The 71529-nt window shown below is 40.8% G+C and overlaps 5 protein-coding genes across 7 annotated transcripts; 3 read left to right on the top strand and 2 right to left on the bottom strand.

Moving 5' to 3' along the window:
- Positions 1 to 20457: 20457 nt before the first annotated feature.
- On the top strand, positions 20458 to 32064 carry LOC135247769 (DELTA-sagatoxin-Srs1a). Of its 2 annotated transcripts, none has more exons than XM_064321579.1 (3): positions 20458 to 20558; positions 31121 to 31256; positions 31424 to 32064. In XM_064321579.1, exons 2-3 carry the CDS (start codon positions 31153 to 31155, stop codon positions 31848 to 31850), a joined length of 531 nt encoding a protein of 176 aa, XP_064177649.1. In that variant the 5' UTR covers positions 20458 to 20558; positions 31121 to 31152; the 3' UTR covers positions 31851 to 32064. The 2 variants fall into 2 exon arrangements, with proteins under 2 accessions (XP_064177649.1, XP_064177648.1); XM_064321578.1 differs by lacking the exon at positions 20458 to 20558 and adding an exon at positions 30365 to 30518.
- A 1210-nt stretch (positions 32065 to 33274) lies between these two features.
- On the top strand, positions 33275 to 35352 carry apnl (actinoporin-like protein). The gene is made up of 3 exons (XM_064321580.1): positions 33275 to 33406; positions 34474 to 34610; positions 34735 to 35352. The coding sequence occupies exons 2-3, from the start codon at positions 34507 to 34509 to the stop codon at positions 35183 to 35185; spliced, it is 555 nt and encodes a 184-aa protein (XP_064177650.1). The 5' UTR covers positions 33275 to 33406; positions 34474 to 34506; the 3' UTR covers positions 35186 to 35352.
- A 2432-nt stretch (positions 35353 to 37784) lies between these two features.
- LOC135247771 (keratin, type I cytoskeletal 13-like) lies at positions 37785 to 45455 on the bottom strand. Its single transcript, XM_064321581.1, has 8 exons — positions 44882 to 45455; positions 44043 to 44125; positions 43027 to 43183; positions 41547 to 41708; positions 41030 to 41155; positions 40583 to 40803; positions 39050 to 39093; positions 37785 to 38166 (listed from the first exon to the last, which is right to left on the bottom strand). The coding sequence occupies exons 1-8, from the start codon at positions 45389 to 45391 to the stop codon at positions 37904 to 37906; spliced, it is 1566 nt and encodes a 521-aa protein (XP_064177651.1). The 5' UTR covers positions 45392 to 45455; the 3' UTR covers positions 37785 to 37903.
- A 4929-nt stretch (positions 45456 to 50384) lies between these two features.
- LOC135247772 (endonuclease domain-containing 1 protein-like) lies at positions 50385 to 55634 on the bottom strand. Its single transcript, XM_064321582.1, has 2 exons — positions 55248 to 55634; positions 50385 to 54139 (listed from the first exon to the last, which is right to left on the bottom strand). The coding sequence occupies exons 1-2, from the start codon at positions 55533 to 55535 to the stop codon at positions 53528 to 53530; spliced, it is 900 nt and encodes a 299-aa protein (XP_064177652.1). The 5' UTR covers positions 55536 to 55634; the 3' UTR covers positions 50385 to 53527.
- A 7969-nt stretch (positions 55635 to 63603) lies between these two features.
- Positions 63604 to 67252, top strand: LOC135247773 (UDP-glucuronosyltransferase 2B20-like). Of its 2 annotated transcripts, XM_064321585.1 has the most exons (2): positions 63604 to 63784; positions 64727 to 67252. In XM_064321585.1, the coding sequence occupies exon 2, from the start codon at positions 64771 to 64773 to the stop codon at positions 66250 to 66252; it is 1482 nt and encodes a 493-aa protein (XP_064177655.1). In that variant the 5' UTR covers positions 63604 to 63784; positions 64727 to 64770; the 3' UTR covers positions 66253 to 67252. The 2 variants fall into 2 exon arrangements, with proteins under 2 accessions (XP_064177655.1, XP_064177654.1); XM_064321584.1 differs by lacking the exon at positions 63604 to 63784 and having other exon boundaries at positions 64540 to 67252.
- Positions 67253 to 71529: the final 4277 nt, after the last annotated feature.

The raw sequence follows: 71529 nt of genomic DNA on the forward strand, positions 1-71529 counted from the left end.
TTAGCTGGATTAAGAATCTGTCCTCCTGTTTGTTTTTTACTCGTAGAAGATGAGTTTCATCATTATTACCTTTTTGGGGTAAAGTATCAGGCCCACTTTTTTCCAAGAGGGTGAGGATCTCATCCAGCAGCTCATAGTGTTCTTCCACGGTATCTTTTTGGAGCAGGATGTCATCAACATATTGAACAACGTTGTGTAGTTGTGGTCAGTGCCGTAAAATGTTAGCCAAAAACTGATTAAACAAAGTAGGTGAATTTTGAAAGCCTTATGGTAAGCCTACCCACATGTGTTATGTGTCTCTGAAAGAGAAAGCAAATTTGCATTGGCTGTACATGTACTGGAATGCTCCAAAAAACCATTTGATACATCAAGAGTCAAAAAGACTTTAGTGGAGCCCCACAACTGAAATATCGTATCAGAGTTGCTTGTTACTAATGGTGTGCCACTGGGGTTGTACTTATTTGCTTATTGAGGTTTCTTAACTGGCATCACAGGGGCATTACATGTCGAGATGCATTCTCTTATCACACCTTGCTGCAAAAGAGACTCTGTTGTTATCTGTACAGCTGTCTCTGCTCTGTTCTGGATAGGGGTACTCTTTCAGTGGGGAGGATCTATTCCTCTGACAGCAACCAGCATGTTAGAATCTCTCCCACAGTCATGCGTATGTGTTGCCCGCGCTGCTTAATGTTTATTTAGGTCAGCTAGAGTTGCATCTAGTGTTTTCAGTAACTGAACTACATCATAAGGCATAGGGTTTTTAACTGTGTGAACAGAATTAATATCAGCAATGGTCATTGGTACCTTGCACCCCTGTGAGTATGTTGGACCCTGCCAAAGAACACTGTTAGCTAAGTCAATGATTAAGCATCCTTTTGCTATTGCATCTGAACCCAGGATGTTCCCTTCATGTGTTTTGACTATACATAATGGTAAATCAAAAGATATATCGCCAATCTGTAATGTCTGTGGAATTGAAATTTGAGCTGGTAATGCATTGCCTCCCACTCCCATTAATGGGACCGTTTTACCACTCTGAAGAAAATTGGTTTGGTGAGTTAATGAGCAAGCTGCTCCTTTGTCAATCAAAAAATGTGTCCTGATAGCCTCCAACCAAAAATGTAACACAGGGGTGACCTATCTATTTGCAAATTACTCAACGCTAAAACAGAGGCTGTACACCATCATTGTGGGGCTGGACTATGAAAAGGATCCTCAGAACCCTTTGTAAGCATAGACTCTTTGAATAGTAAGGGCATTGTTGAATGACTTTGTAAAACAAAAAAGTACAGGAGTCATGTCTTCAAGAAACCCATTGATACCAGTAATGAAGTATGAATCATTCAGTGGTTAGGGGACTGTGTTTTAAGCCATGAGACTAATGTAAGTAGAGGCTTGGAAGTTCGTCTTATGTCAGGTTTGAATGTGCACATACAATTAAAAAAAGAGGTCCACAAGGGTTGACTCATGCTCGTGCAGGCAAGAATTATGCAACATTCTTTCGTTTTTGTAAATATTTATGCAACAAATGAGGGCACCGACAGGGAAAGCATGTTTCACTGCTGTTAAAACTCAGTCAAGAGGGTATCATAGCTACAGGGGGACGTGGAATTGTACAGTGGATTTTACAATGGACACGGATGGCAATTAGCCTCAAGGACACTCTCTATGTGTGTTAGCTGATCTCTTGCGTCATTTTTGTTTAATTAGTAAGATTCTTAGTAAGATTGCCCCAAGACAGTATACATGGATTAAAATAATGGAGGAAATGGTCAGTGCAGCAAGGCATGGTCACTTACACATGTTAAGTCATCACAGGAATAGGAAACACCTTATTATAGAAAATTTCCCTGTGATTATTTTTTTATTCCTAGCTCTACAAGGCAGAGGGTAACAGTGCGGAGCACATGGAAATGTCACAGGATGGACTCCCTATGCCAAACCCAGCACAGCAGATGGAGCTGGATAGCTCATTGTTTTTTTGTGAGCTCACAGCCGCAGTGCAACAACTCATCACTAATTATGCTCCAGTTGTGGACGCTTGCCATTTGATTTTTATAAGGCCTTTTGGAACAACGTTGGGGAAAAGTACTATGAGGTGCTCCAGGAATGTTGGAGGCATTTGACAGGGTGGATCATGACTATTTATTTTGGACACTGAATGTGTTGTGCCTTCCTTGTGGAAAGCTGTGAGTTCCCTGTGGAACTGATAAGAGATAGAGATAGTAGCTTATGTATGTAAAAGCGCACTCCACATAGTGAGAGCAAGGGAAGGGAGAAGCTAGCTGAATTTGTTTTGATTGAACAAATTACTTGCACTTTGCACTTTGTATTAACTACTTTTTACATTTTGTGTTTTTCCTTGTATTAGCCACTAAACTTGAGGAGTAAATGGAAAATGTTTTATTGCATTATCGGTAACTTCTGCAACAACGAACAAGATTTCATTGTTTTACCTAGACACTTGGTGCTAGCATTTTTAGCATTGCAAACCTTATGGGAGTCTATAATTCTGTAATCCTTCTTGCCAAGGAGTCATAGCTCCTAGTTGTAGTAGTAAGAGCAAATTGGAAAACTTTTTTTGGTCATGTCATCACTGGCTAAAAGGAGTGGTCCTGTACCTCCCTGTGCACAAAGGTGGGCAGGGCGGCTTGGAGAGCAGGGAGGCTGCATTCCATCCTCAAGCAGCCCAGCGTTTTCTGTATCACTCAGAGGTTCGCTGCCAAGAGATGGCCTGTGCATTTCTTGGGATGGTGGAGGATTGGAGCTTGATCGCCACTGGTCCAACACAAACTTTGGCAGCGGTGATACTTCAATGTTTCAATGAGCATGGAAACTCCTCAAGGTCTCAAGGGCCTTTTCCACAACTCAGGTAAGGTAGGTAAGGTGGCCCATCTGGCCCATCTACCAGGGGCTAGAGGCTGGAAATCAGTTCAGCACTTGGCGCAACAAACTTGTATATGCTCTAGCTAGGAGGCTGTTGGAGCCACTTTTGGTGAGTGGCTCGCATGCTTTGCCGCTGCAAGTCCCAGAGAGCCGGAAGACTCCTTACCTGATAGCTTTGAGCCCCCCTTTTCTCTCCTGTGCAGGTTTCGGTGACAGTGTATGAGTGGCAGGAGGGTCAGGGGTAGGGGTGAGCCGGATAGTCAGACTATCTGGTATGGATAATTTGTTTTTGTGGATACAACTACTGTCTGACAACTATGGACCAATATCCATAGTCTGAGAAACACATTGCATTCTTTAACTTTAAAAAAACATGATTTTAAAGCTGCTCTGTGACAGACTAGACACAATCAAGGTCCCTCCTCTGAGTCTGTTCTATAAATACCATTGCTCGCATTTCGAACTTGCAACTTGCTAGTTCTCGTCAGATGTCTGTGTGTGGTTATGCACTTGCAGGATTTGCCTACTATCAGTCACTTGCATTCTGATTCTAAGATATTCATTGTTGATTTCATTGATTTGTTTTCTTTTGCATCTTTACTTAGTCTAGCTTGTGTATTTATTTACTTGTCTTTATTTCAGCAAAGTTAGGGAGTGGCATGCAGGGATAGCTTTCGCTTAGCTTGGTGGTGTAGAACCTTCACTAGCCACAAAAATGCAACTGAACTTGAAACAAACCGACACAGCCATCTTCATTTAATTGCAAACTCTTCTATTACAAAAAATTTGACATTATCTATACTACCTGCATACCTCAGGAGAGAATGCCAGTGCCATTGTAGTTATCCATACATATGTTAGTTATCCATGCATGTGTGAGACTTTATTTTTTCCTAAACTAGGACTACGACTACTGAGGCTTGACCTCCAGATACAACTTCGACTATGATGTGGTCAGCTCAGTCAGGTGAAGCTCTTGACTTGACCAGAGCTGGGAGGGTTCCAGAATGTGAATAAAAAAGCACTGTACATGGCCTAAACAAAGGTTATTAATATGGTGATTTTAACTCACACAAAAGAAAACCAGGTGGAGGGTGTTGTACAGACTTTGATACCAAAGCAGTCAGGAGACATCCAATTGAGAATCATCAATGAACCACTTGCAACAAATTGGCACCTGGCATACGTTGATCGAGCAGTGGGGTGGGGTTGTTGAGATGTCCTTTTTGTTTGTTACCTGAAAAAAAACACAACCTGTATTTCTTCATTGTGCAAGGTTGGTTTATGTTTTCTTTTTTTTTGGAGGTGTGTTTCAGGGTGGGGGTGGTTTTTACATCTGGGATTTGTATTTTGGGGCCAAGTTATTCGGTTAAACATAAGCACAAGGTGTTTTGGCTCACAAGGAGGCACAAAATGTAAAACAGCTCTACAAACTTAGTGAGCATCCTAAAGCGGGTTGTCTCTGTGCACCTGAAGTTTGAGTATGCATACTACAAACTCATTAACAATGTTGATATTTTGTAGAAAATGGTGTAGTGGGCGTGGCTGATGAGGAGGCCTGTGAGATTACATTGCCATGATGGGCGTAAGGGGAGTCAGAGGAGTTGGTTTTGATGATTGTGACCAGGTTTTATTTATTTTTATTTATTATTATTTATTTATTTTTATAATTTATTTTTTTTGGAGTTGTTTTTAGTTTGTGAGTGTGTGCAGTGGCAGATTTTTTATTTCTTTTTCATTTTAGTGTAATAGATTGACCATGATGTTTTAATAAAGGAGGATCAAAAGTTACAAAATGCAGAGTGATTTGCTGCTTCTAATGTCCTTTGCGAAATTCACCCTACGGGTACCAAAAGAGCTAATAAAAATATCTTTTATTAGTTTTTAGGTATTATTTGTTTGTTATTATGTTTGTGCCATGTTTTCCATATTATGTTGCAAAGGAGGATACTCCCAAAAATAAGATTTTCAGGTCAGATGTCCTCAGGTAAACTAGATTCATTTGTACAATCTATAAAATGAATTCCATTTTAATATTTATCCAGAATGTCATTTGATGTGTCTCATGCTGTTCTTAAGGGCGCCAACTGCCAAGATCTGAAGGTGTATGCTTCCCCACAGATATGCCTGAAGGCAGGGACCCTACTTTGTCTGGAACAGAGATGACTCTGGGAATTGAGGAAATGAAAGAATTCTCTAGAAATGATGGCTTCTGACTCTGCGCGCTGGGCTGGGAAGAATGGCAATGAATCCAAGTGCTTTCAGGAATCCTGCTTGCAAGGCAGGGGAGAGAATGCAGTGCGGCACTGAAGCAGCTGTCATGTGATGATGGAGAAGCACGGGGGACCCTCACAAGAACCAGCTGGAGCTGAAGATACCCGATCAATAAACAGCTTTCAAAGGAGACCCGGAGCTCGTCTTGTACCTGTTTCTTGTTTTATTTATTTATTTATTTGATATTTAATTTTTTATTTGGGGAGGGTGGGGGTCAGGGGTAGGGAGTGGGGCGATGATTTACAGTGATTTGAGTTTGGGAAAGTACAGCACTGGGCAGAAGAAACTTATTTAGAATAAGGGTACGGTGGAGTTTTTTTTTTTTTTTTTTCATCTTGGATCAGATAATATAATGGATCAGTGTCCAGTACTATTCCCCTGCCTCCCCATTGCCAGCACTGAAGCTAGACATCCAGCATCTGGCTAGAGATAAGTACAGGCAGGTGTGAGAAACGTACTTGAGAAAAATGTATGCGGATGACATTCTCTCATAAAAAAAAAAATCAGTCTCTGATCATACAAAAAAAGAGACAAGCAAAAGTCATTCATTCTGTGCCCTTTAAAACTGTCGATTCTTGATTTTGGATTTGTCTCTTGTGCTGGCTTTTTCTCTTTAATGTCAGGTTCCCTCTTAGCTTGGGAAAAGAAAAAAGCACAGTGAACTGGCATAGGAATGAGAGGGAGAAATCCATAATTGTGAAGGAACCTTTTCTTTGTCAGTCCCATCACTCTAAATGTGTTCAGTAAAAAAGAGAAATGCTGTAGTTTCGATCCCTTATCTGTGCATGACCCCAACCCCCTGCCCATTGGACTCCACTGTTTAATTGCATTAGAGACCAGAATGGTTGACCAAGAGGCAAAAGGTACAGAGTGTGCAGGATGTGCAAAAAGACAGGAAAGCAATAAAACTGATAAATGATTCCAGCCACTCAGGTGTGAGGTTTCCCCCTGAACCGGCCACCTCCTCTCTGAGTCCGCTCTGTTTGCGGCACACCGCATCTGATTGGATTTCGGATCAATCGGCTTTATTTCTCACCGAAGTAAACAGGTGGCAGCACAAGAAAAAAAAAAAAAAAAGCAGCAGCAAGTGAGGGGGTGAGAGGCCACTGGTTGAGCGTTGGCAGACACGGAAAGCAAACAGACCGAAAAGCCAATTCTGTGTGATGAGACGGAAGAGTATCGATCTCACACATGCTCTGAAAAAAATGAGCCCATGTGGTCACTGGGAGTTTATCACTTAGACCTGCAGCGTGAATTTCCTGCTAATAACCGGGCAGAATGTATTACCAGCTTCTCGACAACAATATTTTATGGATGCACCGAGCGCACAAAATGTAAGCACAGTAGCGCTCTTGTCAAGCAACCTCCATCCTACTGCTTCAACGCAAAGGTCGCTCGAATGAAAATATCAACCAAAGCATGGGAAAGCATGTGATTTAATTTCCCAGGATGCCATGCTCTTGCTATTAGAAAATGCTCATTGTTTTCCCCTGACTTCTCTATCTGCTAACAGCTCTATGGTACTAACCATCCTCTTAGATAATGGTTGGCAGACATGATGCTCATATATTCATAGGAGTGAATTGCTCCAAACGGTGGGCTAATTCCACACATCATACAACCAAAAAATTAAAAGACAGGTGAAAGCAGTTTTTTTTTTTCAGTTCTAACAAACCAGTTTTTAGGACTAGTTGTTACAATCCCTGGGATGTTGTGGAATTAGCCCACTCTTCTCAAGTAACGTTCATCTTACTGCTTGAACACAAAGGTTATGTTAATTAATAAATCAACCAAAGCATGGGAAAGCATATCATTTCATTTCCCATAGGTGAAAGCTGTTTTCTATAATCTCAACAATTAACTAAAGCAATAAATCTATAATCACACACCAAAAAAATTGCGCAAGGTGCTGGGTCACAGGAACGCATTAAAATCAGAGAAGAAAAGGCTCGCACACTCACTTGATGCTCCAAAAAAACAAATAATAATACTCAGTATACCATGCAAACAGTTAACATCAGTCTTTATCAGACTCTGCATAAAGGCGTTGCAGAGCATTTTCTCTGGCTTTACATCACAGGCAGTGGGACAGGTCAGGCTTTTCTCCTGCTAAGGAAGTGGGTCAGAGGAGCAGGTGATTATGTGAAAGGCATTTTGTTACCACAGATATCAACAGCCTGAACCCAGTACAATAATTTTCAGACAGATAAATGGCAAGCCAGTTTCAGTCATACTGGTGCCAGATAGTATATATGTAGGCCTATGCAGTTATGCAGGGTTTGAATTATACTCTGGCTTTCAAGGGGGACTGTGAGATTGTGGACCAGGCAGGGAGGCTTGCAATCATGGACTGGGGTGACTCAGGTCTATTTTGAGGGGGCTGACCTCTTCTTGACTCCCCATAATTCAAACCCTGCAGTATGTTCTCTTTTAACAATTAATATGCTAATGTAGTGAGTAAGTCAAGTTTACTAAGGCAACCTCAACAGTTAAGAAATGTAGTGCATGTGTTCTAACAGCTGCATGTTAATGCAAGGCCAATTTATCCTAAAGATAGCGAAATGCAAATATATACCTTCTGTGCATAGGCCCAAGCAACATAGAAGTAAAGCTAATGATACTTTTGATTGAAAATAATTACATATAATGAAACAAAACTTTAGAACTGTAACAGGATTCACTCGCTAGCGAACATGCTAGCGCTACCACTGGGATGCTAGTTAATTATCGATAAAATATGAGGAAATCAAACAAAAAAGTCTGAAGCACATTGAACTACATTTCTGCATTTCCTTTTTGGGCAGCCTTGCTGCAGTTCAACTACTTTCAGCGTGAAATAATTGGTAGTTTGTGAAACTATGCTTTCAGAGTAGTTTCCCCAACACTTATCGACAGTAGCCTACATGCAGGAATATGTGTGTACTGTACATATGACATACTGGTAGTAATATGATGAAGGAACATAACAATACCATTGCCAATAATGCATATATGCTGATGACCGAGGTCATGGCATATTGCTACAGTAGTAAAACAACTAGCAGTAAGCTAACATTCGCAAGCTTGAAGCTGTTTGATTAAAATATGTAATTGAACACATTTAAGCTTGCCAGCTGGTGAGCAATACACAGTCATTAACAATAGTACATATTTTACATTTTTTAGTCAGTGTATGCAGTGTTGCATTTTGCTGACATTTTTCTGTGATTGGTGCTGTCGCCCTTCGATGTCCCTTTGATCTACCCTGCTAATGTGCTCTTGTATCCATACAAATCAAATCTTGCTTAGGCCCCCTCAAAGGCTAGGGCAGGCTCCACATTCAACAATGATGCATTCAGGTTCTGGTCCATTGTCCATAATTTTTTTTGGCTTGCAGCCTGGAGATCTTCAGAGTGGCACACAATTGGGCATATGTGGTAGGGTGGGCGTGGTTTTGCGTTGGCTGCATAGAGAGAGGGGGCGGGGCGGCTCTCGGAACTCTGCGCCACGGCTGTTGGGGTTTATTAATCAGCACGGAGGGTTAATTGTGTGATTGATTGACAATGTGCTGATTACCTCGACAGTGAGCCTGGACGTTTAAAACCTGCTCGACAGAGAGAGAAGCGGGAGAACGGGAGAAGGAAGGAGAGCTGACGGGCTGTCAGCAGCGAATTGAGAAACAAACCCTCGGTTATTGTGTATTGTAACCAGAAAGCCGCGTGGCGGCTGAAAATAAAAACAAGACGCAGTCGCGTCCTGAAAGAATTAACGTGTCTGTCTCCTCTCTCAAACGAGCGGTAGCACTCGACTTGCTACAGTGGTGGCCCGTGCGGGGGGCGGCAGAAAGAGAGAGAGAGAGAGAGAAGGTCAAAATGGACCCAAACCGGAGCGAGGCGGCGCAGCCTCTCGTAGCGCTGGCGCGGATGCTGGAGGGGATGGCCCAAATGCAGGAGAGGCAGGCGGCCGTACACGCAGAGCAGATGGAGGCTCTGCATGCACAAGCCTCCCTCCAGACCCAGGCGCTGCGACAACTGGCTGCCGCCAGGGAAACCAGCTCCCGGGACCCGCCGTCCCGATCCCCTCTCCGGATCCACATACCCAAGATGACAGCCGACGATGACATCCAGGCATTTGTGGAGAGTTTTGAGGTGGCAGCGGAGGCGTGCCAGTGGCCCCACGAGGAGTGGGTTGTACACCTCCTGCCCCTTTTAACTGGGGAAGCCCAACAGGCGGCGCATGGTCTGCCGCCCGGAGCCCGGGCGGATTACAAGACGGTGAAGAGGGCGATACTGGACCGACTGGGCTGCAGCCCGGAGGATTATCGGCGCCGGTTCCGGACGGCGAAACTGGGGGCGGAGGACCGTCCCTTCGCATACGCCCAAAGGCTAACCCACATGGCCCGGCGTTGGCTACAACCGGAGATCCGGTCCGCGGGGGGCGTAGTGGAGCAGGTCGTACTGGAACAGTTCCTGGAAGGGTTGCCGGAGGGAACGGCGAATTGGGTGCGCTGCCATCGCCCGACCAACTTAGAGGGGGCGGTTACCCTGGCGGAGGACCACCTCGTGCTATACCCCAGCGTCCAGCAGCAAGCACGGCCGGAACCGGCGCCCAGGAGGAGACCCCCTCCTCGTACTGGCCCCTCCCCTGTCCCCAGGGCTCTGCCCCCTCCCTTTCCTCAAACTAATCCCCCCTTTTTTCCGATTCCCTCTCCAGGTCCAGGCTCAGTGGCGGGGGGCTCCGGCTCGCAGAGGGCGCCTCAGACGCTCAGACCGGGGTGTTGGCGGTGCGGACAGCTGGGTCACCTGCGCCGCGATTGTCCACTTATGGAAGTGGGGCAGGTGGTCCGGGTGGTCGGGCCGCCCACTTCCGCTCCCGATCAGGAGGTAGCGTACTGCATCCCGGTAAGGGTGCAAGGGAGTGAACACCGGGCGCTGTTGGATTCGGGGGCTATGCAGTCCCTGATCCAGCAAAACCTAGTTCGAACCGAGGCATTGGTAAAGGCACCCTGGGTTTCCATTCGGTGTGTGCATGGAGATGTGCACAAGTATCCGGTAGTACCCGTGGAAATTTGTTACCAGGGAAAAACGCATATTGTGAAGGCTGCAGTTAGCTCCCGGCTTGCGCATCCCCTAATCTTGGGTACTGATTGGGCGGGGTTTAGGGAGATTTCTAGAAACATGCTGGGGTTGCGATCACGACCGATAGGGAAGTGTGACGTGTGTGCTGTTGACGGTGGTGACGCAGGGCCGTCCGACACGGCCGGGGCGGGGAGGGACCCAGGCGAGCCTCTGGTTGAGACTCCCCGGGGTCCTGTATTCCAACCCGCGGAGGATTTTCGAGCAGTCTCGGGACGACACCTTACGCTTTGCCTATGACCAAGTGATGCGGATTGATGGTCAGCAGGTGCGCCCCGATGCAGTACTCTCTCACCCTTATTTTTCTATTATTAGGGACAGGTTGTATCGAGTGTGTCGTGACGCTCAGACCGGTGAAGAAACGACCCAGTTGTTGGTACCCAGAAACTGCCGGGAAATGGTTTTCCAGGCGGCTCATTACAACCCCATGGCGGGACACTTAGGGTATGATAAGTCACTACACCGAATAATGGCTCGGTTTTACTCGCCGGGCATTTGGGCGGACGTACGTCGGTGGTGTGCGTCCTGTCCCGAATGTCAATTAGTGAACCCCCCGGCCACCCCAAAAGCGCCTTTGCACCCACTACCCTTAATAGAGGTTCCCTTTGACCGAATTGCTATGGACCTCATCGGGCCATTTGAACGGAGCACCCAGGGATACCGTTTCGTGTTGGTCTTGGTGGATTATGCGACCCGGTATCCCGAAGCAGTGCCGTTGCGCAATATTTCAGCTAAGAGTGTTGCACAAGCTCTGTTTCAAATTATCTCCCGGGTCGGAATCCCGAAAGAGATTCTGACCGATCAGGGCACTTCGTTTATGTCACGTACACTAAATGAGCTATACGGATTACTGGGCGTCCGCTCTATTAGAACCAGTGTATACCATCCCCAAACAGATGGGCTTGTGGAGCGGTTTAATAGAACTCTGAAGTCCATGATTCGAAAGTTCATTCACGACGATAGCCGAAATTGGGATAAGTGGTTAGTCCCTCTATTATTTGCAGTGCGGGAGGTTCCCCAGGCCTCCACGGGATTTTCTCCCTTTGAACTGTTATTCGGTTGAAAACCTCGGGGAATATTGGACCTAGTTAAAGAAAGCTGGGAGGACGGTCCAAGCCCCAGCAAAAATGAGTTGCAATACGTTATGGACCTGCGAGCAAAACTCCATACACTGGGTCGGTTGTCACGGGAGAATTTGCTCGAGGCTCAGGAACGTCAGCAGAGGCACTACAATAGAGGGATGAAACTACGACAATTCTCGCCGGGAGATAAAGTCCTGGTATTACTTCCAACCTCCAGTACAAAATTACTCGCCAAGTGGCAAGGGCCCTTCGTGGTCACACGACGAGTTGGGGAGGTTGACTATGAGGTGGAGCGTGCTGATAGAGAGGGAGCGAAACAGATTTATCACCTCAATTTATTAAAAGCCTGGAAAGAGGTGGTGGCTGTTTCTCTGGTAACGGTGGATCAGGAGAGGGACGAGCTGGGGCCGGAGGTAGTAAATTCAATCAATCAGACCCCACCCCTTTCAGATAGCCACCTCTCGCCAAGTCAGAGAGCAGACCTTGCCATGTTGCAAAAACGGTTTGCGGATGTGTTTTCTCCCCTACCAGGACGCACGAACCTCATACACCACCATATCGACACCCCCCGGGAGTAACGGTACGTTCCCGCCCCTATAGACTGCCGGACCACAAAAGAAATTGGTGCAGGCAGAAATAAAGGCCATGCTGGAGTTGGGTGTAATAGAGGAGTCCCACAGTGCCTGGAATAGCCCCATCGTGCTGGTAAGTAAGCCGGATGGCTCTATTCGGTTCTGTGTGGATTATAGGAAAGTGAATGCTGTGTCACATTTTGATGCCTATCCTATGCCTAGGGTCGACGAACTCCTGGATCGGCTGGGCACGGCTCTTTTTTTCTCGACACTGGATCTGACTAAGGGCTATTGGCAGATTCCCTTGTCTGCAAAGTCCAAAGAGAAATCGGCTTTCTCCGCTCCGGACGGTTTGTACCAATTCCGAACACTTCCGTTTGGGTTATTCGGGGCCCCAGCCACCTTCCAGCGCCTGATGGATCGGCTGCTGCGTCCGCATGCTGCGTATGCTGCTGCCTATCTGGATGATGTTATCATCCACAGTAGCAGCTGGGCACAGCATATGCGGCATGTGGGGGCGGTGCTCGAGTCCTTGAGGCAGGCGGGGCTCACGGCTAACCCAAAGAAGTGTGCGATTGGCCGAGCGGAGGTACGGTATTTGGGGTACCACTTGGGAAGTGGACAGGTGCGACCTCTGGTGGATAAAACCGCGGCAATTGCGACCTGTCCACGACCCAAGACGAAAAAAGAGGTAAGGAGGTTCTTGGGGTTGGCCGGCTACTATAGGCGGTTTATTCCGGCGTTTTCACAGCTGACCAGCCCCTTGACTGATTTAACTCGCAAAGGTGCCTCAGATCCGGTCCAGTGGACGGAGCCGTGCCAGCGAGCGTTTGAGAGGGTAAAGGAAGCCCTCTGCGGGGAGTCGCTCTTGTTCACCCCTAATTTCTCTCTTCCTTTTATCCTGCAGACCGACGCATCGGACAGAGGGCTGGGGGCTGTTTTGACCCAGCAGGTGGAGGGAGTCGACCGCCCGGTGCTGTACCTCAGCCGTAAACTATCCCAGCGGGAGGCGAGGTACAGCACGGTAGAAAAGGAGTGCCTCGCCATCCGGTGGGCGGTCGGGTCCCTGCGCTACTACCTGCTGGGTCGCCCATTCACCCTCTGTTCGGACCACGCTCCCCTCCAATGGCTCCACCGCATGAAGGATACCAACCCGCGAATCACCCGGTGGTATCTGGCTCTACAGCCCTTTAATTTTAAGGTGGTTCATAGGCCGGGGGCGCAGATGGTGGTGGCGGACTTCCTCTCTCGCCCCGAAGGGGGTGGGGGGGGGTCGGTCATCGGCCGGATGGCTCCCCGGCCTAAGTCGGGCGGTGGGGGTATGTGGTAGGGTGGGCGTGGTTTTGCGTTGGCTGCAGAGAGAGAGGGGGCGGGGCGGCTCTCGGAACTCTGCGCCACGGCTGTTGGGGTTTATTAATCAGCACGGAGGGTTAATTGTGTGATTGATTGACAATGTGCTGATTACCTTGACAGTGAGCCTGGACGTTTAAAACCTGCTCGACAGAGAGAGAAGCGGGAGAACGGGAGAAGGAAGGAGAGCTGACGGGCTGTCAGCAGCGAATTGAGAAACAAACCCTCGGTTATTGTGTATTGTAACCAGAAAGCCGCGTGGCGGCCGAAAATAAAAACAAGACGCAGTCGCGTCCTGAAAGAATTAACGTGTCTGTCTCCTCTCTCAAACGAGCGGTAGCACTCGACTTGCTACAGCATATTATTGGCCAGGAAAGGATCAGGAGTTCAGTGAGTCTGTAGATGCATTAGAATCTTTTCTAAATGAATCTCACCTTTTTTCATCCTCCTCCTCCTCTCCTTGTAAATCCTCCCAAAGGGCTCAACATGCTACATGCGTCCGTTGACATGCCAGGCCCTTTGTGGACACAGGTGTTGCTGTCTGCAACAATTTGAATATACATACTGCTTGCCTTCTCATCCACAGGGTGTTCATGACGAGTTATAACACTCCAATGCTGCATGTGGTGTTGTGCACAAAGTTTCTGATATCCCTGGTTTTAATATTTTTTAATATTTTCAGGTGAGAAATATTACACAAGCACTCCCAGACATTTCAGTGTTAGTATGTTCAGTATTTCTTTTATTTTTTGACAGTATGCCAAATGGTATATAGTTTTCCAATACAAATTAGGCTACATGAAAAGTAAACTATAATGTAAACAAAACTAATGATTTATTTCACTATTTTATTAGAAACACTGAACGGGGTGAAATATTGAAGACTATTCAAAAGTTGGATAGTAGATGTAAACATTAAAAACTCTAATGTGCAACCTGCAAAAGTTTGGCAAAAATACAGTCTATACTTTTGAAATCCAGTATATTACCACCCTAAATTAAATAAAAAATACACTTCCAGATGTAAGAATCTCCTCAGATACACCAAATAGCAGATGCATTTGAGTGGCGAAGGAACGCGTGTAGTCTTTCTTACCCGGTGCTATTGGAAAGTATTAATTTAACGATATCGCAGTTATCAGACGGCAAAACAATTTGGTATAATAATTTTGAACCTTTCCTCTGTGCTAACAGTTATACATAGAAGGACACTGAAAATGATCCCCCGGTAGTATGGACTCTATACGGATCGCTCTCTATCTTTGTAGACACGGGCGTGCCTCTGGCTTGCGTAGCCTGCATAAATACAATTGTGTATCTTGCGACAACACTAATGTATAGGCGAGTGACTACGGGGTGCCAATATCCTGACCTCTATTTTTATTTTAGGACCTCAAAACTGTAAGGTGTGCAGTCATAAGAGGCAAAGAGGAATGCCAGGTTAAAGTGAATGCAATTTATTGTACAGTGTATTCAATAATGCAATATACAATGGTGAAACTGTGAGTGTTGCAGAATGGCTATACACAAATGGTACGCTGGAGATCGTGTTGAAAAGTCACCTTGAATGATTCCACTTTTCCCCTTTTAAACACACGGATAAAAGAAAAACCGCAAGTCATCAAAGAAAGACGACAATCACAACAAAACAGTACATCAGTGATCCTGTAAGATCTATGTAAGCCGATCACACCGGGTTAACCTTTGTAGCACAGCTGGCCGCTGACCCATAGGTATCAAGATCTATAGTCAGCCACCTTGTTCCCCATGACATTGGCTTACCACAGTAACAGTACCAAACATGATTACACTGTATTTTGGAAAACCAAAGGTTTACATAATGCTGATCCAGTAGGAGGTTTTGTAACTGAGCACTGTCTATTTGTTGAAACCTGCTGACTACCTTTGGGGTCTGATAAGGGGCACATTTCTGTAAACCACCCTACACAGGGCTGGGCAATAAACCATATTGAGGATTATTGAATACTGACAATCATCGCAGCTATACAGCACATCGATTTTATTTTGTGTTTTTTTCTTTAATCATACCTGCCGTATCATATAATGCCGTAGTAAACATCCAAACTTCAGAGCCCACGTGAAATTCTTCTGGACAAAACAAACATTACCACTTCTATCTGTTGGGTTTTTATATGACCTTGTATCTTCCATGTGAACACATAACATGATCACAGAAAAGAAGGATTGTTATTACGCTTTATTTTACATTACATTACATTACATTACATTACAGGCATTTGGCAGGCGCTCTTATCCAGAGCGACGTACAACAAAGTGTATAACCATAACCAGGAACAAGTATGACGAAACCCCTAGAGAGAAGTACCGGTCCAAGTGCAGGGAACAACCGCATAGTTCAACTTGGACCCTGAAGGTTAAACTGATTAACACTAAACAACGAGAACGGCAACAACGCAGTCTATGGAAAAAATACAAGCAGTAGTTAAGACAGTTAATGCACCTAAGTCACCTACAAAACAGCTGCCTAGTTACAACCCTAAGCTTACAGTCATTTACAGGGGGGTAGGGATGGATGGGGAGAGGTGCAGCCTGAAGAGGTGAGTCTTCAGTCGTCGTTTGAAATGGGTCAGTGTCTCAGCTGTTCTGACCTCCACAGGGAGGTCATTCCACCATCGTGGGGCCAGAACAGACAGGAGACGTGTTCTGGAAGTGCAGGTGCGAAGAGGGGGACGTGCTAGGCGTCCTGAGGTAGCATAACGGAGGGATCTGGCTGGCGTGTAGGGTTTGAATATCTTGTGGAGGTATGCTGGGGCTGATCCCTTGACTGCCTGGTATGCTAGGACCAATGTTTTAAATTTGATGCGATATTTAAAAAAAAAAACATTTGATAAGGGTCGTTATGATTCATTGTCTGGCCCTACTGCCAGAGGCAGCAGAGGCTGAGAGCTTTCACTGCTGGTTTCACATTCGTTTTCTGTATAAAACAGCATTCCGAGAGCATTCCGTTTTTTTTTTTCTTTTTCACAAAGTGCACAATAGGTTTCTGAAACACAACTGTACTACTCAGCTGAAAGGTGAATGTACCATCTAAACACTGAGTATGAGCAGTCAGGCCTCTCGAGGATCCATTTTCCTTTGTCTTTGTGTCAATATTTTAACATTTTTCCTTACACAAGACCGCTAACTTCACAGTGCTTGGAGGAAATACATGCACTGAAAATGGTGGTGGATATAACTATGGGAAATATTCAGGTATGGAAGTTAACTCACCACCCTTTTAGAAAATATCAACGGAGGTTTGCCCTCTGACCAAGAATATTTCTCTTGAGTGCTTTACTGAAGGTTAGTTGACAAGGTGGATGTGCAAGCACGACCTGAAAATAGATCCACCAAATCATACATCTTAAGAACACTTGAGGTGAGATTAATGTCAAGGATTTCCTAAATTGAAAATGGAAACGTGAACTAAATGCAGAAGTGCCTGCTTCATCTCCTGCACCCGGTTTTGTTGATTGCCTGCTCCAGTTTTTAACTGACAATGTGCATAATCCCTTTTAATGGACATTTAATATTTACACCTGTGGAGCGATCGTTTAAACAGTAATTTACGTTCTGTGTAGGTTGTTTCAGAGCCCTGACAGCCTATTCGTCAAAGCAAACGTGCCAAACCTTTCGCCCTCCTCAGCAATCAATCACACCCCACTTTTCCAGCACGGCAGGAGATAAATTATAGGGCAGTGTTAATCAAATTGTGAGGTTTGCATAATCCCCCCATCTTACAATGAGGGGATTTACCTCCAAGGCATAGCTATTCAAACACCTCTGAGGATTGATCTTGCTCAGTTTTCCATTTTACCATCTTATTTACACAAATCCACACATAAATGTGCGCCTGTGGAAGTATATAAGGAAAAACATGGACGTGGAAGGAAAATGTTATTCATCTCAAGAGATTAAAGATGTGAAACACAGGCCCCATTTAATCAAGAGTACAAGGTATGCAATCTATGGTTATTGCCTTGTTGTAACAAACACTACTTATATGCAACGGGATAATCCCTTTACCCAGTGTATGTGAAACAAATAAATTTGTTAAGGCTAATTAACAAATGTATTATTTTATCTCAAAATCATTTGATGTGGCTTCTATCCAATATTTGATAAGCAAATTCCCCATTCATTTTAAAAAAGCATTTTATATGTACACCTGCTCTGAAAACAAACAAAAACGAACTAAAGAGAACTCCATTAATATGATTTATAGGTTTTACTAATTAATTATGTTTGCTCATACAACAAATGTGTTAATTGTCCCTTGTTTGCCTGTTTCCTAAATAAACCACCTGAATTGTCATCATTTATAATGTATTTTTCTCTGGCCACCTTTTAGCAATTTTAAACAATGATTTATGCTTCACAAAGGACAAAAAGCATTTCTTCTTTTTGAGCGTCATGTTTTTCTACACATGCACTAATGTTAAATGTTCGTCTACCTTCTTCCTTATCTGGTACCATCCTCCTTGGTTGCTAAGTGAATTATATATGTATGTTTCATTCCACTGTTATCAAAATATTTTCAGAGAAAAAAAAATTCTTAATTTGTTTTTCGAGAAGGACAAGAAGGTCATGTCCTTCACCCAAGAGGGGTTGAGGGAAGAAAATCTGGGAGCCATGGGGCAGGTGACTCAAATTGACTCAGAGCACTGTTGTCATGCTCATGACTCAATAACTTTGTCCTCTGTGTCGCAGAGATGCGCAGAGCATAGGGCTCCAGAACAAGCTTGCCATCTGCAGAGAGTGGCATGGCCCCTGAGCCAGACACATTCAACTGCTTGGTTTAGTAAAAGCCACTGCAGCAATTTCTTTATTTCTGACTATTTGATGGTCCAAGCCTTGTAAAGATAGTTTTCTGCCTTTTAGAACTAATTTAAAACAAATTAAGATAAGCAACAACAAAATAAATAGATAAATAAAGTGCATGGAAGTGTATAGCTTTGGTAGTGCAGAAAATTCAGGGTTCAAGCATAAGGTTCACCAGCTTGCCCATACGTCAGACATATTTTTTGGAAGGATGTTGGTGTTGGAGTAGCTATAGGCCTCCACAGCAAGCATGTTTTTGACCTGAATGGTTTAGAGACATAAAGATGAGTGAGACAAACCCCCACTATCAACAGCACAAGGCTGGTGTCCAGGTGGAGGAAACATGGTGGGAAAACACTGCCGCACAGCACCACTTTGGTATCCAGGGAATGAACGCACTGGATAATTACTTCCATGAGCCGGAAATGGCATATTTTCCCCTCCAGATGGCACCACTGCAGTACAGATCAGTGGTTCTCAAACTCGGTCCTGGGGGACCCCTGTGTATGCTGGTTTTCATTCTAACCTCAACAGCAATCCCAGAATTTTAACAAGCTGTTAATTTTTCTTAATTAGGTGCTTTTCATGTTTTAGAGCTGGGGTCCCCAGTCTTATCCAGAAAGGGCCAGTGTGGGTTCACACATCTGATCCTGATTCTACTAATCAAGGTGCTCAGCAATGACTCCAGTGATGTGTGCACCACTAGGTGTGAGGTTGGAATGAAAACCAGCATACACAGGGGTCCCCCAGGAACAAGTTTGAGAACCACTGGTATAGATTATAAGCACTTTATTTTTAAAAGGGCATTAAGGCCAAACTGCAGGACTCCCACAGAAATGGCCATATAAGCCCTGAATGTTCCATGATTTTTTTTAAAAACTGGCTTGACAATATGTTGTGACATGGGTGTGTACTTTCTCTGCAATCCCTTTGCCAGTCCACACATGTGGAGTCCCTTGAATATACAGGCTTGGTGTCTGTGGGTGCAGAGAATGTTTTTTAAGCTTACTTGAACATGAAGTGTTCTCATTTACACAAGTAAATGTTGCTAAAGCAGTTGAATGTCCAGCAGTCCTTTTCTTTAGGTTTTCTGTTTTCTCTTGATACTTTAGTCCATTATTGGACGTTTCATTTAGACTGCTTACAAACTGGTTCACTTGTTGAATGGTAATGTTTGGCAGGGATTCAAGCATTTTTATTCCTGTAGAACAATGCTACATTGTAAAGCAGTTTGACATGTTGACCCCCTTGCTGGTGTTTGTCTTTATTTTTTAAATGGATACAATCAATTTTAAGGTTTAGCTCACCTCTCTCTATGCACTGAATAGAAGACACATTCACAATTAAAAGGCATGTGGCCGCTATTTAAACTCTAACATCTTAAGTGGCCAGATTAGCTGAACTATGGGGCTTAATCGCATTCTCTGTAGTTTGGATTGTGCATTGACTAAAATTTGAGGTACTATGTGAGCTGATAGATCTAGCTGGAAAGGCAATTGCTGCATTCGAGATTTCTCGTTCTCACGAACTGAGAAGTTGCGCACACACCCATGTCTGCTGCGGTAAGCGGTAACTGGATGAGGGTGACTGCCAATTCCCACTATTCCTCATTCCTCTGGCCCAAACTGAGTGTTCAGCTACCTGAGATACCAGACTGAAGCAGGTTAGCAGGTTCCAAGAAAGTGCATATTTGTCCCCAGTCTTACACTTTTTTTTTCTTTTTTGCTGTTTGGTGTGCAAAGTGTCATCTACAATTATACTCCACCCTTTTTTGAAGTTGTGTTTCACACATTAACAAGTTTTTTAGCTATATTTTCTGTGTGTATACGTATGTGTATTTCAAAAGAAGCATGGCCTGAGTACAAAATAATAACAATAACAGTTATATAATCATCATTAAGAGCAATACATTTGTATGTATTTAAACATGTATTTAGCCGGTATTGAAGTTTCAATTCCTCAAAATCAATGATACCAATATGTATATATTTAGTTGTGGATACCAGATACCCTGTGTTGGGATATTATTTCAATACTGTGACATGTTTTTCAACATTATGAAAATATGGGAGGAATATGTATTGTTAACTAAAATTATGTAAGTCTAGAGCATCAGATGTGTCGAAAAAAGAATCACGTAAGGATTTGGTGAAGAAAAGAGTAGCTACAGTATGTAGTGCCATAGATTTTTGACCAGAGGTTTTATTCAGAAACGCAAAGTCCCTCCGTGAAGCACATTCTCATTAGAACTGAATCCACAGCATTCATTTGACCATGTTACATCAGATTGAATACTCTTTTGTACTATTTCTCTGACCTAGAGTGAACAAAGATAAATCAAGATGCCTGAGACAGCAGATGTGGTTTCTACAACAACCGCGACCGCACAGTTTAAATCACAAATGTCTCCAGCAACTGTACCGTCTTATCAACCCCAAGTAAGATCTGAATGCTTACATCTGCCGTTTAGTCAGTATATACAGTACAGGTTTAATTTCAGGGCGCTTGCGTTTTTAAGCATACATTTTCTTTCAATGTCAATAATGCTTACACCTTTCTCTTTTACAGTTCACCATGCATGACATTTTAATTTTATTAATCTTTATGCAATTCTCTTATTTTTTAATTGGTGGTTTACTCAGAAATTCTCTAGTCTAGAGCTATGATCAGAGTTGTGCAGACTAACGAGGCACCAATTGTGGGTGTGGTCTGGGTAGGGTTAGGGACTTTCACCGCATTACCTGATTTTCCTGTCTTAACCACTGTCAGGCTTAGATTGGGAAATGCAAACAGATGCGGATGTATCCAACTGCCTCGCCCTGCCCTGGTGTTTATACAGTAATGTATATTCTATTCATGCTTATGGAAAGTTTTAGCTTTCAAGCTGAACCATGACTATTATTTGACGTATATTTAGTATTTAGGGGCTTTATCCTTACAGCCTCATAGCCTTTGACTATTTCAAAACCTACAGCACCATTCATTACCTGTCACATTCACCGCACCCACATACAGTCCCCATTTGGTTGCCTTGCTGTTATTTTGCCGTAATCCATGCTCTTGCATTTCTTGTATTTTGATCTTTTTTTTTACCTTTTATGGTAGGGCTTACAGAGTATGGGGTGTGGACACTGTGTGCTTGGAACTTCCTTCCGGGGTGTACATGTCCAGTGGCTGCTGCATGTATCTGCTCCAGCCCACGGTGCATACCACCAAAACTGAAGTATGTTCATTCACCATGGATGATGACACATCCACAAGGAATGATGGGGTGCTGACTTATGACCTCTTTGACATGAGAAACTGTATGGCTGCCATGTTCTCTGTACCCTTTGACTACAAGAACTGGCAGGGCTGACAAACATCTTTATAAGCACATGCACAAGGAAACAGACTTCACCCACTTTGACCACATTGAGGCTGCTGGTAATGGGGTATCTTACAAGGGCAGAACTATGGACATCCAGGCCACCATGTCTAATGTAGACAAGGCGATTGTCATGGCGGAGGTGTATAACAAAATTTATGACATGTTAAAAAGAGAAAACTCCTTAAAACTAAATGCCTTTTACTTTAACCCCTGTTGGAGTAGCAATTCACCAAATAATTGCCCTCAAGGGTAATTTTTGATCTTTAAATTAGCATTTTACACAAACTTTATGCTGGTAAATTCAGTATTTCAAGTAAAATACTCAGGCTAGATGTTGCCATTATATTGTTTGTCACCTGGTGCATGGGAGATGTCAATAAACTGTAACTTAGCATAGGTGAAAAAATGAAAAAAAAAAACCTGGGTAAAAACTCAGAGATCTCAATATAAATAAATAACATTTTATTTAAACTTTTTGTTGTGTTTTCAATCTAACTATCTACCTTGTTTTGATTTCTAGCTAGAAAATATACAATAAATAGCTTATTTGTAACACACTTTACATTTTTTATATTCAGAGGTGCAATCACATGTTGTATGGTGTGGCAGACAATCTTGACCCTAATCGACCCCACCTACACACACACATGGGCATGCATGCGTGGGCGCAGACACACAAACACACATCATTTTTTTAAAAATATAGAATTAACTTTCTAGACTTCCTGCTTAAACCAGCCTAATAAGAGCCATTATATCAGACTAGTACACTAATGCATCAGTGTTATATTTGTCTTTTTTCAGCTACAATGCATCTCTTCTTAATTTCTCAGATTTTTCGCATTCAACACTGTGCAGTGTTGTTGATAAGAGAAGTATTTGTCTGAAGCTGAAATTTTGGCAATAAACTGCACTCAGCTAGCCTTGCGTGTCAGGCAGTTGCAGTTATCTTTTGTAAATGCATTGCAATCTGTAGATATGTTGGTCGCATCCCATTGTGTGTCTGAAAACTGCAGGTAGTTGTGCACACATAGGCTATGGATTTCAATAGGCACAAATATACTTGCACCAGTATAAAAACTATAGATGACAGAAGCAGGATAATCTGCAACAATTGTAATATGGACAAAAGAAATCCCTTGCCTGAATGAGCTATAGGTAAGTGTCATTGAAAGAAGTATGTGTGTGTGTGTGTGTGTGTAGGAGGAGGGGGGTGGGGGGGTGGAGTTTAGAACAAACAAGTACAGACTAGCTGCTATTTACAAGTTAGTTAACACATGGACAAGTAGGGTAACCTATAAAGCAAACGATTAGCTTGGTCTGAGATACCATATAGAGAAAATTGGTTTCCTATTGGAGCATTACTGTATATATGTTAGCATGAGCCATCAATGTCCCATTCAGTCCAAAAGACTGTACATACTTGGTCAGTGTACAGGAGGATGCTTTGAATTTTGACTAACGGGTTCCAAATCTGTCTAATCTGACCACAAAACCACAAAGTTGTTTGATGCTTTCTTGCTAACTCTATAAGGTGTGCATGGAATTTGGCTTATTTTTTGCACTGCCATACTGTTTACTTATGTAGAGTGACTTAGAGGCTTTTATGCACTGGTGCACTTTTTTTCCCATCTACTGTATGTGGTTGCTTCAAAGTCACTTTATACAGATACAGATGTATGGACACACGGAGGACAACAAATAACATTACAAAGGTGAGGACATGCCATAGCTACCTAGCTATATAATTAGTACAGTTGCGCCGTGGGTCTGGACGGTTTTGTGCTTGTTTAATGAGTGAATTCTAAAACTGAATGATTCTAAAACACTCATTTGTCCCAATGAACGGGTAGTGCTGCCAAATGCACAATCCTAATAATTTTTAAGGATAATTTTACCCTCTATATGATAAATTAATATAAAATGTGTACAAACATACAAAACGCATACATAGTATACTATAAAGCACTATAATGCTGCTTCTGTATATCATCTTGATGAATAACTGATTAAGTAACTGATAGAGACAGCATAAGGATAACAAGAGTTCATACATGAAATCATTCAGATGTTTATTATATACAAAGTAATATGTAGTAATTTTCAGTTGCAAATTATAATATATTGTAATGTAGTTAAATCTATCAGATATAAACACAGAACAATTATATAAATAGATATAAGTGCAATAAGTAAATACGAGTGCATAGTTTTTAGCAGGCCAGATGTAAGTTAAAAGTAGTCTTTAATATAATACAAAATATAATACACTCCATATACATCACTTCTAGACGAGACTTGATATTTTATTAGGGGTGCCTGTAGACTTCAGGTCTCATCCATCATCCGTGGGACTCTTTTTGAAACTTCAGATCTATGTTTAGATCTTCAGACTACAAAAAATATGCCCAGGTTGAATGAGCAGTTCTCATTATTGTACTTCTATTTAGAATTCTCTCATAGAATCCCCCCCCCCCACCCCCCCACACACACACAGACACCTGTTTTTGTTATCTAAGAGGACGTATTTGTCCATTTTATGCTCCAGAAATTGTAAACCAACTTCATTATCTAAATCTATTAATAATTCACTGGTGGAACATGATATACTGACCCTGGTCTCAGCACACTTAAAGATTATTTGTGGAGATTTTGAGGGGAACACTCATTAAAATCCAACACAGTCATTTACAGTCATGAGGATTGTTCAGCCTGAATCTCTATCACTATCTGGAACCTATGTCCAGTTCAAGCCCCCTTTACACATAATCTTAAGTGTTCCTCCAGTTTTTTCCAATTTATGGAAATCTTCCGCCACAATTTTAGTGAGAATCAAAGCAACAAAGCATTTTAATGAATACTTTACTGAATCTGGCCTCTCAACACTTATCGCACAAATATGTGACTTTGCCCATAGAAGATACTGAATATGCATTTTGTGAGAAAATTACAGCATTTATTTTATTGAGGAAAAGTTAAAAAGATATTTAGAATATTTCAGGAATGGAATAAACAGCGTCACTGTCCTTTCTTCACATGGCTTTTGGATGACAATTACCAATTTTCAAATTATTGTTCTGAACAATTTATGCTCCTCAAATCACACAATGCAACTTCAAATGTTAGGTGGATTTATTGTCAATGTATAAAGTGGTGCTGAAAATATATGGGGTGGCTTTGTTCTTCATATCATGTAAGGGATATCAAATGATAAATTAGTTGGCAAACTTAAAGTTGCAGTATTTAATTTTGTGGTAGAACACTTTTGTTAATATTTGGTTGAATTTCCCTCACATCCTGACCGATTTCAATAAATTAAAAGCTCTGAGAAAAAAATCTGGTATCTCTGACTGCCCCAGGCTTTTAATTCAGCCACTCCAGGTTTCACCGCGCCTGAATCTTAACAACCCATCAGGACAGCTGTCTGCCCTGCCTGTCAGTCTGTCAGACCTGTTGCATGCTCGCAGCACTGCCAGAGCAGACAGGGCAGGCGTGGCTACACAGATAAGAGCAGAGGTTACATTACAGGAGAGATGGTGCTAAAGCTAAACCTCCAAATGACACAAAACTCTGGTACTACGTTTAAAAGCTTCAGAACTATATTTCACACTGAATATGACATGAAGGCAAACGGATCATGAAAGCCAAGGTGTTTTTCAAGTAAAATCAGATGCAATTCCTTAGCTTGTAGTTGCAAAGCAGCTGAGGTTATTGTGTGACAAGTGGCAATAATCTGGCTAAAGTTAGCTAGCATCCAAGTGATGTGAAACTCTTTTTCTCACACCTGACTGTAATGAGAAGAATGACAATAAACTCAACGTGAACAACCTTTTCATTTTAATGTCAACAAAAAACAAAAATGTAGAAATAATTAGCATTTGAGTGAAACAAGTAACCGTTACAAATTCCTACATGTATTAGTCTTTACCAACATAATTAAGCAATCTACTGGTGGAAATTTTAAAATCAGCTTGAACATGTATTGCCTTGTCCAGTATTTTTCTACATAAAATAATAATATTTGTGCAAAGAAAAAAAAAAGATTTTTTGGCATGTATACTTTATTTCAAATTACTGATGAATGTCATTACCACTCATAGTCAAGAAGATATATAGGGGATAACCGGCATAATTGTAAAAAAAAAATCTATATTTACTGAATTAGAAGTAATGCGATCAAAAGCTGTGAAATTACATAACAAAGAGTACTTGTCTGTTACAATAAATCACATTAAGTTTGAGGTGATCTCAAACGGTTTGTGTACAATTTAAAGAAATGTTAACATAGCCCGATGTACAACTGTAAAATATGTCTGGGACAGCTATAACTGAGTTAACAAAGAATTGCACAAATCGTTAATATCTGCAGTATTCATGGTATAAAACGCTGTTGGTTCTAAACAGCATACTGTGCAAGGATGTTTAAACCAGCGACCAATTAGGAAGGTGACGTTATTTTTTGTTTGTTTCGTCGAAAACATTTATTTTGTCTATGTAGTCAGGTCAATAGGGAAGAGAAGAGTGAAGAAACCTTTTTCAGCCAATCTTGATTTTCTGTAGGCCTTACGTCATTTGTTGGCCAGTTAGTAATCATGCATGAGGTAGAAACCACTTTTTTTTAATCTCTTATATCCCTTTCTACTGTGTATGTATGTTCTATTTGCACTGTCCATTGTTACATGCAGGTAGGCTAATTGGAGACTCTAAATTGCCCATCAATATGAGTGTGTGAGTGAATGGTGAGTAAATGGTGTGTGTGATCTACGATAGATTGGTGGCCTGTCCAGGGTGTATTCCTGCCTCTCGCCCAGTGCACGCTGGGAGGCTCCAGCAAACCCTGCGACCCTGCCCAGGATTAGCAGGTATAGATGATGGATGGATGTAGGTGTGACAGCCATGCCACATGAGGATAGACTTGCTCCGTTGCTTAGCAATGTCTGAGTAAGTAATACAAGTCAAACCCACGCTGATTTGGAATCAGGAGATAAATAATTGAAATACATGTATTTAAAACATGATGAAACTACCTCACATCCAATCTTGCACAGTTCAGTCAAGCCATGTCATTATTGCGAATGATGGACTTGTGCGTTACAATGAGCAACACCAAGATATTTTATTTTTGTGAATGGGATCACTGACACTGTATGATCTCCCCTGGTTTTATTTTTAGTAAAACTTCAAGATACTGTTATCATAATTTTTTAGTTATAGCAAAGAGCATTTAAGCTAATTAGCAACAGGTGTAATGAGAAATTAAATCTGACCCATAATAAGCATTCAGGCAATGTTCTAATTCTGACAGAAGAAAGTCTCAACGAATTTCTCTTATTTATGTGTTTCGTTCAACTCAATTAAAAAAAAAAAGTTACAGGCGATCTCTGCACCTCCTGCAAAAACATTATGAGAAACATATTATATCATCAGTCCGAGTCTTCCATTGCAGTGGTAGACTACGGAAATCGGCAACATGCCCTGCGCCATACGCATGGCTCATAAAGGGAAAGAATAGAGCCACGCCTACTGATAGTATATTCAGTATAACCCTGCCCTGTCGGCAGGTGCGCTACATGCTTTATGTTGTGACCGCTTATCTCTGGTCCCAAAAATACCAACAATCACAAGCAACACCCAGTGCACAACGCGCCGCGCTATTGATAGCACCCATGCGCTGTGTGACAATGATTCCCGGAAAATAGAGCCCGATATGTCCTCTACAGTGCATGTGGTTGGAGGGAGGGGCTTTGGAGGGAAAGCTGAGGGCAGGGGGTGAGAGGGGATGGAATGTTTTTTTTTTTCTCCCCTCCAAAGTTTCGCCAAATGTACAGTATTGTGCAAAAGCCTTAGGCACCTGTAAAAAAAAATGCTGTACAGCTAAGATGCTTTCAAAAATAATTAAATGAAAGGTTATAAATATTGAAAAATAATATTATGAGCAGTAAATAGTTAAAAACTAAATAAAATCAATGTTTGGTGTGACCACCCTTCGCCTTTAAAACTACATCAATTCTCTTAGGTACATTGTCCTGCAGTTTTATAAAAAAAATTGGCTGGTAGGTTGTTCCAAGCATTTTGGAGAACTTGCCACAGTTCTTCTGCAGATTTTGGCTGTTTCGCTTGCTTCTGGCTCTCCAGGTAATCCCAGAGACCCTTGATCAAGTTTTTATCTGAAAAGTAATCTATTAATTAAAATACTACTTTATTTATCAAAATACAAAAATGTATCTGTAAAATTTCATTTTTTGGAAATCTCAGATTTGCTCTTTTCTATTGACACACTAATGCAGAAAACAAAAAATAAACATCTAAGACCAAATATATACTATATATTATATTTAAACATCTAGGGTGCCTAAGACTTTTGCACAGTACTGTACATGCTACCCCTTTAAGGAAAAACAATAAACCACCCTGTTAACTACCAAGTATTCTTTCAGCACAACCTGCAATAAAGGCTGTCAAATAAAACTGCGCTTTGAGATCATTTAAATGACTAAATCTGTGCATTGCAGATCTTTGCCATTAATGTTCTCTGAGTGTAATTGTGGAGAACGTACATAAGGCCTGCATGTATCCAAAATTTTAAACAATGTTGATAAAATCTGCACAATTGTTCAATGCAAATGAAATCATTTTATTATTTACCACTGATTCGTTAAAGTTTATGTTTTCCCCCATCAATTTTCAGCTCAGCAGCTTCTGGCACACCCCACATGGAATACAGTCTTTGTCTTCAACTATGTCATGTCGGTAGGATTTACATGTCTGTCAAAACTGATATTCAATAAAATATCAGGCTGTTTTAAAGACAAACTAAGGTATCGTTAAAATTGTCCTGAATTGCTTTGGAGGGTAGACATACTGCCTTGTTTCATCTATCCGGAATAGTCATGTCATGTGTGAAGAAACTCGACATGGTATTTTTTCACATGGGAGACCTGTGTGTGAACAGGAAAAACCACTGCCTAACCTGCATAATTGAACCCGACAATGTTGTGGGTTCCATGTTTGAAAGGGGCTAAACAGAAGCTTGACAACATTTCATGATAGATCTATGTGTTAGCTATGCTATTCATTAGAAACACTAGTTTTCCCTGCCTAGTGGAGGATGCGGTAATTAAGCAACGATCCACAATTTATTTTAAAATGGGCTACAAACATGCCTCTAATTTGAACTCAGCGTCTGCAACAGACTTCTAACCAACAACGTCACTTGTTCCCTTATCAGCACTCTGGGCTAACGTAGATTGTCCTTCCAAGCAGAGAGTATGTGCACACTGAAGCAAGACAGTTCTAGAAACACCTTAGTATTGTGCTATAAACTGTATTTATAATCACGGAAGATCGGAGGAAAAAGGTTTCACACGGTAACAAAAGTATTAAAAAATCTTGAAAAAGGAGATCTGAATTAGAGGTTTTATTTTGTATTATATTTAAAAAGTTGAAATTCACTTATAGAGGGTGTTCTAGACAAACCAATGACCCCACTGGTAGGCATGAAAGTATACCAAAAAAGTGAATTTAGTGTTTATTATTTATTCTTATTCCACATCAACTTTCTGTATGCTACTCCTCCCACAGCCTTTTAGTAAGACCCACCACGTTTGGCTAGTAGCTTCACCTGGTTGCTTGTGCTTTTTGTGTCAATAGCGCAAATATTTTTTGAGATATTTTCAACTTTACATTGATTGACACTAATGGAACGTTCACAATCTGAACAACACACTTGCCACTGACATTAAAATTGGTTGCTGCAGTCGCCACAGATACAGTCTGTCTCTTTCACAAAGCTTCTAATGGGCAAAAGGTGAATAACGATAGCAACAGAAATGCGAGTTCAGCCCAAACTAATATTATTTTATGGTTATAATTCCTGCCAGCTAACATAAATATTTAAACATTCAACATAATATTAATTATTGCAAGATATTGACACTCAAAAACATGTTAGAATGGATTCTCCTCTGTCCAAAATATGTCATTTCGAATGAAGAAAACTTTGTTCTGTGGTGTAGATAACATGTTCAAAACATTATCCAAAATGTGCAATTTGGTGTGGTTTTGGGACATCTTGCAAAATTGCATTCCTTTTAGTTATCTGCACAATTGTTTCCAGTGGTGGGCAACAGATTGGGGAAGAACTGTGTACAATAATTTTGCTGTTGAGCTGATGTGAATTTTGTGAAATCAACAGCAGAGTTGCATTTTTATGTACATTAGGTGTATACCATGGATAATTCTTCACTTATTTCCTTTGATACATAGTCTTGATGGTTAAGGGGTTAAGTAAATCAGCTTTCAAAGTTCAGTTGTAATACATAGTACATGTATATCAATTGCATAGAAACTGAAGCCTACTAACCAAGAAATGTCCTAGGTACTAGGCTATACACAGAACAGACTCCACTTTCAAAGCGAGCTAAGGACTATTCTGGCCAAATGCAGAATCAGTAAGAAAACAGAAGGAAACAGAAACAGTTGTCTGCTGGCAAGTTTCTGACTACCCAGCTGAACAATGACTGCTTCTAGAAAGGGTAATTAATAAATATATTTGTTAATGTAATGTAATAAAAATGTTTCATTTTAAACAAGTTGCTTTTGTTTCATTATGTTGCTCCCTTGGAAACTTAGTCGTGTGATTTCCAAAGTAACCCACGGAAGCAGATGTAATTCATTGTGCTATTCTACTAGGTACACACACAGATCAGTTGGTCAACTGGTTCGGTTGACTCTCCAGGAGGAGGAAACGACCTGTTATGCCAAAAGACCTATCCCCATGAATTATACGGTTATATTTCACAAACTCTCCAAGTCAAATTATGATCATTATACCCCCCCCCCTGCCTAGCTCTGAAATACAAAAGGCACAGACAGGGTTTTGTAATCTCTGCAAAACTATGGACACACCTAAACTGGTAGAAGGGGAGGGAAGCGACAGCGGTGCACGTTTCACCTCATTCTTCCACCTCCTTAAAGAAAAAGGTATCACAGGACTAACAGCTCTCTGAAGCACAAGAGCTCAGACAAGGTAGGTGGTTTTTGCCTCATTTTAATTTATCGAATACAGTGTACATACTTTAAGGAAACCCAGAGTGGCTTTAGCTTTACATGATGCATGCAGAGTGCTGGAGCATATTTCATGCTTTTTATTGCTAGGGACAAACAATTAAGGTTTTTTCAACTATTTTCTGCAGCAGCTTATTGTATTGAATTATATGTTCAATTACGCAGCCCAAGTACTGGTTTACAAAAATGAGGTACTTGGATATTCAACAATTGTTTCAAAAGTCATTAATCAAAAATGTAACTGCTTGTCAGTCGGAGTGCAACTCATGAAGTGAATGTAGCATTCATGTAGCAAAGAATGCTTGTTTCTAAACCGGATTTTCCCTCATTTTAAAATTCAAGGCGTTGAGGAGGTATTCACATTAACATTCATATTTTTGCCAGTTTCACACAATGTATTTGCAGCTTTTAGAACCAGACCAGTTGATGACACTGCCTCTGTTTTTTTTTAGAACAGCCCTGTCTAGTTCAACATAACATTCCTCAGGTGGTTTATTCAGGTCAGCCTGTGCTCTACTGATTTTGCAGCTTTTTATGAGAGTTTCTTTTTCTTGTGTATCACAGAGAAACTGTCACCGACCTTCAGACAATTCAAGATGCCTGAGACTGCAGAGGAATTTTCTTCACAACTGACCACCAACCGAAACTGCACCATCGAAATCACCAATCTCAGCAGTACCTTCTGTTTGATCAACCCTAAGTAAGACCTCAGAATTGTTCCCTGAAGGAATATTTGTAGCCTACTTTACATTGCAGTCATTTCAGTGGCCGTTAGAAGGCTGATTGTTATACAGTACAATTTCCCTGGGTTATGCATGCATATTGATCCAAACATTGTGCCTTGAGTGTTTTGACCTCTCTCTACAGGGTGTACATGAACAGTGGCTTCACCTTCAACCCTCCTCAGCCCACAGTGCGCACCACCAAGACTGAGGTTTGCTCCTTCACCAAGAAGGACGACACAGCCTCTGGAAGCGTGGGGGTCCTAACCTATGAGCTCTTTCACATGCAGAATCGCCACTGCAATGAGCTTATTGCTATCATGTTCTCTGTCCCCTTTGATTACAACTTCTACAAGAACTGGTTTGGGGTGGGAATTTTCGAGCACACCCGTAAATGTGATGAGGATCTCTACAAGCACATGTACTACCAAGATGACCCAGCCAACTTTGTCCGTACTGAGAGCAAAGGTTCTGGGGTGGAGTTCAAGGGGCGAGCAGCGGAACTGAGGGCCAACATGTCAAATGTGGGCAGGGCCATCATTAAGTTGGAGGTGTATGATAGGATGGCCTGAAAGGTTACCTTCCATGAATATGAGGAGTAAGAACATTCCAGTGAACGATTCTCAGAAACAGTAAAATGGAAGCATAGAACTACATAATAAAAAGTGATTCCAGGCAAAGTGTTTGTATTCGATGCATCAAAAAGATTGACTTTTTCTGGCATGTAACATCTCATTTGAATTTATGTCAATGTATTGTCAACAAATAAAACAAAAAATAAAAATATATTTCTTTACTTGTGATTTTTTTATTATTATTATTTTTTTCTATAATACCTTTGGTATTTGCAAGGGAGGTCTGGCCATGAGGCAGCACAATGAATAAAATCATGTTCATCTCACACAACTAATGTGTGTTAGTTACATTAAACTTCTATTTGTCATGTTGTGATTTACAAAATCAAGTTTGACGTACCAAGCTTGGTTATTGCTTTGAATGTACAAGATGTGGTTTATTCCTGGAATTTGAATCACCAATGAAAAATACTGTAATAGATAATAAAAATTGTATCATCACATCCATCAAGTCTTGTTCGTTTTGACCATTTTTGGATGAAGATGTTGCTGTGGCCTTTACTGAGGGGATTTATAATAGTTCCAATCTAAATAAATGAAAACAAGTAATATTTACTCTTTAAACAGGCTCAAATATAGAAATATTTATTGTTTACACAAATTGTTTACATTTACACAAAGGATTCAATATGTATTACATTACAGGCATTTGGCATATGTGCAATTTATTGAACAAACTACAACTTCTTAATTGCAACAACCAGTTAAATGTTCATAAATAGATGCTATTATGTTATTGAAGGACCCGTTAAGGCCACATTATGTCAAGAATAGCTATGTATGCCATGAAATACCTTTATTAAGTCATTAACTTTTTTCATTTTCTGTGTTACAGTATATAAAAAGCTATTTCTTTACAATAAAATGTATAGATGTATTACATTATAGAGTAACAGTTGAAATCAGTGGGGTCCTGACGGCTGATCATATGGACACTCAGTCATTGACACTAAACCAGTCAAATGGAAAAAATTAAAATTTTAGAAGAAAAGCAAATGATGACAAACCAAAACAGAACTGTGTTGAAACTAATTTATGGAAAAAATAAACATGGAAGAATCTGAACATGCTTTTAACAAACTTAACTGATCATGCGGTAGCATAACACAAGCCAAGCATACAAAATGGGTCACAGGACCAAGCTTGAAAACCTCTGCATTAGATTATCTGATCACTCACATCTGTTACCGGACAGCTTTGTGGTTGAGTATTGGAATGGTGGCAACCCGCAGATAAAGGCGTGTTGACTGTTGAATTCTATTTTTCACAAAGGTATAGAAAAAAACAAGGACTTAAAAAAGGAGAGTCCACACCTTATTTTAAAACTGTTGTCGGAGGTGGGGTGCATGAAGAAGGCGTGTTTTTTGAGAGAGGAATGAGGGGAGGAATCTTGTGGGTGGTAATGTTTGTCCCATTCTTGATAAGCTTTTTCAAAACTTACTGACAGACTTGCCAGGTTGCGTCTGACTTAACGCCCTTTGGTTGTGCTGCGGGTAAGTCTCTGACTGACAATGCAAGTTAACCTGCTTTCATGAATCCAGCTAAACCTACATCAGCTCAGCTTAAAAGTATTCTCATATATGCTCATATAATGCTTTGTAAAATTTTTATTATCATTACTGTTGTTGTTGTTGTTGTTTGGAAAGTATACAGTATACATTTGTATGAGTTTATCAGCAAAATTGTTACACTGAATCAATCAGGATTCAGTATAACAATACAACAGTATTGCAAGGATCTGTAACTTCTGTGATGCTTCTTCTCACATAATACGCCTGACACAGAGCATTCACCTTTTCAAACAGTGTTGAGGTTTTTTTTTTTTTTTTTTTTTGCATAAAATACAGGTACTAATTAAAGATGAAAACCCAGCACATTTGAAAAACTTGTGAATGTTTCTTTCACTACACATGTAAGCTTTAATAAGCTTTAGAAAAAAACTAAATTAACCTTCAGCAATAGTGTTAATGTGCAGACTGTGAATATATGGAGATAGAGTTGTTATAAGAGAGACTGAAATAAACAGGGTGTGTCAAATGGGTAGACATAGTAGGTGAAAGTATTTGGTAAAACATTTGAAGTTATTTTTATTTAAGTTTTTACAAGGTCAATATCTTCTGAGGTTTGTCCATTTGGGTACCTTAATGGTTGCATTTCAAGGGATTGATTTAATTGATCGATTGATTGACTTCTTGGTGGATCAAAATTTGAGAATTATAATATTTTTCCAGATGGTTCTTAAATATATTTGCTTCATTAATTTTGATACAGTAGGTAATTTCACACAAAGTGCATTTACAGAGCAGACCAAACCCAGTGAAGCAAAAGTCAGAATCTAGAGGGGTGGAAATCTAGGTTGAGAGACATTTTGACATAAACGGACTAGGTTAACCCCAGTATAGCTTAGGTTTTACCCAGATATGGCCTGGCTACATCCTAGTATTTCACTGACTTTTCATCAACTTTTCATGACTAAAATGTTCACTGGGAACTTTCCAGGAGCAGATGGCATCAGTGGCATCTTCCTTTTTTAATCTTGATTACCCTTCTGTATTCCCAGTGTAAGACATTCACTCTAATCAAGCTCTCAAAGATGTCTGAATCTGCAGAGGCAGTGGCAGCCAACTTGAGCAGCAGTAGAAATGTCACCATTGAGATCTCAAACCTCACCAGAGACTACTGCCTGGCTAACCCCAAGTAAGTTCATTTGAAGTAATTCTGTACTGCTCCAACGGCATAGATCAAACCCCAGTTACTGTTATAAAATCCCAAGCATGATGAGATTGGATTACGTGAGTGGGCATTTGTCGGTTTTCTTCAGGGTCTATCTGGACAGTGGGGACACCTACAACCCTCCCCAGCCCACAGTGCGCCCATTGATGACCGAGGTGTGTTCCTTCAGCAAGACGTCTGGCAAGGCCAAAGGCAGCGTGGGCGTCTTGACTTATGACCTCCTAGAGAGGGCCAAGAGAAATGACATGGAAACGTTGTCCGTGATGTTCTCCATCCCGTATGACTACAATATGTATAAGAACTGGTTTGCTGTGGGCATCCACAGCAAGGGAAAGGATTGCAATGAGTCACTGTTCAAGGAGATGTACTACAATAAGGAATCAGGCTTTGTCAGGGCAGAGGCCACTGGGTCGGGCATCAACTATATAGGCAATCACCTGGACATCAAAGCCACCATGTCCCCCATGGGGCGAGCCATCATGAAAGTGGAGATCTGGGATAAGCTCTTCACACCTGAGGGCCAGAAACCGATGTTTTAATATGATTCCTGTGCTTAAAAACTTCCCCACACCACATGCCATAGTCGCTAATCATCCTGAACCATAACACAATAAATTGGCATGTAAGTTTGTTTGTACAATCAGTTGACTGTATGGATATGTGCTTTCCATAAAAAACAGAAAATAATTAAAATAATTAAAAACCAGTATTTATGCTGCAAGTGTGTTTTGTCCAAGAACCCCCCCCACCCCCCGCCCTGATGATATTTCAGGCAGAATACAAAATGTGAATGTACTTGACATAATTAATAATCTGCACATTACCAAATAATGTGGTAGGACATAAAAATCTTACCTAATAAAATACTATGTTATTAAGCTAAACATGTATGTAGTTCAATGAATCATTTTTACTAGTTGTTGCAAAGGTGCTATTGGTTTCGCAGGAGAAAAACTGTACTGTTGTACTGTACCAGTGACTGGGGATACATTGCTATCACCTAATGTGTGTTTCATTTCAGAACTGTTATGTTTTACATAGAGTATCACAATGTAAACAGAATTTATACCAAAGTTGCATCACAGTACAGATTAAGGATAGAAGACCACTTACAGCAAAATAAAGTGCACTTTTCATTTCCTTTTCAACAGGAGTTTTTTCAGCATATGTGTGTACCCATTTATTCATAAATATGCAGTTTCTTCAGAAGACAGGAAACTTTTTGGTAAATGGTAAATGACTGCATTTATATAGCGCTTGTATCCAAAGCACTTTACAATTGATGCCTCTCATTCACCCATTCAAACACACACACCAACGGTGAAAGGCTGCCATGCAATGTACCAATCAACTCGTTGGGAGCAATTAGGGGTTAGGTGTCTTGCTCAGAGACACTTCGACACACCCAGGACGAGGGATGGAACCGGCAACCCTCCGACTGCCAGACAACCGCTCTTACCTCCTGAGCTATGTCACCCCTACATTTTTGCACTTGAGGTGAATGTAACTGGCAAAATAATCAGACCACAGGTTGTCTCATATCTCAGAGTACAGTGTGACCTCTCACGTGAATACATTACCAATAACTATATAACGCCATATAGTGAAGAAGACAACCTCCTCATCCAGAAGTTAAAACTGTCAAGTCTGATGATCAGAAAATAAACATACATCAGAATAGTCTGAGTAAGAAAGGAATGCTGTTTATGAAATGTTTAGCAAGAGCAAGTAAAATATTGTTGACTAAAAATCACATGAATTTACAGCTTTAGTTACTGGTGGCACTTGAGAGAGTCATCTAGTATCCAGAATTAATTAACAGTTTCTGATTGACTGGGATATGGCACTTCCTTCATCCATGACACCATCTAGAGGTGAATGGTAAACTTACCTGTTTAAAGGGAGATGCATAGAGTGTAATACAATGTCCTGAGGTGAGAGCGAATGAGCGGCCATATGTCAGTGAAGCAAGTGTAGTGAAGCCATTGGAAGTTTTCAATCAGCTCTTGGAGCAAATGTATTTTTCCCATAGGAGCCACATCCAGTAACTATTAATTAAATCTGACTGGTAGCCACAACAAAGATGCCATTCTGATCAATGGGCTTCTAAGCGCTAGGCCCTTTCATGAAATGTATAAATTCAAATACAAACTGCAGAATTAGCATGAGATTGGTTGAGGTATTTTGTTTGGCGAGGGAGTCGTGGAAGCATTGTTTGCGCTGAAACGGCACACGTCTGTGAAGCGGAAGCCACAGATGGATCTTCTCAGCACGCTGGGCCTGGATTTCTTCCCCTTTTAAAGGGATAAATCCCAGGATCCTTTCATGCTCTCTGTTTCCCAAGCAGCTGCATTCGTTTACGAAGCCTCTGTATAAAAGGCTGTTTTGCCTTTTCAATTTCATTTCAGAGTAATCTTTGCTAACGACGCACACGGGTTTCCTTTTTTTCCCCAAATGCGACCGATAAGATGACTGAAGGCTGGAAATGGAATGGATTTGCGAGCGTTTTGTTTATCTGCGTGAAGCGAAATTCGATGGAGCTGTCACTACTGCAGAAGAATGTATCGGTCCCCTCTGAGCAGCACGAACATTTGTCTTGCAGTGAACAGACGAACATGCAGGCCCAAAGGAAATGTACGATAGCCGGAGTTAGAGACATCCCTGACATGCTTCTGGTTAATAGCACTCACCAGCTGAAAATCTGATTTGATTTCATCATACAAATCTGGGCTCACTGTAAAAATCCCAATTACAAGCTATGACAACTCAGTTCGCAAACATAACACATTGTAACGTCAGGTGTTAACTACTGGAGACTTAGTTTTGCACATCACAGCCTGTGGGCGCATTGCTCATTTATTGAGCCAATGGAGTACTCAAGGAGAGCCCTGGTTACAGTTATTGAGTGTTGGATGATTAATGTGCTCTCAAGATGAAAGCAAACCAAAAAACCTTCGCATTCAATGTGAGAATAAGGGGATTCAGTTGCTTCATAAACTGTTGAATTCAGATTAAGGCTTGGATTCGATCAGCATTTGTCCTTAGCTCTGAACAAAATACGTGACTTATTTTGGGGAGTTTAGCAGTCAACAACATTAAATCAATTTGCATGTGAAGGAAAAAAAAACGTAATGCAAATTTTGGTGATCACTAAACTTGCCAAACTTTATTTAATAAATCCAGGAGGTAATGTATACATGGGCTGTCTCCAGGACCTGGGTGAAAACCTCCATCTTCCTCAGAATTGGGGAGTGGGGTTACTCTGGTACCGGAGAGATTCTTGCTTCTTCTACCTCCAGTACGCTTAGGCCTGGGGTATCTGCATCGAGGATGGTGCTGCTGATTGCGGAATTGGAGCTTACGACCACCCCATCAATCATCTCCTCAACCACAGTGACCACCTTCTTGATTTTTACTGATGAGGATTCAGGAGCTCCTACTGATGAGGATTCATGAATTGTTACTGATGAGGATTCACGAGTTGATTCAGTTTCAACGGTTCCAAGTTTTGTATCCAGCCCTATAAGATCAAGACAAGCTTCCATCACATTTAACCAGGACAAAATTTTTCTCAGGCATACTGTATCATAAGGTGTATATTCATCAACCAAAGACTGAGAAAACGTACAGAACTTAGGCATGGGTTTTCTGGTTTCAGACACCCTTTTAAAAATATTTTTTTTGGATATGACTTTTCATGTCTGAATCAATATTAAATATTTTATTATATTGATTCTCTTCATAATTCCAGTTTTTCCATCATAAACAGCTTTTGATGCTTTTCATTATACATGAGAAATTCTAGAAGCCTTTTATTAGAAATGTTTAACTGAGCATGTGAAATTGAGCATTTGTTTAATCTCACCACGTGCTTCCCCCAACAATCTTTGAGGAAGTATTAACTAAAACCAGAAAACCATCTTAAAAAGTCACCTTGAGATAAATTGTGCTGAATGCAATTGTTTTTGTTGAGCTATTAAGAGGTCATTATACCCTGGTTTCCTAAGGCACAAAATCACAGATTAATGTGCATTCTACCATCAAGCTGAGCTACTTTTCACCCTCTCTTCCTTCCCCTGATACTAGACAATTACCTTAGGGTAACATTTCGTAATTTAAAGTTCTAGTTATATATGGCTACTAGGTACACATAATTTCTGCATCTGGTAACCAGAAGGTTGTGATACTTTTGTTTCGCTTTGATCTAGTTGCACATTGCCTTTTTAAGAAAGATTTCACCAACCACAAATGCATTATTCACAGTGTTAATCAGCACACTCAGTTTTGTGAATGTCCTTCATTTATGTTTCTTTTTTTTTTTTTGTTCTAATATCGATAAGAAGATGGTGAGCAGTAGAATTCCATGAGAAAGACAGACAAATACCACGGCTGTTTTTACATACCGATAACAGAGCTTTCCAGGCGAACCTTGCTCTCGGAGATTAACCTGATAAATGCAAGAAAAACAACAGTGAATTTGAGGATAACAGTCACCTCCTGTGGCAAAATAACATTTTTCAACTTTATCTGTTTCAGCTGTCATTTAAATGATTCACCTCAATTATTATTCCTGTTGTTGTATTCATCAAAACACAGTAAGCTTTAGGGTGGTCGACTTATGTTTGAATAGAGTGACATCTAGAGGCTCTAGTGGAACACTGCCCTATAATTTGGGCCAGGAGTTTTTCCACGGTGTTCCTCCCCAGCATTTCCATCCCGTACTTGGGTCCTTCCAATCAGGACAACTGTTCAATCCAGTATTGTTCAATTACATTTGATTTCAACAATTCAGTTATGTTGACCAGATATGAAGGAAGCTGTAACATGTAGTTATTGGACAATTAATCAAGATTCCTAATAACAGTAATGAAGTAATACTTGTGTTTTTGAGAGTTTCTGCCATTCATGTTCTTGAATGTCAAATGTCTTGAAATGTAATAGTCTTGTTAGACTTTGGCTTTGGTCAGTGAAATCTTGACAACAATATACACTCCTGCATAACAAACAATTCATCTTAGTGATACCAGATATAGATGCCATATGCTGTCCGCAAATTGCTTTTAGAAATATGAAGGTAAAAGCCAAACAGGAGAACAAATAAAGAAAACAATAAAATCTAAAGACAATAAAATCTTAAGAAAATGATAATGCAAGGTCCATCATTCTTTTGAGAGTGTAGTCAACAGTTAAATAGCAGGACATGCTTAATATATTCTCAAGATCAGTTTAACTCTCAAATATCTGAAGAATATGTCTGTTATATAGCTAGCCATTCTCTGCTTAGTGGTCAAGATGTAAAAAGTTACAATCATAATCTAGTTTTGTCATTCAATCCATAGCTAATTTCCAGTGCTTGATCATTTTAAATAGTAAATTGATGGCTATAGTGACATCTAGTGGGAACTGAGTAGAATGCATCTCAAGAAGCGCCATTGTGAGCTTTTCATTGAATAACTACACAAATAGTTATGTGCAGCAACATTCTGTCTCATATGTGGTTACATGTTAGACAGAAGCCATCGCAAAGTTTGATGATGTGCATTGATATGTTCACTTTGTTTTTAAGCCATGCATATATTAGGGAGAAATGTATTACTGCAGTGGGGAGGGGTGTTGGCTGGGGGAGGATCACGTGACAGTTTCTTTCTGTACACTACTACTAATGAAATCTTTCTCCAACCACTTTGTTTAAGAAGCTAGCAAAATTAGTTACATGGAAATAAGTTGAGCGATTTTAAAGGGGTTGTTCTTCATGGTGGTCTTATGTTCACTGTCCGTACACCTTCTTATTGGAACGGTTCAGAATAACTACTGTTGGTAAAAGTCATTTCGCGTAGAGTTCAACTGGTGCTTATTTTAACATACCGAGACCATGTGTGCCTTATATCTCTCCAGTGTTTTATCATAGGGAAGTCGGGCTATGCAGTTGACCTCACCCTATGTCCCCTCCCTCCAGAAGCCTCCTGTACTCTGCAATCTCCATTTCCAGCCGGATCTTGATGTTGAGCAGGTCCTCGTACTTCTGGCTGTTTAAGTCAATGTCGCCCCTCAGCTTCACCAGCTGGTCCTCCAGCCCCGTCACTGTGGCCTGCAGGCTGACCATCTGGGCAGAGAAACGGGCCTCTGTTTCTGCCAGGGTTCCCTCCAGGGACGCTTTCTGAAAAGGCCATGGTTAGAGCATTAGGGAATATCCCAGGTGGTCAGCTTTTCTTCCCTCAATTGGAAAACTACATCCCAAAAATAAATATTAGCTAAAGCCTTAATTTAGGAAATACAACTGACAGGATTGAAAAATTTATGTTCAACTTAACCTCTTTGGATGGATTTTTTAATATTATATATTCTGACCATTCATGGTCGAATTTGGTCGCCCGGCTAATTACCATAGAGAGTAGGCCCTGCAACTCCAGCTCCAGGTTGCGCATGCTGCTCTGGCTGTCCTTTAGCTCCACGCTGCTGGTCTGCATCACTTCTGTGCTCACCTTCAGGTCCTGCTGCACTGTTTCTGACTGGAGGACACACAGAGAGCTCATGTGTAATTAACCATGGTGTCACCCAGGAGCCAAGGGTTATGTCCTCACTAGACAATAGCGACCCCACAGGGTGAAATTGGGGAATCGGCAGCACAGCTCAGTGGGTTGAAGTTTTCTGTTTTTTTTAAAGGTGTGGCTTGCGTATGGTTGCATACATTTCAGCGGATGTGCTTGCTTGTGTGTGCTTTCCTGAAAAAAGAGGTCTAAAAACGGTCTGAAAGTGTATTTAAATTTGATCAGGTACGTAATATTAAGTAATAAGTAGTCAGATTTAATTGAATCATTTGGATGACACCTGATCCTGGGTGTGAAGGTGAAGAACTGGTCATTGGCTGATGTTGACTGGTGTCCTATCGGGGCTGCCTACCTTGGTCTTGAACCAGGCCTCGACATCTCTGCGGCTCTTGGCCACCAGGGCTTCGTACTGGTCCCTGATCTCATCTATGACCAGGTTGAGATCTGCTGAAGGGGCAGCATCCACCTCCACCTGCACCTGCCCGCTCAGCTGGGCACGGAAGGACAGGGTCTCCTGTAAAGAACGGCAGCACAGTTTGCCTCAGTTTGGACACCGTTGTTTTGAACAAAACAAAATGGTGGATGTTAGAGTCAAACTCTGTGAGATGGATCTACCCCGAATATGCGGAATGCATCTCATTTATAAAATGACGTTTATGTGCGGATTACTTTAAGCGGAGTAACACGAGAGGCGTGTAACTTCAATATAGTACAACGGAGGGTCTCTTGGTTGACTTCTGGGTCTGCTGGTTTTTTATTTCACCTGCAAATTCTTTAACCAATATAGACACAAGAAAGCAGGTCTAATCGCCTGGTGCCTCATTTATAAATGGTGTGTATACACAAAAAAAGATGCGCACGCCACTTTCCCTTTGGATTCTTGATTGTGAAACTTGACGTTTAAACAAGATGCATACATTTATGCAAACTATGATCCATGCGTATGCACATTTTGGACACTGTGGGAACTGGAAACTCTGATGGATCCACTTTAATATCCGACCACTCCTTTTGAATTTCCAAAACGGATCGACTACTGTGACATACTGCCACTACACAGTTTCTTTTATTGATTATGCCAGAACTATTTCCACCAAACAATATAGCCTGCCTGGCCTCTACCTTTGATAAAAGTTTGAAGGTATATAACTGAGTGCATTTGCTCGCTGGCCCTACGTTGCCGGAACGTCACTGTTCAATGCTTTGAACAGTGACGTTCCGGCAACGTAAGGCCAGTGAGAAAATGCTGTAAATACTACGTCACACGGAGGAATTTGATTACATGGTGCAGGCATCATGGTAACGTACGCGTGCTTACTGTACAATGAACTGGAATGACAAACTGATTTACATGCATATCATACTCACATTAGGTTTTCCATTAACCAGTTATGGTTAAATGTGAGAGTAAACGAGGCAGGATACTAGGCTGTGCACTTAATTTCAAGTTGATTGTGAGAAGATGCGCGCAGGTGAGTGTACGGACAATTTTTATAAATCAGGAGACATTTCACAGTATGCAGTATTCTACCTTTGTGCAAACATAACCTTTTACTGTAGAAATTCCACAGAATTTTATAAATGATACCCCTGGTTTAATTAAGTGCAGAGTGACGACAAATCCAGCATTATCTCTGGCTATATGGAACAAGAGTTGAGAACCACAGCAGCAAAGTAACTACCATTCATAGAAGAAATACAGAAAGGTGCGGTATAATTCACAACAGCAGCTGATTGTGACCTTGCAGATCTGCATTTTTGTTTTTATTTGCAGACATTTTGATGAAAGTTTGAATAAAACTGAATAAAACTTCTTTGCATTGTTCACTTACCTCTTCGTGGTTCTTGGTCAGATAAGCAATTTCTTCCTTCACCCCATCTAACTGTAGCTGTACGTCATGTTTGGCCATGACCAGGTCGCTCATCATTTTCCTGAGTCCGATGATGTCCGCCTCCACGCACTGTCGGATACCCAGCTCATTCTCAAACCTGTGGAATCATTAATAACTTCCACCATCAAGTAGAGTGTATTGTCCTATTTCAAATATAACATGATTGTATTTTGATTAGAGTCATAAACAGAGAATAAGGTACTTAATTTATATGGGCAGCTAATAGGCTGAATGAAAGAGTTCACTAGCAAGATTTAATGCCTTAATGATGAATAGACTATCCAGTACATAAAGTATTACTGATACTTCATAGTGTGTCAATAACACAGACTACAAAAGATGTGTCAGGCTTTGTCAGTAATATGGTTACATTAATTGATGTGAACACATATCTGCATGAACAATCAGTAAGTAATGTATTAACAAAGCACTAAGAACACCCTCTCTCAAATGCTTTAACAAAGGACTTGCTGTTACATTATCCAAGGTACTGTATATAATTACTCACAGAGTCCACCAGATCCATTACCAAGGCCTAGTCAATGCATTTAACAATATCTGTAATGGCTTTTTGAGAATTCTTACTTCAGTACGATAATACATAAACCAATATATAATGCAAATACTTGTACTTTCAGGTGCCATCGTTCTCCATAAAATGGGTTATAAATTGTGGGTACTACCTGTTGACATCCATGTTTCATGACAATAAGTTAAATCTGTGAGTCGTTTGAATGTGAGTGTATGCTTAATATGTGTTAACACCCTTTATATGGTTTTCAGACCCTGTTGTAAATTAGACACAGTTCAGAGTTGTAAATGATTTACTAATGTTTGCTAAGTGCTACTTCATGGTGTCAGGCATCAATTAATGTCCTTAGCTACATCTACACTTTCACTCTCAGTGAATAGTGTAACAACAATATTTGCATTCAAGATGAAGGCAAAACACTCACTTGATTCTGAAGTCATCAGCAGCCAGTTTGACGTTGTCAATCTGAACACTTATTTCAAGGTTCACAGCAGCAGCAGCCAGGATCTTTAAATTAAGGGGAAAAACTGAATTATTGTTTTCTGTAGTGTTTTAAGGAGGTGAGTTTTTAATTAATAGTAATTCAATACACATCTCAATGTATGGGCTTAGTAAGAAGGGAGAAGAGACATGTCAGTTGAGAATATTTGTTATGAATGAGCATGATTTGTTATTAAATTATGTGAATAATTATCCGCAGTCATTATATACAAATTTGGCAGAACTAAGCAAAAAAGCAAGAAACATAATCAAGACATAAAGTGTTGCTATTCTAACTCATAAATAGTCATATAACTGAAGCATGCTAAACTATGTCTATCTGAATGTAATTCCTAATGTAAAAGAAGTTAAAGCAAATAAAATAGAAAACACTGATTTCCCCAAGATACTTTTACACAGATTTTGCCCTGCACGTAAACTGCACTTGATTCTGTAAGATTTGCATTCATACTTTCATTTCAAGTCTGTTGGAATTACATCTGAGAATTCAAACAGATTCATTCATAATTATTAATGAATTGCCACGCCCAAAATAAACCATGTCAATCATTCTGAACAGATACTACAAAGTGCTGCAGGGAGCTCTCTTGTTGCGTGTTCTACATAGAAGTTACGCAATTATTGGCAAACTTTTTTCATGAGTGAAAAGAAGTGTGTGTGCGCTGATTACAGTGTGCCCTATAGCTTGTTGCACACATGCCTGGTTGTGTTTTACTGAATGCCCCCGTTCATTGACCCTCTTGTCTGGTTAACATGTAGTACCTTACTACGAAGGTCGTTGATGGTGGTGCGGTGGACGCTCATGTCCTGGGTGGAGACTTTGGTGCGGCTGAGCCCCCAAGCTCGGATCTGCTCCTCCAGCTTGGCGTTGGCGGTCTCCAGGGTGCGTACCCGCTCCAGGTACCGGGCCAGGCGGTCGTTCAGGTTCTGCATGGTTTGCTTCTCGTTGATGGAAAAGGAGCCCCCTCCGCCACTGGCCTCCAGGGAGAAGCCGCCGAAGCTGCCGCCTCCACTTCCGCCTCCACCGAAGCTAAAGCCCCCGTCTGAGGAGCCCAGCTTGCCCATGGAGGAGGATATGCCCATGGAGGACATGCCCATGGAGGAGGATATGCGGGTGCCCTTGCCCCCCGCCCCACCATACACGCTCCCGCTCTGGCGAGAAAGCACCGACATGCCCATTCGGGAGGACCCGGCCGAAGACCCCCAGCCTCCCATGGAGATCCCTCCCCCTCCCCTGCTGGAGAAGTCGCTGTAACTGGCGATGACAGACATTGCTCCCGATATGTGGCACAGTCAGCCGCTCAGACGCACTGAAGGATGCAGACACACACCTTAAGACCCCTGCCTCATATTTATATATACACTCCCGCTCCCTCCTCCTCCCTGCAAGTGGGTGTGTGCTGTACAGTAAAACTTAAAGGGTATCGGCCCCCTTAGTGGAATGTGCTGTCGGGGGTATGCCTTGTGGTTCTGTGTCATTTTCACAAACCTGCACCCCCTGCACGGACTTGCAGCCCTTCACTCTCACTCCTCTTCAACTTCTCACTCAGCGTACTGACTGTAGCTATACGACTGATTCCTGCCAGCTACAAAATAGTACAAATGTCTTGTCGTTGCATACAGTGCACACACCTCACATAGCCGACCTCAGCTTGAATTGCACTTGACAACAAATGTTTTATTTATTGACGGTCTTTACAGCAGCAGGAAAGAATTTGTACAAGGGAGTTTCTCACATTGATTTTCTTTTCTTTTTTTTTTAGCCTGGCTTGGCTTGCCTTGATTTATCTCATCTCGGCCTGGCTTAGCATGCTAGGCTGCAATCTTGGCATAGTTGTCTTAAATCCATACCACAACCCATAAATCTTCACCTTAGGAGAACAATGAGGCAGAATGAAAGAAAAATTGAAAAATTGAAATATTTAAAATTTAAAATTCCACACAAACCAAAATCATTCGGGATACACTTCCTGAGTATGCACTAGTGCTCCATATGAGAATAAATTGTAAAACAACAGATACAGAACAAATACTCCAACAAATGCATGAATTGAAACTTGGAAAATAAAATGTGTATGTAAGACAACTGGGGAAAGCCAAGCCAAGTAAGTTTTTGTGCAATGATTTAAAGCAAATGAGGTCATTACTGATCAAACTCAAATTAACCGTGCAATAAAATGTTTCAGTGATGCTGTTTGTGGAAGTGTATATACACCATTGCGCAATCTATAACTTAGTATACAGATGAGTGAATTAAGCAGTTGACATCCTATCATGCTCTGTAGCATGTTTAAAAATGCGAAGCAGGCCCAGTTGACCTCGATTTTGGATCAAGATGGCAAGAGGAAAAGATATAAGTGATTTTGAAAGAGGGTTCATTATTGGGGCATGGATGGCAGGAGCTTCAGTCATAAAAACTGCTCAACAGCGACTAAAGTGATGTCTGCATTTAGATTTATGAGAAAGACATCATTAAAAGAGGGTCAGAAATCGTGGTCGAATGTGCACATTTGATGACCGTGATGCTTGTGCATAAGTGCATTAGGAAACACAGAAGAGAAACTCTTCCTCATGTGACTGAGAATGCCAATGTAGGACGTGATCAGACTGTGTCAGCAAGAACAGCCCGTTGACAACTACGTAGAGAGGGATATGATAGTAGGGTTGCAGTGCATAAGCCCCACATTACAAAGACAAATGCACATTTGAGAGTTCAGTGGTGCAAAAACCATAGGCACTGCTCTACAGAAATGTGAAAATGGTCAAATGAGTCACCATATTCTCGACAAGTGGGCTGAAATGATGTGACTCATGGCCTTCACAATCATCAGATCTCAATCCAGTTGAACACCTATGGGAAATTTTGGACACATGGTCAACAGTGCTCTTCACAAAATCTCTTCATCAAACACCAAATGAGGGAATACCTTTTGGAAGATTGGTGTTCCATCCCTACAGTACATTCCAGAGGCTTGTAAAATTTATGCCAAGATGCATTGAAGCTGTTCTGGTGGCTTGTGGTTGCCCAACACCATACTTACTTACTGTTTATGTTGGTTTTTCCTTTAATTTGTCACCCTGTATTTGTGATATTTGCCATATTTCTTTAATTCATAAAGTGTATATATCCTTCTCCTACGTAGATATATTTTGACTTCCTATTTTCCTAAGGGCCAGCTTTGATGCATGTATGTAATTGTGTGAGTAATGTTTATTTGGGAGTTGATTAGGAAAAGGAGACTGGATTAGTTTCCGGAGATGATATGAAAGTGAATGGACAGGATCTTGATAATATCTGGACCTTTTCGCCTGCTAACCTCTACTTTAAAAACTCATATACCGCTTATATTTGCCACACCAAAACAATTAGTTCCATTATTAATTCTGGTGCAGACTGGATGTGTGAGCACAGAGACAAAAACAACTGCAAACTTTCACAGTTAGTGTTCCATTACACTAATTCCAAAAAACCAGAAATCCACAAATAACATTTGCAATTTTTTATATCCCTCCAAAAAAGTATAGCAGTCAGTTTATACTTAGAACTGCAGATATATTATTTCATTTATATATGTAATTATGTAACAAGTTATGTAACTTTAAACAAGTCTGTATAGGAGTCAGAAGTGATTAAAGGGGCATGGAAACATTATATTCCCTCAAGCATTCTTTTCCTACTAAACCTGTATGGCCTATTCAGCTAAAAGTACAGCCCCCCAGCATCCTGTCAGTCTTTGAGAGGTGAATGAATGACATTGAAATGACATTGAGACACGGTTCTCATCGCTTCAGTTAACTTGCTCATGCTGGAACACCTCTGAAGCTTATGTAATGGTGCATTTCGTTATTGCTGAAGGATACAATGGGAGAAATTATGTGTCTTTCCCCAAGGCCAATAAGATTTTCAAACATAATGGTGCAGTGATTATGGTGAGCATGGTCAGATTCAGTGAGCTGCCCTCAATGGAATCAAAATGGAATGAAGTCCACTTTCTATTTTATATACTTTGCACCATTCACCAGGTAATATCACACCCAATACTGAATGGACCCCAACAGCAATCACAGTAAGCATATATAAGTTGTAGGGACCTTAGATTCTCTGGTATTTGGCATGGACTTGCAAGGTACTTTGGTGTCCAATATACTGTAAGTTTCAGACCCTGTTTGTCAGATAGTTGTTTTTGTTTTTTTTCCAAATGATAGAATAGTTCATTCTAAAGGGTCACTGTAATGTTAAAGCATACATGGCATGCCACAGTGTGCAGGAGTAGGTGTCCCAAGGCTTTCATGTGAAAGGGGCTTGTATGGTCGCATACTTTAATTCATCAAGAGCTTATAAATGACAGTGTTAGATTTATGGGTTTAAGACATCTATGCCTACAAGCAAATCTGTCAGATTTAAAGATTGAAGTGCAATGTTAGGCAAGCACAGACCAGCTCAGAATAACACCTGTGCTAAAAGACCAGGGAGATACTATAAAGTATAAAAAATATTTTAAAAAATGTTTTTTTATAAAAAATCTGCATTAAATGTAAAATGCAGTTGCTCATACTTTTACATGGGTACCCTCTCTATTGTTCTGAAATGCATTTAAATTCAAACAGAACTTATATTGCAGAGCAGTACCTTCTGAACCACTTTTGGTTTTCTACAATAAACGTCTCCATTCAAAAATCAAGTTTACTGAGTACTGCATTTAAAAAAAAATGATTGCTATCTAATCTGTGAATATCACAACCTTCAGACAAAAATATCTGAAATTTAGAATTTACTGACGGTGCCCAAAATCACCCAAAATCAGATGATGCATTTTTACAAAACTGACACATTCTCTACATCTCAAAGTTCAAAGAAATAACAGATTGTATTTTTTTACACATTTTTTATGTGTAATGTTATTTAAGTGGTTAATTTCAAATGAAAACAGGTTTCTATAAGCTGTAAAGGGCAAAGTAACTATTTTTATGGAAAAGGTCAGTTTAGTACATTTGGCACACTATTAGCACACAATTTATAGCACAAACACACTTTCATGACACTTCCCCCACCCCCATCGTTAACAAATGAACATTACTCACACAATTACATACATGCATCAAAGCTGGCCCTTATGAAAATAGGAAGTCAAAATATATCTACGTAGGAGAAGGATATATACACTTTATGAATTAAAGAAATATGGCAAATATCACAAATACAGGGTGACAAATTAAAGGAAAAACCAACATAAACAGTAAGTAAGTATGGTGTTGGGCAACCACAAGCCACCAGAACAGCTTCAATGCATCTTGGCATAAATTTTACAAGCCTCTGGAACTCTACTGTAGGGATGGAACACCAATCTTCCAAAAGGTATTCCCTCATTTGGTGTTTGATGAAGAGATTTTGTGAAGAGCACTGTTGACCATGTGTCCAAAATTTCCCATAGGTGTTCAACTGGGTTGAGATCTGATGATTGTGAAGGCCATGAGTCACATCATTTCAGCCCACTTGTCGAGAATATGGTGACTCAATTTGAGGCAAAAAAAATGCATCATTATTTATATATATATATATATATATATATATATATTTTTTTTTTTTTTTTTTTTTTCTTACTTTTTGGAATTGCCAGTTCTACATTTTCATGATCTTTACTGCCCATACTCATCCAGTCAGCTGACACATTTGTCTGCATGTCAGTTACACACAGCATAAGACAGGAGAGTATCTCTAACTGATGTCCATCAACAGACCAGAGGCACCTGGTAAATAACCAGATGCATTTATATAGTGGTAACTCAAGGAAGCCTGTCTAACTTAAGCCTACCCAAGCACATGCACAGATAGACCTCAGGGGGGGCTTGAGCCCCTGCCCTTTTGCCCTCTCACTTGATGAGTGCCCTTCTGGTTGGTGGCATTTATAATTTGTCTTGTATATAAAATACAATTTATACATACCACCAACCTATCTATATATATATATATATATGCCGCAGTTTTAGCGCCTTGCATAAATCGCGACCCCTCAGCTGCAGTACCGGGGGCTGCTATTTTGTCCTGATGGACACAGTTGCCCACTTGTTATGGATGCACGCTGCTGTACATCCGTAGATAACAGGTAACAATACAGTGAATTTCCTACTGTGTACCCTTTTACACAGTCATAAAACAACAACATTTACGATGCTCAAAATAGAATAAACCGGTTTAAAAAACTGGTTTAAAAAACATTTTGAAAAAACAGAAGTTTATAAAAATGTAAACAAAGACAAAAAAGAACATTGGTCTACTTTTTAATATAAGTTGTATTCATAGTGAACCAAATAGGTAAAACTGCTTCCAGGTCACTATGCATGTCAGTAAATTTTATACTATGCCGCTGTTTTGGTCCGGTTAATGGTGGACATGCAAGTAATTAATTTTGCTCATCTGCTGGTTGCAGTGCAATGCCAAGAAAAGAGAGATTAAGGACATGTGTTTATAATATTGCATGTGCTTTGTGACAGTGTTTTGTGTTTAGTTATCTGTGTTCCTGGAATAAAAGTAAAAAACATTGAAGACTAAACTGTATGTGATGTCTGTGTGAGATGCTGTTGTAGTGTTGTGGGGGATATTATCTGTAGAGCATGAACATGTCTGGATAAGTTTATTGGGTCCAAAAATGAATGACGTATTACTTTAAGGAAATATGTTTCAGAAGACCTAAACAGGGCCCATATTATGAACATAGTGTGTGATTATGAACGTGGTGTCGTGTGGCAATATCAGGATGAAAATAGTGAGGATGGTGCATGGGAGGTGGAGGTTGCCCTTTTTTTTCAATTGAGCCCCTGCCCCCCAAAATATCTGTGCACGGCCCTGAGCCTACCCTATCCTGGTGGGGAGCTCATACTCAAGTAACGACATAGCTGGGAATACAACCAATTATGGCTTGGCCCAGAATGCATATACAGTGAGTATCTTTCCTGACTGAACCAATCAGGCGACTTAAAGCAAATATAATTGCACATTAGTTTTTCAGCTAGTATGTAATATGATTAATTTACTGGATTGTGCCCACATACAACAACTGGAGTTCATTATACAGCCATTACGGGGAAAAAATGCTGTCACCTTAAAATTATCCTCGGTCTCACACCTTAAATATCCATTGTCCACACCCGTCTGAAATTCCAGATGAAAAAGAACAATATTCATTATGAAGGATGAAGTATGTAGATGAGAGCTGAGATGGATCTTTGAACATGAAATGTGTTAACAGTTATTCAGTTTACATTTAGTTTGATGTCTATTTAGCAGGGACCATGTACAATTAAAATACATTATACCAGCTTCAAGCTAATTCACACCTGCAGTCACTGGGAGGAAATAGAGTAAAATACAATACAAAACAATAATACAATACAATGCAATGCAATAAATAACAGTTGCACAAATATTTAGAGGAAGTAAAATTAAGAATTAATAAGAAAGTCATAACAAAGGTAACTACTGGTGAAGACATTATTGTGCAAACTTAAGCCAGACCTTCAAACTTGTCATAAAAAATGTTGAAACTGGAAGACTGGAAGACTATGATACTGGTGGTTACTTTAATAGAGGAGGCAGATTAGCCAAAGATTGTCTCTGAATGCAGCTCTAGTCTCCTTCTCTCTAACTCAGCACTCTAACATTATTTTAAAGGTGATGGTGCAAGATCATTAATAATTTCGTACATCAGATACACATCTGAAAAGAATAAGAAGTTGCCAAAAGTCAACAAATCATCATACAATGTACAAACTTGCAGATGTTAAGGACAGAGGATGTTTAAAATTATTTAAATTGAATATCACATCACTATTTTTATTTGTTTTTTTTTAAAGACAAGTTTGAATGTATATAAATCACTGTATCATCAGTATACAGTTTAATAGTGACAACTAAGCACACTGAAAGGAGATAAATAAAATAAAGACTAAATGAAATAGGACCTATAATTGATCCCTGCAGAACACCTATAGAGCAATCAATAAAAGAAGAGGTTGTGTCCCCAATTTGGGTGTATTTAAAGAAAACACTCAAAGACATCTTAGAACTTTTCATATGGCCCAGAATATTCATTACATTGTGCACAAATACTTTTATAATATTAAAACAGGAAAATCATTGTTAATTAGTGCAACTAGTCTAGATCGTGAACCAAATACTTTGCCAGATCCAGAACTGAATCTACAAAATAATTATTAAAAATAGGGGCAATTTGTTGTTTTTCTTCTGTTAGTTTTTCCAATCCCTGCTTATTTTTGTGTCCTATTTCAAAACCTTGTTTATGTTATCCCAGACTTGTTTGCTATTCCATTTTGCTAATAGAGACTACAGTACCTTCCACATATAAGGAAGTGTTAACGTGAATTTCTTTACAGTTTATATGGTCTTTCACATATGGTCATTCATGTTCATTTCACTGTACAAAAGTAGCTCCCTTGTTGAAATGTGCTGCACGTGCACCTATTGTAAGCCAATGGGATTGCTCTTCTGTTGAAATACATTCAGCTGTTTGGCATTTTAAAACACACAATACATTGTTTTGCTCATTTAAAAGACTGATCTCTTGTTTATATAGGTGTGGAGCACTGTTCTCTCTCACTCATATTTCAAATACATTTACACTTTACATGGCTTTTAAATGGACCACAAATGTTACAGGGAGTCTGAAAATCCATGCTTATTGCAAGTGCTAATATGTGGTCAATTTTGTGAACTGGTCACACACTGTATTGTATTGAATCCCATTTTGCATAAATTAATTTGGTGTTGAAATTTATGTGCATGACAATTTCAGTATGCATGACTATATGCATCGCTATTTTCCTGGTGGTGTATTTGCATGGATTTTTCCATCTACTGTACACATTGTGAATCATACATAATTGTTTTTGGTACTTTTGACAGGTCAACAGATGCAGAACCACTGTAGTCCTTTTGTGGATTCCCCCTAAGAATATTACCAGCAATATAGATGGCAAAGGTTTCATGTTAGTGTTATTAAAACTTAGTTTATCTAATGTTTTAATACACTTCACATTACAGTATCTAAAATATCACTTAACATATCTGCAAAAGTCATAAGACTCTTGTTCACTTACTGGTCAATTAATTTACTGCTTTCACTAGGACATTGTGTTGCAAATTTGCATAAAATGTGCTCTATAAATAAAGGCTGATTGACTATCCTGCCTGCCCCCGTGGATTGAGTACAATGGAATTTGGATATTTGGAAAGGCAATACTGGGTTTCAGTTTCCATTTGTGTCTCTTTACCCAGGTATTAATTAACTTTGTTTAAAATTATCTTAAGTTTGAATTTCTGAAGCAGAATCTATAAGAAAAAAATAGATAGGGGATACAAAATAGTTCTCTGACCAGAAACTAACACACGCATCATGGTTCTGAACACTGATTATAGAACACACTGACAAAAGTCCCAAATCTGTCCCGTAGGTACATCTCCAGAGTGTCCAAGGGCATAATTCGTACATCATACCCCCAGAACTCTTTCTTTTCCCCCCAGTCAATGGGAACTATCTCCTCTGTGCTATTTGAGTCATTGCGGCCAATGGCAGCAAAGGTTGGAAAGACATTTGTGAGGTTTTCAGGAAGTTTTGTGTAGTTTGGGCAACAGTAGGCTGACCACAGGTACTCTGGTACAGCTACACGGTTCTCCTTTAACCAGTGCTCAGTCTGGTAGGGCATGGTCCCTGTCACAATGTAGGCTTTGTCCTTGCAGTATTTGGTCAGGAGTTTGTTCACGGTCATCTCCATCCTTGCCCAGGGACCACTATTTGAGCCAAACTTCTGTGGAACCACATTGGTGAGGGTGAAGGTGGAGTTCCTGTCCTCGGGGTCCTGGTGGTGCAGGCTGGGGTTTAGGTGGCCATGGGTATAGCTAGAGTTGAAGTAGTCCAGCTGTACTGCTTGGCTCTCCACAATATTCTGATCCACCTTGCCATGTGGGAAGGAGACCATGTTTCCATCTGCTTTGGCATAAGCCAGCTACAAGAAAAAAATACATCTCACATTAATACATTTTAAGCTGTATTTTTTTCTCCCAATTTAGAATATCTAGTGGTATATGATGGTGGGATTTCATGCTGAAATGAAGAATGCAGTCTCACTGATTTCATGCTGAAATAAGAATGCAGTCCCACTGATTTCATGCTGAAATAAGAATGCAGTCCCACTGACTGTCGCACTCTTCACCTTAGCAACGCTATGGCTAAATAGCCACCACCCTGTGAGTATGCCTAACTCAAGTGGCAGTCATGCTGTTGGTTTTGATAATAGACCCGTCTCTCAAATCACAGCCTCTCAAAGAACTCCCTTTACCTGGGAGTCCTGTGTGAAGACACTTGGCCAATCAGTAGCACTGATTGTTCAGTTAATTACCTGGGGGAAAATAAAACCTGGCCAAATTTGGATTCAAGGTCCGGATTTGAGTATCCATGTAATAGACCACGGTGCTCATCTGAAAACTTGAACACTGTCTTCACATTATGAGCTGCTCAACAGCCCCAATTTTTGAAAATATCTTAAAAACAATGTTACCAATACAGGTCAGTAACTGCGTGATGTCCATTTCATGTGTATATTCTTGCAGATTACAAAATTCAGCACTAAGAATATACTGAATATACCAACTTTTGAGAAGTTGCTTATGCACAGAATAGTCTGTCCTCATTTTGTTTTGGAAATGTAACAGTTCCTCTTTTATTTACCCACTGCACATAAACAGTGCTGACTTACGGCTAACTGAATCACTGGTTCTCATAAACAGATGAGCTGTGGTATGTGACTGATTCCCAGAATGAGCATGCCTGACCACATGAACGCTCCACTCAACACTGCCGATTCTTGAATTACAGGGAGCAGATCTTCCCCAAACATCCTAACACCAAACCGTAGCTGTTTTGACTGAGTTTTGCCTCTGAAAAAGCTCATCATTTTCAGTCCACTACATTGTACATAGACCTTTATTCCAGTTGTTCTGCAATTAATTCTACCGCTAGCATGCAAAACCCTTGTAGATTACATGTGATTGCTGTGCAGTCAGAAAGCATTTCCTTGACATATTTGGAGCCGAATCATAGCAGAGAGTGCCTACCTGTGGCTCATACTTCCAGTCATCTTTAGGTCTCTTCCCCGCCGGCCGTGTGAACACATAGGCAGAGTACCAGGGCGCACGGTTTCTCCGGCTGTACAGAGAAGCAAAGCGGTACTGGTTCAGGTAACGCTGGCAGATGGGAACTCCCAGTAGCCCTTTGGGGGGCGAGCCATGGTAAAGGAAGTAAGCGCAGGGAGTGAAGTCGCCCACATCAGCTCTGCTGTGGCAACACCAGGTGGTGAGGGCCAAAAGAGAAGCAGCTGATACGGCCGTGTGAAGACCCGCCATGATGAGGGCTGTCTGCTCGCAAAACTGCCGCACACAGGAACGACGCACAAAACCCTGCTCATGACATCCCTTGTCCCCAAAAGAAGAAGAAGGCGGGACGATAGGATGTTACGTTAGGTCAAGAGACTCAGTAACTTACCACATGTCTCATTTCCTCTTTTGAATAAGATCATCCCACACAGGAGAAGAATACCCAGTCTGTACTGCTGAATCATGCAATTGGCTTCCAGAAAATTTAGGATGACAGAGAACAAACCTCGTAAAGACACCCTCAATATATAATTACATGAATACCCAAAAATAACTTGATACTGATACATAGAATAAAAACAGTAGCTACCCTGAACAAAACTCTGGGAACCTTTTTTTGGCCAATTATGTGCTGCCATAGTTGGCACTACACAGTCCAAATTTGATTTGAGACTGTAAGGCACTTAATTGTATTAAGACATAACAACAACCTCTTGAGTACAAAATCTGGAAACTGCAGGCTTTCGAAGGATATTTGATTGGGGTGTACAGAGAGTGTATGCAAGTTCAATTGACAAAAATATCTGCAAATGCATCTGTTTGGAAAGTGGGAAGTGCGGACAGACTGTCAGTAGGGGCGGGGTTTTCTGTTTGTTTTACACATTAATTAGTTCATGCATCAGTCCATGTGTTGAGAAATGCCTTAAAATTAAGTTTTAAAACATTATCAATCAAATCAATCAAATTTTATTTATAGAGCACATTTCATACAAGTGATGCAGCTCAATGTGCTGTACATAGAAGTAAGAAAGAAGTAATCAAAGTGTTACAGTGGAGAAAATAGAAAACAGTACAAATAGAGATACCAAAAACATTATACCGAGAGAGCTAAATAAAACAAAATAAAAGAAATATAATTCAGAATTTAAAATTTAAAATTTTGAAAGTTTAAAAATTGGGGGCATATAAGAGCATTCTATATAAAGGCCATACTAAAGAGGTACGTTTTTAATTTCCGTTTAAAGCCATCTACTGTTTCTGTGTTCCTCAGATCCTCTGGCAGGGTGTTCCAACGGCTGGGGGCATAGAAGCTAAAAGCTGCCTCCCCAGCCTTTTTAGTCCTTACTTTTGGAACAACCAGAAGGCCGGTACCAGAGGACCTAAGGGACCTGGTGGGTTCATACCTCTGAAGCATGTCAGACATGTACTCAGGTGCTGAACCATTTAGGGATTTGTAAACTAATAAAATAATTTTTAAATCAATTCTAAAACTGACAGGAGGCCAATGTAAAGATTTTGAAATAGGTGTAATATGTGCTCTCTTCCTGGTCCTAGTCAGAACTTGTGCTGCTGCATTTTGTATGAGTTGTAATCGACCAGTAGTTTTTTTTGGGAGACCAGAAAAAAGAGCATTACTATAATCAAGCCTGCTATTAATAAAGGCATGTACTAGTTTCTCTGAATCAGACTGTGAAATAAAACCCCGCACCTTAGTAATGTTTTTTAAGTGATAAAAAGCTGATTTAGTGATGTTTCTAACATGGACTTCAAAATTAAGGTCGACATCCATGATTACTCCCAGGTTTGTAACTTGATATTTGCTCTTCAGTGACAGAGATTCTAGATAGACAGAGATTTTTTTCTCTTTGAGCCTTTGCTCCTATAACAAGTATCTGTTTTTTCTTTATTTAATTGTAAAAAGTTTTGGGACATCCACAAATTTATATCATTAATGCACCTGATCAAGGAGTTCACAGGGCTCACGTCCCCAGGTGATATGGAGATATAAAGTTGTGTGTCATCTGCGTAGCTGTGAAAATGTATGTTATGTTTTCTAATGACATTCCCAAGAGGGAGCATGTGCAAGTTGAAGAGGACTGGCCCTAGAATGGACCCCTGAGGAATACCACACAGTATGTCAACTTTTTCCGAGGTATGATCACGTAGTGAGGTAAAGAAGTTGCGCCCGGTTAGATATGTCTTACACCAGTTTAAAACTGTACCCGAGAGGCCAAGTCTATCTATTAGAATTTCATGGTCAACAGTATCAAAAGCTGCGCTCAAATCCAAGAGCACGAGAATAGAGAGCTTATTTGAATCAGTATTCATTCTTAGGTCATTTACCACCTTAACAAGTGCTGTCTCTGTACTATGGTGGGCACGAAAACCAGACAGGAAATTCTCTAAAATACAATTTGCGTTAAGATAGCCATTTAGTTGCTTAAAAAACACCTTTTCAAGGATTTTGCTGAGAAAAGGAAGGTTTGAAATGGGCCTATAATTGCTTATTTCTGAAGAATCAAGATTACTCTTCTTCAAAAGTGGCTTTACCATAGCAGTTTTAAGTGCATATGGGAAGGTACCAGTTTGTAGAGAACAGTTAATAATAATAGTCTGCACTTCATCTGCTAGGCAGCTAAAAAACAGTTTTAAAAAAGTAGTTGGAATGGGGTCAAGGGGGCAGGTCGAAGATTTGAGCTGGGATAGTACTTTCCCAGGCAAATCAGAATCAACCATATAAAAATACTCCATACTGCCCTCACATGGTGTAGAAGGGAATTCGACTTCATTTGACCAGTCTGAGTGATGCCCAGTCTAATGTTAGTTATCTTATCTCTAAAAAAAAGCAGCAAACTCCTCACATTTTGATGTAGAGAAAAGGTCACAAGGAATTTTAGAGAGGGGTTTTATCAAGCTATCAATAATAGAAAAAATAATTTTAGCATCGTCTTTGTGATTGTTAATAATTTCGGAGAAAAAGGATTGCCTGGCATATTTCGTTTCACTGTTGTAGCTACTGAGTTTATCTTTATAGATATCTAAGTGTAACTGCAGTTTTGTTTTTCTCCATTGACGCTCTGCCCTGCGACATTCTCTTTTTAGCTGTCTTATTATTTCACCGTTCCTCCACGGAGCATTCTGTTTACCAGACACTATCTTCGTTTTCAGTGGGACAGTAATATCAATAATTTCCCTTAGTTTAGAATTAAAATTGTTCACTAAATCATCACAGGAGGAAGATAAAACAGGGAGAGGTGAGTTTCCTACACAATACATAAAAGTATCAGCAGCCCTGGAGTTTAGGTAGCGCTGTTTGATTACACGTTTTGTGTTTACAGGGTTACTAGCCAATATGACAGCAAAGAGTACGCAGAAATGGTCAGACATAGCTACGTCAAGGATAGAGGCAATACAAATACCCAGGCCCTTGGTAATGACTAGGTCCAGAGTGTGTGGCCTTGTTTATGAGTAGTATTAGCTTTTGAGTCAGATGGATTATCGATGTGTAAGTTAAAATCTCCAGAGATAATAGCACAATCAAAATCTGTGGATATTATGGACAGTAATTCTGCAAAGTCCTCCATGAAACCGGAGTTACATTTTGGAGGACGATACACAGTGAGAGAACAGGAACATCATAATTTAAAATTATTGCAAGGTGCTCGAAAGTAGAGAAGTCACCAATTGAAATTTGTTTACAATTAATTTTGTCGGAATATAATGTTGCTACACCACCTCCTTTCCTCTCTTGTCTCACAGTATGATGGAAATTAAAATATGGAGGTGATGCCTCAATAAGTGCAGAAGGACTAGTATTGGCCAGCCAAGTTTCTGTAAGCATTAGTGTCCAGCTTGTGTTCAGTTATAAGCTCATTCATGATAAAAGTCTTATTGCTAAGTGACCGAACTTTAAAAAGTGCCATTTTCATCTTTTGAGATACAGAAGCAGAAACAACAGGCTTATCAGTGAAAGTACTGATACTTATCAGGTTATATGGGCAGCTACCCCGTGAATGCTGGCCATGCCTGCTGAGTCTGGGGGTAACTAGCTGAATCAGTCGGGGGGTATGGTCATGAATGTGATCGGATGGGGGTTTAAATGACAAGAGAGTCCTGAGGGGGGAGCTCTCATGAGAAACAGCATGTTGAGGTTGTACTGTAGAGGAAGAGGGAGGATCCGGGGGGGGTGAATGGGATGTAAACAGTCAGTCACATGAGAAGGACTGCACAGCATGTTGCAAGTTCGCCCATAGCATTTGGCTACCCCGCTTGTTGGGATGGATCCCGTCTCTTTTAAAAAATGAGAAACGATTCCAAAACCAATTAAAATTGTCAATAAAGCCCATGTTGTGAGTCCTGCTGGTGGACTGGAGCCAAGTGTGAAGGCTGAGGATTCTGCTAAAATGGCCAGCTCCGTGACCGAGAGTGGGGATGGGGCCTGATATAAAAACAGACTTTCCACAGTTCTTTAAAACGTTAAAAAGGAGGTTAAAAAAGGAGGTTTTTGGTGCGCTCAGACTCCTGATGGGTCGTGTTATTTGTCCCCACATGAACTATTATTCTTTTAATAGAGGTCGGGAGTTAGGGCAATAGATACTGGAGTTTATCCAGGATATCAGGGACCGTTGCTCCAGGGAAACAGCGTGCCATTACATTTAGGAAGCGAATTATCCTGGTTATGGAATCTCCAATAATTAATGTAGTGGGGGGGAAAAGGGGACAAGGAGATGGTGCGCATGGGCTGCCTGAACAGGGCAGTGGACATTCAGTAACCTCCGTCTGCGCTGAGTTCGGCAAACCAGGCTGTAGGGTCTGCGCAGGCAGACAGGGGCGAGGAGGCCGCCCATCCTTCCCTCCCGTGGTGGAGCGACGAGCCGCCCGATCAATGCCAGCCACAGGTGGGGAAGATGCATCGGTGACGGGAGGTGCCACAGCCAGAGAGGGGTCCGGGCCAGGCGGAGTCGGGACTGACCAATAGACCAAGGTGCGACGTGAAATCTGCGACCGGGGATTCACAACAACAGCCAAAACTGAGCTGCTCAGACTCCGTGCCGGCACGGCCGGCATCGCAGGTGGAGATGACGGGATGGCCATAGTGGAAGTCCCCGTCTCATCCAGAACAAGAAACGTGTTGCTCAGCTGGATAAGGTTTGGTGGAGGGGAAAAGGAGGGGCGCTTTCGACCGCCTTTTGACCCATGGGCTACAGTCCAGGGTTCAGATGATTGCGGAGTGGAACACAATGTTTCATTGTGCATTCCATTTAATGCTAAAATTTTAATCCTAAAAACGTTTGACATCAGCTCATAAAGATAAAACAATCTGTACTGGATCTTTCTCTGTGCATTGGGCTCTATTTTCTGGCCAGTGCATGGCGTGTTGCAAGCTGTCGCACTGATGCAATTATAATTTCCTCATGGATTTTGATGTGCCTGAGTCATTTGGTAACTTCCTGACTTGTTGTGCACCAAAATGGGAGGAGAGTGGCTGCTGGGGGCGTGTCAGTCAAGATTGAGCAGCGGACTACAATTCTGGTGCAGGTCATTGCAATTTTCCAGTCCACTTAGTCTACGATTTGCACCCTCGTCACCAGCCTGCTCAAACAAGGTCTACAGTGTAAATTGTAGCCCGGCATAGGGCAAATTTCAGAGCTTTCCCATGCAATGCGTGCACGATCAGAGCCCATTGAAAACCGATCAACGGTTTTGGTAGATCATATGCTGTCCAATTTGACTTTGATATAAAAGTCACAAGCAGGAAAAACTTTGCATTTATTGTTCATTTTCTTTAAAAAGAAAAATGTGTTCCTGTATTTATTTCTGTTTTTAAGAGTTTATGGCTGTTTTTATGCTGAACTGTGGTTGTGAGAGTACTGTTTTCCGTTCTTTTTCTTACACCCATCTGAATTAAGAGGAATGAGAATAAACGCAACTTGAACTAGAACAATCTTTTGATTTTAATTATGTGCTTGTAGTTAAGATGAATGTGTGCGCCATGAGGCACCAAGAACAACACTTACTTGAATATTTCCAAAAAAAGTCATCCTCATAAAATGCTTAAAAATTGACTAAGCAGGCTGTTTATGCCTGCATATGTATCATTATCAGGTCTAATGTAAAAGTCACTATGGTTCATTGATTTGTACATGACGGTCCTGTGAATTAAGGAGGCTATTTGCAGAGATGATTCAAGGAAGATTTGATAAATCACGTAGGAGAGGATTAGCCTGTTTGGTGAGACAGAAAAAGATCTATTATATTTCTGTGATTTCTTTGGTCATACGTCTATTTGGATGACTCTTCTTTATTTCAATTTGTAGAAATAATGGAGACTATTGTTTATTTCAATTTGTAGGCATAATGGAGTACATTATTGCTCACCACAGGTGCAGAACATATAAAACCTAGATTTTTAAGTATTGACATACCTTCTCTGTCAGGTCAGAGAAAGACTACCAGAAAAAGCTGGATCTATTCCATGCAGTGCTGCAGGGGGTCTGTGGGATAGTTTCAGATGACATCAAGGGCAACACAACAGGTTCCTGTGTGCTCCCAGTTGCACTCAACGTACTGTAGCAGTGGTCCTTGCCTTTCTGACCACTAATTTATTCCTGAATACTATGAGTTTGGTGGCTATTGTAAGCCAGAGTGATGTCAGTTCAGCTATTCATGCAGTTTGTTCAAGTCTAGTCCAACATGCCAATGACTGCACTGTTTTTCCTTTATCGTCTGATCGCCAGTTCAGAACTAAACAAGAATGTCGGAGTAAACGCCGATTTCCCAGGGTTTTCGGTACCGTCAATTGCAGACATGTACAGTAGCGTGCTCCTTCTACTCAAGCACTCACCTGTGTAAATTGAAAGGGGGTCCACTCCATTAACATTCAGCTAATCTGTGATGCCAATTACCTAGTGACACAGGAGGAAAGTACCAAGATGGTTGTGTCCTGCCCCTGTTATATTTGCGGTGTCAACAATGCACATAATGTACAGCACTTGCGTACAGTGGGCATAAACTTGGCATATATATTCACTCTCGTATACCCAGCTAGTTATTGATAAGGCAACAAATATATCTCTAACTCAATTACATTGATGTCTGCTCTAGCTAGCTAGCTCCTATATGGCAAACGAAGCAGGTGTGTTGGTGAAGTGGCTATTTTTCTTTTGGACAATCTGTAATGTTTTGCTTCAACTGGCATCACATTGTACCATGTTGGTCTGGCATTCACTGTTATGGCGTAACATAACAGGATAAAAACATGTTAAAATACTGCATTTAATCTCATAGAGAAGATATAGACTGCTCACTGTAAGCTACAAAACTGTAAATATTAGTTTAGGCTATGCTTTGCACATCTCATTATGATTATCAACATTCTGGTCTCAAAAAATAAATGGCTGGATTTTACTTTTAAAAAAATATGGACTGCAGCTGCACGCAATATTATTAGGTATAGACCAATGTGAACTGATTAAGCACACTTGGTACAAGTTCAACTTGCGATTTTAGACCTTACCTTGAGGTAAGGTCTAAAATTAGAGGGGCAGTATACAGTACATTTTTTAGCGATAGCAATACAAATCAATGTCTGGATGGCAGTAGTAAACCACAGAAATTGGTAGTATTCCAGGTTACTTTGCACCCTGGTCTTAAAGGGAATGAAAAGAAGTCATTTGATTGGTTATGAGTGAATTCAGTGACACACCCGCTGATAATATATTCATCATAATCTGGCCCATTGTCATCACGCTGCACTCTTTGAGCTGTGCACTCCTTGCCTCCAGTCACGAAAACACCAACATTTATTAGCCACTCCCAGTGTCTCTATATGCTGCGCCATTGACTGCAACCATGTGCCCTGCTACATTGATTATGGAAAACAGAGCCCGTTATCTTTCGGCATCAGGATACTGCATGTTTAAGGATATATAAAAAATATTTTTTCCCAACAGAGAGTACTCCTTAAATGAAAGCATGAGTAAGTTCGTGGTCTTCCATCTTCATTTGATATTTCTCATATATGCACTTTTTCCACATTCGGAAGAGTATGCATTTCTCAGTCATGGGGGAAGGAAGAGAAGTTCATATTTAATTTCTTTATTGTGGTAAGAGTAATCATTCACTCCTCAACTCCTCCAGCATCAGGTTTTTTCAGCTTTGCCTTTAATCCTGTCCTCTCTTACAAAAATGACCATCTGTATTTCTCGTGGGCCCCGAGTGAGGAAATGTTTGTTTTGTTTTTGGGTGGAGGGAAAAGAAAGGGGTGTAACTGTGGGTGGACGTTGGCGTTGGTGTGGAGGCAGTCGCAGGCTAATGGCTTGCCTTGCTCACATCTGTTGTCCATTTTGAAGTGCCAGTTTTTTTCCCTCTGTGTAATCTCCCTCACATTCCACAATGATTGCTCAGGCTTGGAGAGCAAATCCTGTTCAGCGAAAGTGGCTGGGTCTGCTAAGCTAAAGGGGCTAAAAGCACAACTATTGTGAATCTGGCGACTCAAGGTACAGTTTTTTGATTTGACTTTTTAAACAATAGTAGTAATAGTATACATGCACATTATGTAATGATGGCAATGTTAATCTATTTAGTGCAAAATTCAGACCTGTAGGAAGTTGTGTGGTAGATACTCTGTTGTGCAAGGTTGTTTTTCCCCCCTCAGACCTTTATGAACAGGAAGTTTGTTTCCTTGCTAGAGTGGTCACATGACATACTTATGGCTCTCTGGGGAAACGTACACTCCTGTACTTTAGACCGCAAAAATCTGCCCATTGCTTTATTTTCTGCCATTAGCCTTCCATAAGGTTTCATCACAGCTCCGTTTGTGCTAGCAGTTTCCGAACTTAAGAACATTTGATGTAAGTTCTCTCATCTCAAAATGTAATGATATAAGCTGAAGCTAAGGCTTGCTACTGGAACTACCTCTGACTTTTTACAGTAACAAATTTAATAGTATGCTTTCTTCATAGTAAATAAATAATTCTTAAAAATCAGGGCCTCTACTGGCTCAACACCTTACATACTCATGTAGCCTGATACATTCTGCAGATAACTATTCTTAAGATGAAAGTGGTCACATAGTATTCCACTCCCTTTGCTTGATTTTATTCTGCTCAAAAGGATAACTTATGATGGCTACTCTTAAAAGGATGATAGCTACTCATTCAGCAGTCATTGTAAATGTAACTCTTCAAGAGTGGGGCATTTTAAGCTTTAATAGCCATTTGTATAAAATTTGTATGAAGTTTATTATATGATTTTATTATGAAATCCATCTGCAACATTCAGTGAAATGTTTTAGCTTTCAGTTCATGTCTAACAGGGAGAAGTGGTTTAGGTATATGTTGTTATCTTTCATACAGAGGAAGCCATGAGAAGCATTCCAGGGGGCACATTTGTGGCCCTTATCCTCTCTGTCCTTGCTAATGCCCTGGGTTCCTATGCAGGGAAGATCCTGGTGTTCCCAGTGGATGGAAGTCACTGGGTGAATATGAATCTCTTAATTGAGGGACTCCATGCCAGGAACCACAACATCACTGTAGTACGGTCTGCTAGCAGCTGGTATGTCAAGGAGAAGTCTCCCCACTACACCTCTATCACTATACCTCTTCCAGAGGTCATTAACATTGAGGACGAGGACTTCTTTGTGTCTTTTCTCAGCAAAATTCTGGAGATCCAGCGGGGTGGGGCATCCATCATGACATTCATCTCCTTCTATTGGGAGATGCTCACTGGACTGTCAGAGATTCACAGGCAAGCTAGTCAGCTTGTAGTGGAGATGTTCAAGAACCAACAGCTCATGCAGAGCCTCCAGGATACCCAGTTTGACCTGGTTCTTATGGACCCAGGTCTGCCAGGGGGGGTCCTGGTAGCACACCAACTGCAGCTCCCCACAGTCTTCAATGTTCGCTGGATTACGAGTGGGGAGGGACATTTTGTAGTCGCACCCTCCCCAGTCTCATATGTTCCTACTTCTGGGTGTGCAGTCCCAGACAAAATGACCTTCACTCAAAGAGTAAAAAATATGTTCCACTACTTCCTCAACATCTGCATTGATACATTTGTAGTTAGTCCGCATTACAACAGACTGTGTATTCAGTACTTTGGACCAGATACCAAATTTTACCATCTCCTCCAGTCTATCGACATTTGGCTTATGAGGGTGGATTTTGTCTTTGAGTTCCCTCGCCCAACAATGCCTAATATTGTCTATATTGGTGGGTTCCAGTGCAAACCAGCCAAGGCCCTGCCATCAGACCTGGAGGAGTTTGTGCAGAGCTCTGGAGACCATGGGGTAGTTATCATGTCACTGGGGACACTAGTTAAAGGCTTGCCTGCTGACATTACATCTGAGATTGCTGCAGCATTTGCCCAGATTCCCCAGAAAGTAATCTGGAGGCACATTGGGGAGCAGCCCCAGAACCTGGGGAACAACACACTGTTGGTGAAGTGGATGCCCCAGAATGACCTTCTGGGTCATCCTAAGGTCAAGGCCTTTGTGGCCCATGGAGGTACTAATGGCATTTATGAGGCTATCTACCATGGCGTACCAGTGCTTGGCATGCCATTGCTTTTTGACCAGTTTGAGAACCTGTTGAGGTTGGAGGTTCGAGGGGCAGCTAAAGTGCTGGATGTGACTAAGCTTACCAGTCAGAGTTTCCTGCAGGCCTTGGAAAATATACTCCAGGATCCCTCATATCAAAGAAATATGGAGCGTCTCTCCAGTCTCCACCGAGACAAACCCCTCCCCCCATTGGACAGTGCCTTCTTCTGGATTGAGTTCGTTATGAGGCACAAAGGAGCGGCCCACCTGCGCACTGAGTCTATCAAATTGCCCTGGTATACCTACCACTCCCTGGATGTGATCAGCTTTCTCATAGTCACAATGTTGGCTATACTTGCCACAGCGGCAGCCATGTTCCATTTACTGTGCTGCAGGTTGTGCAGGATGAGGAAATTAAAGCAAGACTGATCACTGGTGCCAGAGCAAAACATACAAATCAAGTTGCCTTTGTCTTTGCCAAAATTGCCAAAATTGTCTTTCACATGAAAGTCAGAAGATAAGATGCTGCATAGCATTGTATGCATTTTAGTAATCAATTTTTAGCCTCGCATAGATTGCTGCATCATGAATGCTTTGCGCTGAAATTTTAGTTGTTTAACTGTTCATTTTATAGGCTTCTATCAGAGAATATGATATTATATATATTATATATATATATATATATAATAGAAATATTGAACCCTATAGTGTTTCATCAGAACATCTGCATTGTTTCTGTATTCACTATGCATAAGGCATCACTGTATAATGTTTCTCACTCATGCGCCACCAACAGGGTCTTAACTTTCACATAAAAATCACTTCGTGATAACACATTTGTTTTCCAAAACATCAGTGGAAACTGATGTAAATACATGTTGGGGAGTGATGGTGGTCATTTGAGAGGGGAGTAGTTACTGGGCTGATTGTGTTTAGTATTGAGTAACAAAGTATGAAGATGCCATGTCATGAGGATTTTCTGATTTCTTCTTTTATTTTATGATTAGGAATTCTGGTTCAATTTCTTAATCTTGGACTGGGATTTTTGGCCTTGGCCTTGTCTTTTATGCATACATTGTCTAACTAAAACTGAACAGTGAACTGGAAGGTTGGAATTACCAACCATTATCTGCCACGCAACTAGCAGGTTACCTCAGAACATTATCCCCTTATATTGTTCTCGTAGTTTGTAATTGCCCTTGGAAATGCATTTTTTTTTAAATTAGTTTCTCGGCATCACATTGACCATTCTTTTTGCCAGCACACAGACTTGTATTCAAAAAAAGTTTTTCTAAAAATTGTCTCTAACAAATTCAGTCACACAATGAAATGCAGTTAACTGCATTTTTTTAAAATCAACTCCATAGTTTCTTTTTTTTTGGGAGGGAAGTGGTTGTTGGTATTAAAGTACTGCCCCAGAAACAAATAATCTGATGTTTATTTATTTATTTACTGTTGTGATTATGTGTTGTGATCATGTACAGTCCCCTCCAAAAGTATTGGAACAGCAAGGCCAATTCCTTTGTTTTTGCAATACACTGAATACATTTAGGGTTGAGATAAAAAGATGAACATGAGACAAGAGTTCAGAATTTCAGCTTTTATTTTGTGGTATTTACACCTAGATGTGTTAAACTACTTAGAACATAGCGCCTTTGGTATCAGACCATCCAATTTTTAGGTGAGCAAAAGTATTGGAACAGAGAGTATTTAAGTAAATTAAAGCAAATAACACTTATTTGGTAGCACATCTCTTGCTTGCAATAACTGCATCAAGCCTGCGACCCATTGACATCACCAAACTGTTGCATTCTTCTTTTGTGATGCTTTTCCAGGCTTTTACTGCAGCCTCTTTCAGTTGTTGTTTATTTCGGGGGGGTTTTCCCTTCAATCTCCTCTTCAGGAGGTGAAATGCATGCTCAATTGGGTTAAGGTCTGGTGATTGACTTGGCCAGTCTAAAAACTTCCACTTTTTCTCCCTAATGAAATCCTTTGTTGTGTTGGCAGTGTGTTTTGTCTTGCTGCATGATGAAGTTCCTCCCAATTAGTTTGGATGCATTTCTCCGTAAGTTGGCAGACAGAATGTTTTTGTAGACTTCTGAATTCATCCTGCTGCTACCATCATGAGTTACATCATCAATAAAGATTAGTGAGCCCACTCCAGAAGCAGCCATGCAAGCCCAAGCCATGACACTTCCTCCACCGTGCTTCACAGATGAGCTTATATGTTTTGGATCATGAGCAGATCCCTTCTTTCTCCACACTTTGGCCTTTCCATCACTTTGGTAGAGGTTAATCTTGGTCTCATCAGTCCATAAAACTTTGTTCCAGAACTTTTGTGGTTCATCTCTGTACTTCTTTGCAAATTGTAATCTCCGATTCTTACTACTGATGAGTGGTTTGCATCTTGTGGTATAGCCTCTATATTGCTGCTCTCTAAGTCTTCTTCGAACGGTTGATTGAAATACCTTCACCCCTGTCCTGTGGAGATTGTTTGTGATGTCACTGACTGATGTTTTGAGGTTTTTCTTCACAGCTTTCACAATGTTTCTGTCATCAACTGCTGTTGTTTTCCTTGGTCGACCTGTTCGTTATCTGTTGCTCAGTATGCCAGCGGTTTCTTTCTTTTTCAGGACATTCCGAGTTGTCGTACAAGCTATCCCCAATGCTTGTGCAATGGCTCTGATCGATTTCCGATCTTTTCTAAGCTTGCTTTTCTCCCAAAGACAGCTCTCTGGTCTTCATGTTAGTTTATCTTTTATAACACAAATGCAGTTTTCACAGGCAAAACCCAAGGTTAAAACCAAGAGTAAACATTCAGAACTATTTATTGTTTAACCAATCAATCTAACAGGACACATCTGGGCAGCAAGAAACACCTGTTAGTCACATGATCCAATACTTTTGATCACCTAAAAATTGGGTTGTCTGATACAAAAGGTGATATGTTCTAAGTTGTTTAACAAATCTAGATAAAAATACCAGGAAATAAAAGCTGAAATTCGGATCTGTCATCTCATGTACATCTTTTGACCTCAAACTCAATTGTCTTCAGTGTATAGCAAAAATAAAGGAATTGACCTTGCTGTTCCAATACTTTTGGAGGGGACTGTATTTTTATTAGCCTATAGTTCTTTTTAGTGTTTTTGGTTTGGAGAAGTGCAGATCTTTTTTTATTTAATTTCATCCACCTTTTTGTGTGCTTTCTTTCACTTGGGTTTTTGGTTTCTGTGTGCACTGGTATTGTTTTTTTTTTTTTTTCATGAAACAGGCTCCTGTATAATTTTCTCCTGTTTAATTTCTGCTTTCTTCATAGGTAATTCAGAGGCGACATACATTCACAAGTTTTGTGAACATGTGGGTTTTATGTTCCTGTACATCAGCCAGACAAGACAAAACAAGTCAGGACTACAACATTTTATGGTTGGCAGTCATAAGAAAGAGTGAAGATATCGCATATTTTAAAAACTACACACCCCGAGGATGAAATCCCCATACGTACATCTCAAATAGAACAGGGAGAAGTAAAGTTGTCCTTCTTTACTTCTACTGGGTTAAAGCTTAGTCCAATGCTTTGGAGCACAAATTGTTCCATTTTAGAATGACCAAGTGGGAATAATTGTAATCTTAATTAAGAATGGCAATATGATGAAATTTTAAGCTATGGTGGGTAGTGTTTTCCATCTTAAATAAACACAGACAAGCTGAAATGCTTAGAGTAGACAAAGTGTTGCTATATTACTGGCAGGTAACTTTGATGTTCATACTGGTGTATGTATATGCTCATTCAAGGATGTCAGTTTTGAACATGTGAAATGTAGCCTGGTAAGAAGTGATGCCTGTGAACAAGCTGCAATCTAGCAAGCTCATAAGCAGGGAATTAACACACAACAAACACACTTTAAATCAACAGTCAAACACAAGTTAAGTTTCTGATTTTGGCAATTATCTTTTTAAAAAAAATTAATTTGTTATTCTGCACAATTTTTATGTAACTAAAATTTCAATTCTTTAACATAAAAATGTAAGTCTTCTTTAATGTTACCAATATGCATGTAGTTAGCTAGCAAGATGGTTTGCGTGCTATTAGGCTGTTATGATTCATTATTTAAAAACAGGCTGAACACTAAGCTAACACTCAACTTCCACGTCATGTTCATTGGTGAAACTGCAGCTATGTGATCTTTATATTTCTCTTCCTTTTGAGGTTTAGCACACACTTTGCTCAATTTTCTATAACAGCCAAAAGTATGTCAGCACATATTATTCCACTTTTGAGTCCATGCCTGGTCAATCTTTGATATTAGTTTGAATTTCTTCTTGGGGAGCTGCAGCCTGTCAGTGTGCAAAGATAATGATCTGCAATGACTGAACATGATGAATCATCAGAAGATATACAGTACATGACCAACAAGTGCTAACAAGGACTGAAATCTGTACGAGACAGTACATGCCGAGATTCTGGCTGTGGTGCAAGGTGCATTGTAGCAGGGTCCGGGTGTTCCTCTCCCAACAAACCACACAGTTCTCAGTTCAGACGCACAGGGGCTTTATTGTGCGTCCAATAGGTACGTACAAACAAACAACACAAGATAGGAGAAGGGAATACACTATATAGCTCCCGCGTGCGTCTCATTCCAGCCCCCAGTCTCGCTGCTGACAGAAGCAGATAGAGTTAGCAATCATGAACATTGGCAACAGCCGTGATTGCAAACCAACTAAACTCTCCGCCTGAAGATGGCGCCCTAACCACACCACCCCTCCACATGCATTAGCAAGTTTTAGAAGATAACTTTTCATTTCTTTTCCATGGTGTCACATGTTTACTTTGCAAGTAAACTGGTTTACTGGGTATTCACCCTTAGACAGGGCCGGCCGGAGGCATAAGTGAACGAAGTGGCTGCTTAGGGCCCCCGTGGCCACCAGGTATTCATCTCCTGTAGCAGAACTATCGGCAGTAATTTAAAATGGAATGACAACCATGAGTATTTCATAACAATGTAATGTCGTAATGTAAGACGGATTTTTAAATGCAAACCCCCCCCCGACAGATTCAAAACAGCACCCCCCCCCCACTCAACAGAAGCCATTGCCCCCCCCACTGGTCGAGGCACCAAACAGCAAACAGCACCCCCGGTCCTCCCCCCCGGCTCGACAAGATTGCTTAGGGCTCCCAAAATCCTTGGGCCAGCACTGCCCTTAGATGTATGTGGGTGGGTGGAGATAGCATAACAGAATGCAACATAACAACAAGAACAGGCCATTCACCACTAAAGCGCAACTAGTGTCCACCATTCTAACTACAACCTCAATGGTGTCTAAGACTATATCTAGCCTGGTCTTGAAAACCCCCAGAGTTTCTGTCTGCACTGCATGACCTGGCCACACAGCAACTACTCTCTGTCCATTAATGTTTACTAATGTGTGCAGAATTTACCTTTAGCTAATTTCCATTTATGCCCCCTCATTCTACTGAAGTTAACCTGAAGATACTCTTGTAGTTCACTTTGTCAATCAACTCCCCAAAGTTTTTCCAAGTCAACACATCTTTGGGTCATCCTTAGTATATATGAGCTATACACATTTAAATTTTTGAGCGTTTTGTCCATTTCTTCATGCAAATTTTTCCCAACTCTTGGACAGAGCATATCAGTGGACAGAAATTCAGGTCATACCATAGATTTTCAATGGATTTTAAGTCTGGGC

This window comes from Anguilla rostrata, chromosome 2 (genome assembly GCF_018555375.3).
Source record: "Anguilla rostrata isolate EN2019 chromosome 2, ASM1855537v3, whole genome shotgun sequence".
Classification (NCBI taxonomy): domain Eukaryota; kingdom Metazoa; phylum Chordata; class Actinopteri; order Anguilliformes; family Anguillidae; genus Anguilla; species Anguilla rostrata.

What these genes read in the sequence shown, in the direction of transcription:
- LOC135247773 (XM_064321584.1), top strand. Translation starts at nt 64,651, where the DNA reads ATGAGAAGCATTCCAGGGGGCACATTTGTGGCCCTTATCCTCTCTGTC.
- apnl (XM_064321580.1), top strand. Translation starts at nt 34,507, where the DNA reads ATGTCTGAATCTGCAGAGGCAGTGGCAGCCAACTTGAGCAGCAGTAGA. An exon ending in TACTGCCTGGCTAACCCCAA is followed by an intron (nt 34,611 to 34,734) that starts GTAAGTTCATTT and finishes GGTTTTCTTCAG; the next exon opens with GGTCTATCTGGACAGTGGGG.
- LOC135247771 (XM_064321581.1), bottom strand. Translation starts at nt 45,391, where the DNA reads ATGTCTGTCATCGCCAGTTACAGCGACTTCTCCAGCAGGGGAGGGGGA. An exon ending in GCTGATGACTTCAGAATCAA is followed by an intron (nt 43,184 to 44,042) that starts GTGAGTGTTTTG and finishes ATGATTCCACAG; the next exon opens with GTTTGAGAATGAGCTGGGTA. An exon ending in TGACCAAGAACCACGAAGAG is followed by an intron (nt 41,709 to 43,026) that starts GTAAGTGAACAA and finishes CGTTCTTTACAG; the next exon opens with GAGACCCTGTCCTTCCGTGC.
- LOC135247769 (XM_064321579.1), top strand. Translation starts at nt 31,153, where the DNA reads ATGCCTGAGACTGCAGAGGAATTTTCTTCACAACTGACCACCAACCGA. An exon ending in TTCTGTTTGATCAACCCTAA is followed by an intron (nt 31,257 to 31,423) that starts GTAAGACCTCAG and finishes CTCTCTCTACAG; the next exon opens with GGTGTACATGAACAGTGGCT.
- LOC135247772 (XM_064321582.1), bottom strand. Translation starts at nt 55,535, where the DNA reads ATGGCGGGTCTTCACACGGCCGTATCAGCTGCTTCTCTTTTGGCCCTC. An exon ending in ACTGGAAGTATGAGCCACAG is followed by an intron (nt 54,140 to 55,247) that starts GTAGGCACTCTC and finishes TTTTTCTTGTAG; the next exon opens with CTGGCTTATGCCAAAGCAGA.